The following is a 72,089-nucleotide window of genomic DNA, read 5'->3' as shown; positions in this document are numbered from 1 at the left end:
TGTTGGCTTAGACAGATATGTTAGCTAACGAAGTCTTATCTGGCAATAGCAAAGCTAGTATTGATCATCTTTATGTATTAATAACTACCAGTAACAGAAACTTTGTGAAGTTTAATTTTAAACTAATTTCAAGAGGAGCACGTGCTCATGATTGACCCAGCTGGCCCACATTAGCTAATCATGATCCTCCAATCAACGGATCCTAAGTCACTATATATATATATATATATCCTCATTTCCTTTCTACAACTATCTTCGCCTGGAAGAAACCCCCCTCCTCCACCGTTATCCAGAATGGGCGGCACGGTGGCCCAGTGACTAGCACTGTTGCCTCACAGCAAGAACACCAATAGCGTTGGGTCCTCGCTGGACCATCTAGTATTTCTTTGCGGAGTTTGCATGTTCTCCCCGTGTCCGCGTAGGTTTCCCCCGGGTTCCCCGGTTTCCTTCCACCATCCAAATGTGCTCTATATTACAAATAAGTCTAAATCTTTTTTCTAATGTCTTACTCTCAGGAAGTTCGCCTTGGCCTCAGCAGAGTTTGAGATCGACCTGAGCTCAATCTCCACTCGCCCTGCGAAAGGGTGGAGCCCTGGGCCCGAGGATCCCTTGAGCTCATGGCTCTCTCCTGGGACAGCATGCCAAACAAGCTATGTATAAATCGTGAGCTAAGTGTGAACTCTTGAATGAGCATTTAACAGAGTTATACCATATTGTGCCTATTTTTTAATTGATAAGTGAATGCAAAACACAAATAACACAGAACCTCTGGAATAATGCAGAAACATTTAAACAAGGTACTTGAAAATCTTTTTAACATACAAAAGGTTTTCAGAGCTTTTGTATTACAAAAAAATACCATCAAATATTAAAACAATTTAAATGAGTTTTTAAATATGTGTCTTTTTTGTGTCTGTTTTTTTTTTTTTTTGCCATGGGTATAAGATGATCCGTATTGGATCCCATTTTGGCAAACATAGATTGTACCCATTGCTAATATGATTTCGCTATTTAGAGTTTGCAAATAATACTGTTATGAAATTATATTATGAAGGAGAAAGTCCGAATGTGCGAAAATAAAACCAACTTTTCCTTTATGTGTAAGTTCACATACCCTGCCGTACAGGTGCAGTTCGCTGTCAGAATCCTGTCGTTTTGCGTGTTGGTGATTAATTACCTAGGCCTTGTATAATGTTAACTCCGTCTTCTTTCCTTGTCTTTGGCTAGGCAGAATCTCGGTTTTTAGCTCTACATAGTGTTGAATCTGGTCATCCTGGAGCATTATTCCTTGCACATGACCACACAGAACAACATTGTTGGCATCTAAAGACTTGTAGCTCTTTAACTTCTCTCTTGTAAAATCACTTGGAGCTTCAATGAGATTGTATATTTGGAGCTGGATGCTTGGTCATTTCGTCTTATCCAATATTCATCGGGCGCGTCCTATCGCAAATCGACCTGTCAGATGAACGCCGCTCACTTTAACGTTAATTTTGCTGAATCACTGTGCTTATCACTGGGTGACGAGCTGTTATAATATGCTGAAAGCATTATGTAAATAATATATATATATATATATAATGTGTAATCAATATATCTTATTTCTAAGATAACAACAAACTCTGTACCGCATCGGATGTCATTCCCTCGCTGTAAGAATATCAATCGATGTCAATGTTAATGAGGGTTCAATGTATGGTTAAAGTGGTATGCCATGTAAGTTGTGCCTAAAAGTAGTTCTCGCTGTGGATTTGTGGGTCTGTGTGTGTGTATTTTCAGTGCTGTCAGTCATAGTGAAACAACATGTAGCCTACCTCAAAGCGGATGCTTGTTTGCGTGGGGTCGTGATCTCTCTCTCTCTCTCTCTCTCTCTCTCTCTCTCTCTTTCTCTCTCTCTCTCTCTCTCACACACACACACACGCGCGAGCAGTCGTGGTGCAGTCGAAAGGTCTCTGAATCTTTTTGGGTGGGCCAGCCTCGACTCAATGCTTTCTGAGAGGAAAAGAAATTCAAACCAATGGAGACAGACAGACAAAATTGGCACAGTATAACTATGGAGCCAGATCAGTCTCAAAAATATTACATTTATAAAATAAATGCAGCGCTATTCACATTTACAAAATCCAATTTGTAAACACAATTTGTAAATTCACAAGTAACAATTATAAATATTTACACCGAATGTATTGAATTAGCAAATTTTTAAATCGTATTTAAAATTTATGAATTGGATTTGTGTATTTTTGAATCGTGTTTTGAATTTACGAATTGGATTTGTGTATTTTTGAATCGTGTTTTGATTTTATGAATTAGATTTGTGTATTTTTGAATCGTGTTTTAAATTTATGAATTGGATTTGTGTATTTTTGAATCGTGTTTTGAATTAACGAATTAGATTTGTGTACTTTTGAATCGTGTTTTGAATTAACGAATTAGATTTGTGTACTTTTGAATCGTGTTTTGAATTTATGAATTGTATTTGTGTATTTTTGAATCATGTTTTGAATTTATGAATTAGATTTGTGTATTTTTGAATCGTGCTTTGATTTTACGAATTGGATTTGTGTATTTTTGAATCGTGTTTTGAATTTATGAATTGTATTTGTGTATTTTTGAATCGTGTTTTGATTTTACGAATTAGATTTGTTTATTTTTGAATCGTGTTTTGATGTTATGAATTAGATTTGTGTATTTTTGAATCGTGTTTTGATTTTTTGAATTAGATTTGTGTATTTTTGAATCGTGTTTTGATTTTACGAATTGTATTTGTGTATTTTTGAATCGTGTTTTGAATTTATGAATTGTATTTGTGTATTTTTGAATCATGTTTTGATTTACAAATTAGATTTGTGTGTTTTTGAATCATGTTTTGATTTTACGAATTAGATTTGTTTATTTTTGAATCGTGTTTTGATGTTACGAATTAGATTTGTGTATTTTTGAATCGTGTTTTGATTTTTTGAATTATATTTGTGTATTTTTGAATAGTGTTTTGATTTTACGAATTAGATGTGCTTATTTTAGAATCGTCTTTTGATTTTATAAATTGTACTTTTGAATCGTGATTTAAATAATGAATTGCATTTTGTAAATGTTATTGTGTTGTGGATGTATGAATTTTATTTTGTAAATGTATTATTTTTGAGACTGATCTGGCTCCATACAACACAATGAGGGAGAAACACTCAATATACAGTACATTCCCAAGGTACGTAACTTTAAAAAAAGTATGAAAGTAGAACGTCACGCTTCTCCATAGACATGTTTGTATACAGTGAGTCAAGCAGTAGCCTATATGTGTCAGATATCTTGTCACACAGATATATTAGTCACACACAGAGATTAGGTCATGCCATTAAACCGATTAAAGAGTTACTGTTCAGATTAACTATCAGATTTAACACTGGGATGAATGCTGTGATCATACAGTTTAATTGAAACTGGATGACTTTAAAAGGATGGTTCACCCACAAATGAAAATTTACCCACTATCACTCTCAAGTGATTTCAAATCTTTGTGTGTTTCTTTCTTCTGTTGAACATAAAAGAAGATATTTTATTTTGAAAAAAAGCTGAACCTGTCACCTTCAACTTCTGAAGTAGGAAAAACTAATACAATGTAAGTCAATGTTTTTTAGCTTTCTTTAAAATATATTCTTTTGCGTTCAACAGAAGAATCTCCGACAGGTTTGGAGCAAGTATAGGGTGAATTTGACAGAATTTTTATTTTTGGCCAAACTATCCCTTTAAGACAGGTGTATATTTTATTTCTGGTTTATTTACGTGTTTCCTTTTCTTTTGTGTTGCATTTATATATGTACACCAGACATAGCCGTTTTATGTGTATATTTTGGAGGATTTTACAAAAGCATTTGCTCATATACCATTTCATGGATTCCTTTATGTACCAAGCACACAATGTCATAAGATGTTATTATTAGTTTAGATTTAGGTCATGACATTAGGTGACCAAAGTTCAATGTCTAGCCAGGATCTAAGGACAATGTTATTTTGACGTCCAATAACGACGTCAAATGACGTTGATATTTGGTTGATTTTAGGTTGTGTTGGAAAGTGAACAAAATCCAACGTCAAGCCAACATCTTAAACTAATGTCACATTGACATCAAATACTGACTTTTATTTGTCAGGTATGGCAACCAAAATCCAACATCTGATAGACGTCATAGTGGTAACGTCCACACAATGTCATGCTGTAACATCATTAGACGTTAATATTTGGTTAATATTAGGTTGTGTCTGAAAGTGAACAAAACCCAACGTCAAGCCATCTTAAACCAATGTCATATTGACGTCAAATACTGACATTTATTTGTCAGTTATGGCTACCAAAATCCAACATCTGATAGACGTCATAGTGGTAACGTCCACACAATGTTATGCTGTAACATCAGTATACATTGGTATTTGGTTAATATTAGGTTGTGTTGGAAAGTGAACAAAATCCAACGTCAAGCCATCTTAAACCAATGTCATATTGACGTCAAATACTGACATTTATTTGTCAGTTATGGCTACCAAAATCCAACATCTGATAGACGTCATAGTGGTAACGTCCACACAATGTCATGCTGTAACATCATTAGACGTTAATATTTGGTTAATATTAGGTTGTGTTGGAAAGTGAACAAAATCCAACGTCAAGCCATCTTAAACCAATGTCATTATTGACATCAAATACTGACTTTTATTTGACAATATGGCAACCAAAATCCAACATCTGATCGACGTCAAAGTGATAACAGCCACACAATGGCAATCTGTAACATTAATAGACTTTGATATTTGGTTGATTTTAGGTTGTGTTGGAAAGTGACAAAAATCCAATGTCGAGGCAACATCTTAAACCAACGTCATATTGATGTCAAATACTGACATTTATTTGTCAGTTAGGGTGACCAAAATATAATGTCTGATAGACGTCATAGTGGTAACCTCCACAGAACGTCAAGCAGTAACATTATTTGGTTGATTTTAGGTTGTGTTGGACATTGACACCAGCCTGACGTTGCATTTTGACGTCAACCCGATTTTCATTAAAAAAAAAATAAATCAGCGTCCCCACAACATTGGAGTACAACATCAATAGTACAAATTAAATCTAATAAATGTATTATAATCAAAAATTAACCTAGTTTCTAAGGGCATTTTTAACCTTCATATGGGCCAATTTTTTACTTGTGTGTTCCTTGAATTTTAGGGTAAACATTTGAATGCTGAATCATTGTTTCAGTTAAATCAGAATACTTGTAAATGTTTTGTCAATTACTGATACAGTAGCCTATGTAGCCAATTACAGATACAGTAGTTATATTTTAGTGGCATGTGCACTTACAAAAGCTCGCATTATAATGACTGAAGCTGCCAAATGAATATTGCTCTTACTTTGTAGCTGCACTGTTGATTATGATGATAATTCATAAATTCGGTCAGTGACCACATGCACCCAACAAAACTTTGCCTGTTATTTTCCAGTGCCTATAAGTGTAATAGAAGTGTTACTGATTATAAAGCTTCCCTCTGAAAAAAGTAATGAGAAAACTCATAAAATGTGCAAAGCTGCAAAATTAAAAAGAAAAATTTAAGACTTTTTTTTTTTAATTCTCAAGCAGTAGTGACTTTAATTTCGGACACCAATGAAGTCATTTTTATTTTTGTAGGATTGTCGAATTTCTGTCCCTATCTTTCTGCTAATGTCACTCTGTGTCTCGTGTGAATGCTCTGGGCATCTGTCCCTTTAAGAGTATGTCCTTACACAGAGCTGCTAAATCTGGCACAGCTTCGTGTGTAGCGTTACCAGCTCTGCGCGATCTGATGATTATGACACTTGGACATTAGGCCTTATTCCACCCATGCATTATCGGCTCCATCTGAATCAGCAGTGCCAGCCAAAACACACACAGCACACAAATGTATAAATAATGCACACAGAATTTCATAGCCAAAACACACTTCTAGCGGCCCAGGAACACATACTGAGTTGATTCAGCACTAAGTGTCACAGGCCAACTGAGAAAAATGTGTACAAAACCTTTGTAGACATTTCAGTTAGATTTAATGGCGCTACATATAGCAGTGATTTCTTCATAAATACCAGGAGCTGTTCTCAAAGAAAGCCTGATTGTTTTTCCATCAGAAATTTAGTGATGTAGGAAGTGTAATGTACCAAAATGGACCCAGATCTGTATGCTAATATTCTAAAGCATTAGATCTTTTGGATATTTGGTTAGCATTAGCATCAGTGGAAACATCAATCACTGGAAATTGTTTCAGGTACACTGTAAAACCCAACAGTCAACTTCATCAAATGAAATGAGTGTAGTTAACTCAAAATTTATTGAAAGTTAATTCGACACATTTTAAAAGAATTTTGAACTCAGTATTGAAGGTAATAAGTTAATTAAATGCCTCATTATGTCAACTTAAATTGAGTAAGTTCACAGTACTTATAGATTAGTTTTGTAACTCAAATGGTTTGTTGCAATTGGTTTCCTAAAATGGTTTGAGTTGCCTTAACTTATTGAGCTTTACAGTACTCAGTTGGTTTGAGTTCTCTTCATTTATTGGGCTTTACTGTGCTCAAATTGCGTCTTTTACACAAATGGATTAAGGTCACAGTATTGATTTGGGTTAGTTTTTGAACTTAAATGGTTTGTTGAATCAGTTTCCTCAAATGTTTTGAGTTACCTTAACTTGGATTTTACAGTGTAATAAATAAAGTCAAACTTATTTGCTAAGTGTACAACAAGATAGTAAGATTTCGTCCAGAACTTGATTATATCTGTGACAGGTGGGATGGGTGGAGCAAATGTTAATGAGCGACACCTGTGCCACACATCACTTACTAGTCCCACAGGTGCTCCTGAAGAATAAAAGGAGGAGTGATGAGGTGGAGGGCAGAACACAGTCTTGAGGGTATTCCTAGGCTGCGATGGGCGATGGGGGTAAACATTATGTGGGTGTGTTAAGAGCCGTGGGAAAGTAATGAGGCAAGTGGACCAAATGTGTTTTAGTGACACTTGAACCACACACTGGTCTTGAGTCTTACAGGTAACCATGAGGGTGAAAGAAGGAAGGATGCGAAAGGACCAAGCTTGACATATTCTTGTTTCTAGTTAGATTTTGAGGTAAGGGGTTGCCACTTACTGTACTTTAAGGGCGCTTTCACACCTAGACTTTTGTTCCGGAACTTGGGGCGTTTCCCCAGTTAGTGTGGTTCGTTTGGCATATGTGAATCCAGCAATCACGCTTGGATTCGCGCCCAAATAATCGGGCCGAGATTGCCTGAATGAGGTGGTCTCGGCTCAATTGAAACGAACGCTGGTGCGGATCGATTGGAGTGAAAAAGCAATACGATTTGAACCAGGCTATATCACAGTGTATTATGGATATGTACTGTAATAGGCATATATGGATATATGAAGAAAGAATCATGAGTAGGGTGAGATGTCATCATTCTTACAGGTAAATGTGCGTTTCATGTTAAATACGAAAGTGAAAGCATGCTGAACTATTAACGAAAGCTGTTTATTCATTAGGACAATTAACCGAACTGCAGTCTTGGTTTATCTGTTATTTCTCTCTATAATGTAACCTCTGATTCATATTTGGTGATGATGTCTGTGGGTGTCACCATACAAATTAAAGCACAGTTTTTCGCTTACGTCTTACAATCGCTTACAAACCCTGAAACTAACAAATGTGACAAGAGGTAACTCGCATGTGACTTGTTTTAGCTAATATGGTCCATTTAGAAACTTTGCAGTGTGAAAGCGAACTGCACCAAGAACAAAGAGCAACGTTGTAGCAATTTTAATCCCTGTTTCGGAACAAAACAATCGGTATACAGGTGTAAAAAGCACCCTAAGCCATTTTGATGTGTAAGAAACTAGTACCACTCAAAGGAGCTCTTTAGGACCCAAACCTGACAAACGTCTTAAAATACAACATCCGAACAGTGCCTTTAGCTGTGATAACCATAGTATATGTGTATTAATTGAACACACCTCGGGTTAAATTTTCTAATTATTCAACGTCCTGTCATATTATTGTCTCAGTGTTTCCCAGTTCTTGCCACTGTCTCTAAAAACTGAACCTTGTTAACTTGTCTTGTTCTACTGTAGCTGCTGAGAAGCTTTTGCAATGCAAGGGGATTTTTAGAAAGCAGGGATTGAACAGAATCTGAGATCATCGATGGTGCTAAAAGAGCTTGCCAGAGGGATGGATGGACTCGGCACCATTCACTGAACAGCCTCTGCTGCCATAAAGAGAAGCAGGTAGGATTAGAAAACAGGTGGCTCACTGTCTGGCACCCATAGTTTTAAGAACCATTGGGTAAGTAAAAAAAGCATCCACAAAAAGGCCTCCAGTGCTGCTACAAGGCACCATGAGTGAGGGGAGTCTCTCAGCTGGTTGTGTATTAAGGTAACTCAATGAAAAATGTAGAATTTTCCTTCCATCTCTTCCAGCCCAAATTCCTACAGGGTCATCACTGCCAAGATAAGGTCAAGAGGGTGCTCCTTCCTGTCTCAGAGGCTTGTAATGTAATGCAATGTAATGTGTATTTATATAACACATTTATCCTGTATGGCCATACACCCAAAGTGCTTCACAATCATGAAGGGGGGGGGGGTGGGGGGGGCTGGGGGTTGTCTCAACACCACCACCAGTGTGCAACATCCACTTAGATGATGCGACGGCAGCCACAGTACAACGGTGCCAGTGCACTCACCACATCAGCTATTAGTGGAGTGGAGAGACAGTGATAGAGCCAATCCTGTGGATGGGGATGATTGAACGCCCATGATCGGTAAGGACAGATGGAAGGTATTTGGCCAGGGCACCGGGGTTACACCCCTACTCTTTACAAGAAGACTTGTGGAAGTGTGACCCTTGTTCGCTTTCTGACTTCATCATTTTGCCGCTCACACACCTCCAAACTAGGATCTCCACCAGACCAGCCCCCTCCAACACCCCCACCCCTCTCTATCTCTACTTGCCTTGGCCTCACCCCCTTTGGCAGCCACTCCTCTGAAGTCCCACTTACAGACCTCCAGGGTCCCCCACCTTATTGCCCACTGCCCTATGGTGGTATGAGGGTGTATGATGAGTGAGGTGGGCCGAGAGGTGTGGGAGAGGAGTGATGCAGGTGGAGCAAATATTAATGAATGACACCTGCACCACATACAAACGTCAAATCTCACATACCCCTGACAGATTTGTCAGGATCAGGACCCTCTTTTGTCTTGTACCCCAGGATCATCATAGATCTGTGTAGTAGAGTGGACTCTACCCAGCTTCCGAGGTGTGATGGAGGTATATGTGAAACCTCTATAATTCCTGAAGCTGTGGGACAAAAGCAAGGCAGGTGGAGTAAATGTTAATGAGCACCTGCACCACACACTAGTCTAAAGACCCACATACAGTGGGAGCTCTGGGTGGTTAAAAGGAATAAAGACAGTGGGGGATGAGAAAGATCCTTGATCTTAGATTATATATATATATATAGTTGAAGTCAGAATTATTATCCCCCTTGAAGTATTAGCCCCCCTGTTTATTTATTATTTTTTTGATAGAAGATTTTTTCAACACATTTCTCAATAAATTTATTTTATCTTTGCCAGGATGACAGTAAATAATATTTGACTAGATATTTTTTCAAGACACTATATATATATATATATATATATATATATATATATATATATATATATATACAGATTAAAGTGACATTTAAAGACTTAACTAGGTTAATAAGGTAAATTAGGCAGGTTAGGGTAATAAGGCAAGTTATTGTATAAAGATTAGTTTGTGCTGTAGACAGTGGAAAAATTTTGCTTAAAGAAGCTAATAATTTTGACCTTAAAATATTTTGTTAAAACATTAAAAACTGCTTTTATTCTAGCTGAAATAAAACGAATCAGACTTTCTCCAGAATAAAAAATATTATCAGACATACTGTGAACATTTCCGTAGGGGTGTTTATTTAGAGAGTGGAGCAGGGAAAAAGTGCGTGGGTATGTGCAGGCCGGTGAATTCTGTGTCCAAAGGGGTCTGGTGAGCTTGTGCAGTGAAGTGCCGATCAGGGTGCCCGGTGGAAGAGGGAGAAGTCAGCATGGTTCCTGCTGTCATCCTAGCTGTGTTCTCCCATCGTTGTCGACGGCGTGTTTTAAATACCTGTCTTCCAATGGGCCCCAGCTGTCCCTGATCAGCACGTGATGAGTTGTGATTACGGTGAGGGAGATGTTACACTGGTAGTCACACTGGTAGGCCTGCCACAATATATATATATATATATATATATATATATATATATATATATATATATATATATATATATATATATATATATATATATATATACATAGAGAGAGAGAGAGAGAGAGAGGAGAGAGAGAGAGAGAGAGAGAGAGAGAGAGAGAGATACACATACAGGGATGGACAAAATACATTGAAATGCATTTTAAAATAAATGACCATATACCTTCGTTTTAAGTGTATCAAAATAAACTACAAAATACAGCAGCCACAAATGTATCAAAATAAAATACTGTATTTTTGTATTTTAAAAATACTACCAAATACTTTTACAAGGGACCATGATATTTCTGAGATGTAACTACAATGTTACAACAATGTAAAAATGTTATTACATAGTACTTATAATGTAATGATTAAGTAATTATATCCAAAATAAAAAAATTACAAATGTACTGCGTATATTTACGTATAAATACACAAATATTGCATCTGACATATACAAGGAAACATTTAAGTTCATCAATATTATCTTGGCTGATATTACAATGTAAAAACAATGTAATTACAATGTAAAGACATAGTAAATAGTAATTAATTTTGTAAGTACATGTGTATTGTGTATATTTACGTATACAACTTTAAATAACCTAATACTGTATATGCAATATAAAAAAGAAACATTTACATTTATAAATATTATCTTGGATGTAACTACAATGTAATTACATAGTATTTACAATGTATCGACACAGTAATTGCGCACAAGATAAAAGTTTGTAATTACATATTGCATCTCTGGTGTAATTGAAATGTTGCAACAATGTAATTACAATGTCATTACATCCAAAATTAAAGTTTGTAATTACATATGTACTGTGTATACTTACATATAAATACACAAAAACTGTACTTGAAATATACAAAGAAACATGAGTTTATGAAAATTGTCTTGGATTTTATTACAATGTAAAAAGCACTGTAATTGCAATGTAACGACACAGGATAACAAGATAAAAGAAAATTATAATTACATGTGTACTGTGTATATTTACATATACAATTCTAAATAACCAAATACTGTGCATGCAATATACAAAGAAATATTTACAGTTATTAAAATTATCTTGGATGTAACTACAATGTAATTACAATGTAATGCTATAGTAATTATACTGTAACGACACAGTAATCGCACACAAAATAATCGTTTGTAATAACATATTACATCTCAGATGTAATTACAATGTAAAATGTTATTTCATAGGAATTATAATGTAACCACAATGTAATTATATCCAAAATAAAAAAATGTAATTACATGTGTACTGTGTATATTTACCTATACAACTATAAATAACTAAGTACTGTACATGTAATATGCAAAGAAACATTTACATTTATAAATATCTTGGACATAACAACAATGTAATTACAATGTAATACTATAGTAATTACAGTGTAACGACACAGTAATTGCACACAAGATAAATGTTTGTAATTACATATTGCATCTCAGATGTATTTACAATGTTATAACGATGTAAATTTTTTTATTACATAGTAATTATAATGTAATGACAATGTAAATGCATCCAAAATAAAAATATGTAATTATATATGTACTGCCTAAATTTCCAAATAAATACACAAATACTGCACATGAAATATACAAGGAAACATTTGTTTAATAAATATTATCGTGGAATTAATTGCAATGTAATTGCATTGTAATTACATACCAATTACCATGTAATGACATAGTAATTACATCCAAGATAAAAGTTTGTATTTACATATTACATAAAAATGTACTGTGTACATTTTAGTTTAAACTCTAAATACACACTGTACATGAAATATACAAAGTAACACATTAATAAATATTATCTGGCATGTAATTGCAATATAATAGCAATGTAATTATATTTAAGATAATAGATTTTGATTACATTACATGTGTATTGTGTATATTTATGTAAATAACTATAAATACACAAATACAGTACATGAAATATACAGAGACATTTACGTTGATAAACATTATCTTAGATGTAACTACAATATATTTACAATGTAATGACAGTAATTGCACACACATACAAACATGTTTATAAATCGAGATTAAAGTTTGTAATTACATGTTACATACAAGTGTACTGTGCATATTTAAGTATTTAACTATAAATACACACTGCACATGAAATATACAAACACATTTGTAAATCTTGCATGTAATTACAATGTAATCACAACATAATTGTTATGTAACAACTTAGTAATTACATCCAACATAAAAACTTGTAATTACATAATACATGTGTACTGTGTATGCATATATAACTATAACACACAAAAACTGTACATGAACTTTACAGAAACACATTCACAATACTATCATAGATGTAATTACAATGTTATAACACTGTAAAAATGTTATTAGATAGTAATTATTGTGCAATGACGATGATATTACATCCAAAATAAAAGTTTGTAATTACATATGTACTTCCTATACGTATAAGTACACAAAATACTGCACATGAAATATACAAGGAAACATTTAAGTTTAATAAATATTATCTTGGATGTAATTATAATGTAATAGCAATGTAGTTGCAATGTAATGACGTAGTAATTAAGTTTGTAAGTACATGTGTACTGTGTATATTTATGTATACAACTACAAATAACCAAACACTGTACATGCAATATTCAAAGAAACGTTAACATTTATAAATATTTTCTTGGATGTAACTACAATGTAATTATAATGTAATGCTATAGTAATTATAATGTAATAAATAACGAAATACTGCGCATGCAATATATTGACAATGTAATGACATAATAATTAAGTTTAAAATTACATGTGTACTGTGTATATTTATGTATACAACTATGAATAACCAAATACTGTACGTGCACTGTACAAAGAAACATTTACATTTATAAATATTATCTTGGATGTAATGACACAGTAATTGCGCACAAGATAAAAGTTTGTAATTACATATTACATCTCTAATGTATTTACAATGTTTCAACAATGTAATTACAATGTGATTACATCCATAAATGTTGTAATTACATATAACATGTGTACTTTGTATATTTATGTATACAACTATAATTTACAAATACTGTACATGAAATTTTCAAAAATTATATATATATATATAATTGTATATATATATATATATATATATATATATATATATATATATATATATATATATATATATATATATAATTATATATATCATTTTGGATGTAACTACAGCGTAATTACAATGTAACGACACAGTAATTACATACAAGATAAACGTTTGTTATTAAATATATTTGTACTGTGTGCATTTAAGTAAACTATATATATATATATATATATATATATATATATATATATATATATATATATATATATATATATATATATATATATATTTAACTATAAATACACACTGTACATGAAATATACAAAGAAACACATTGATAAATATTAGATGGGATGTAATTACAATGTAAAAACAATATAATTACATTCAAGATAATGGTTTGTAATTACATTGCATGTGTATTGTGCTTATTTATGTAAATAACTATAAATACACAAATACAGTACTTGAAATATACAAAGAAACATTTACATTTATAAATTTTATCTTGGATGTAACTACAATATATTTACAATGTAATTACAATGTAATGACATATGCAATTTTAATGTAATGACACAGTAACTTTACACACATACAAACATGTTTATGAATCAAGATTAAAGTTTGTAATTACGAAATAACAGACAAGTGTACTGTGCATATTTAATTACATAACTATAAATACACACTGTACATCAATTATACAGATACGTTTGTAAATCTCGGATGTAATTACAACATAGTAATTACATCCAAGATAAAAACGTGTAATTACATCTTACATGTGTACTGTTTATGAGTGTATATAACTATAACACACAAATACTGTACATGAAATATACAGAAACACATTTACAATACGATCATAGATGTAATTTCAATGTTATAACAATGTAATTACATTGTTTTTATGTAGTAATTATAATGCATTGACAATCCAATTCCATCCAAAATAAAAGTTTGTATTTACATATGTAATGCCTATACTTATGTATACATACACAAATACTATACATGATACAAGATACAAAGAAATATTTAAGTTTATAAATATTATCTTGGATGTAATTACAATGTAACAGCAATGTAATTACAATGTAATGACATAGTAATTAAGTTTGCAATTACATGTGTGCTGTATATATTTACATATCTATATATATATATATATATATATATATATATATATATATATATATATATATATATATATATATATATATATATATATATATATGTATATATATATATATATATATATATATAATTTTACCGTCTTCGAGATTTGAAATCTATAAATCTTTAACAGTGTAGACAATCTTTAAATTGTGTAAAAAGGTAAATAGTTTTGGGTGTCTGACTGTCGGGTCTAGGACATTTTCTTTTGCTTTTTTTTGTGCCAGACATCTATGAGGGGCTGCAGCTATCAATACTTTTTTTTTTTTTCAATAAAAGTGTTTAATATGTGCTGATTCCTACCACCAACCCTGAACATTCATCTTACACAATCCAGAAGTATTTGTGGAAGTTTTAGGTACCAAAATGGAGCTGAATAGTTTTTGGCTATTGGGTTAGCATTAGCCTACCTTACCTAAACGACATTGTTTCAGATGTGAAGCCAATTTATATTTTAGTTATAAAATGTGAAGTAATGGTGCATTCAAAGCATGTTAGATAAATCATATTTACTAGCTCAATGCACGTCACAACAAAGTCGTCATTACAACTTTCTTATATATATATATATATATATATATATATATATATATATATATATATATATATATATATATATGTATCAGTAGGCAAAAAGTCACTGACAAAACACAGTTGAAGCAAATCCTTAGTGAACAACCCCTGCTGTATTTTCTGCTTATTCATCTAAAGTACACACTTGAATGCACTTAATATGTCATTATTACAACTTTCAGTTCTTAAAGGGCAACCAGGTAACCCCTTTTTTCAGATTTAATATAAGTCTTTTGTGTCTCCAGAGTGTGTCTGTAAAGTTTCAGTTCAAAACACCCATCAGATTATTTATTATACCTTTTATAAGATTCTATTTTATACATTTTTACACTAGGGGGCAGTTTTGTCATACTGCGCCTTTAAGGCGAGTCCTCCCTGCCCACCTTTCTATTTGCCTTTCTGCGTGCCTTAATCTCCTCCCTCGGCTGATTCAGACAACAAACAGACATAAAGGAAGCAGATCTCACATAGCGTTTGTGAGAAATACTACAGTAAGAACTTTACCAATTAGTATTTGTTGTGCAGTTGCATTGATGAGTCACACACAATGTTGTTACAAAGTTCACGCGCTCACACACTCAGATACACAGCGCAGACACACACACACACACACACACACACACACACGCACACACACACACACACACACACATACACACAGACAGACAGACAGACAGACAGAGCGCGTTTAGCTGTGCACTCTTTTTGCACGCATATGTGACAGGATACAGGCTAATCTCCACTGCTGTATGGATATCTGTTATGTTAATGTACAAAATAAACCTGATTTAACGTCCACAAACCGAGATTGAAGCGTCTTCTTTTATAATTGTTCTGACACGCGGCTGTGCTGATGAAGTAAAGCTAAGCTAAATCGCTGTAATTCATTACACACATGCCCTGTTTTAAAACATTTTAAACTTGTAAAACTCACTCCTGATCACATTTAATGATGATTGATGATCCTAGCAAACTGAACAGACCTTTTATACCTGGTTGCTTTGCGCTCGTCCTCTCTCGTTGATATGATTATACACGTGACTACCGAGACATGTTAATACGCGCAGCTGTCAATCAATTCGGTGGGCAGGGGGACCGCACTCCTACATAAAGTTGCGGTTGATCTGAAAACCGCTCCAATTGGTCCACCGTTTTATGTTGATAAATTGAAAAAAAAGCACTGGGTGTGTTTATATTACCCCAATAAGACGGTCTATACACTATACCTACACATATGTCAGTCCAAACAGCTTGAAAAATAGATTTTTCACCATAGGTGCCCTTTAAACAGGAACATCTCAGGTGGTCTTGAATACAGAATTAGATGCACAGAAAATATCATAATTTAGATTTTAATTTTAATTGTTCTCATTTAACTTTTTATTTCATTCTTGTACTCGGTTAGCATTAGCTGAAAGCTTTGATGACATCAGTAAAAGAAAAGTGTTTCAAACAGTATGTACACTGTTAACGATTTTTTGTAAGCTATACAGTATTCTCCTGTAATATGAACTGCATTTTACTCTAGGACAGTTTTCCGGTATGCTACTGTATTTTAAAGTTGCATTGTGAAAATTACTGCATATTTTACAGTAAAGATGTACATACAATTCTGTAAACACATACAGCAAGATAAATAGTGCTGTAAATGTAAATACAGTATTGTTTCAGTAACTGTTATACAGTAAGTTACTGGTAAACTGCTGCCAGTAAGTTGTTGTTGATTCTACAGGGAATTGTTAACAGTGTAAAGCAATTTTTAACATATCAAATGTTTACTTACCTTTCAATGACCCCCGAAGCTGATTCCAGAGCACATTTGACCTCCTCTTTACCTTTCTCTTGTACAAATGCTCCATACTGACGCGCTTGTGGTCAGATTTGCGCTTTATATTGGATGCACACACACTTGTCGATTGGCAGAGGTGTGCAGCAGTTGTTTGAGCAGTGTAGATGGATGGAGGTTTGACCGGGGCAGGAGAGATGGGGCCAGGTGGAACCCAGGTGTGAGTGAGTTCAGTGAGGGTGAGCTGAAGAGTGTGCCAGGGGTCAGCTGGAGCTCTCACATCACGCAAACACAACAAAACCACATCATGCATCACAACACACACACAGATGGAGATGGAGATGCATGCAGTGTGATAGTGTCTAATGCCATCCTCCCTCAAGTTTCAACCTTTTCTCTCAGGGTTGAATGAAGTGCACACTTGAAAAAATCCTTAATAATGACCGCTTATATTTGGTTTGTGTATCTTAAAAAGAATTAATCACTTTGTAGGGTGCTTTCTGAATTGTTTCATTTTCAGGTGTAATTTACAGTGGCCGAGAGATGTTAACGCACTGCAATTTAAGAAAGCAAATTGAGAAAAGATCTTTATCCATTTGACATCACATGTGTCGTAAAAATCGTCACAACGCAAACACATTTTTAAAAACGTGCTGCATTTCCTCACAACGCAAACAATTAATAAAACGCACTGCATTTTCTCACAAAGCAAACAATTCATGAAAACATGCTGCATTTTCTCACAACACATCGGAATTGTTTCAAGGAGACCCTTAAACGTGACGGACCTGGCTATTTAGGTTATAATTATTTAGGCTAAAAAAATACTGAAGACACGAGAATCGGGATATTAAAATAAACAAACAAAAAACTCAACTTTCAAAGATAACCTACAACTTCACTGAGCATTAGTCATGACGCAGCGGCATCCATCATGTTTTAGGGTCCCCTTAAAACATTTCCATTTTGTTCCGTTCTTTTTGTGTTGTGAGAAAATGCAGCGTGTTTTCGCAAATTGTTCGTGTTGTGAGAAAATGAAGCACATTTTTAAACATTTGTTTGCGTTGTGAGGATTTGCAGCACGTGTGCTGTCAAACTGATGAAGATCTTTTGCTGATTTGCTGTTGTTGTTTTGTAATTGCATGTGTTTTCTTAAATTACAGCACATTAAGCTCTCGCGACCACCGTAGTAATTTGTGTTCTGTCAATATAAAAAATAGGTTTCCTTAAACACCCGTAGTGAGTTATAGTGAGTTTGTTTTATAATTGTCAATTTTGACATTTTATGCCATAATTTTGACTTTTTCAATTCGGATTATTACTTAATATGGCCTAATAAAAAAAATGTTAAAATTATGACTATCTCAGAATTGTAATTTATTTTCCATTTTAATTCTTTGTAATTATTTCAGCCTTTTGAAAATGATGACTTTTAGATTTTTAGTGTGTACTACAAAACACTTTACATTCAAATTAAAAATGATTAATTGTTGCCAATTTGTTTATTTTAACGTTTCATGTCATTTTTTTAAAGAATTATGACCATTTCATAATTAAAATGTTACGTCCTAATAATTCATAGTTTCATAATTGTTATTTTTTTCGTGTCAGTTTTGACTTTTTTGTCATTGTTTTGATTATTTTTTGAATTCATGACGTTTTATAATTTATTTTTTGGTGTGTGTGTGTGTGTGTGTGTGTGTGTGTGTGTGTGTGTGTGTGTGTGTGTGTGTGTGTGTGTGAGAGAGAGTGTAATAGTGCAAAACATTTTACACTGATAGATTAAGTTTATTAAAATCTTGGACAATTCTAATTTGTCTATTTCAACATTTGACCTCCTTTTATATTTTAATCATCATTTAATATCTCATAATTTCAACTTTTTTATAAACAATTTGAGACTTCATCTCATAATTAAAATATTATATCATGAATTCTACCTTTTATGTCACAATTTCATCTTTTTGTGATAGTTTTCTTTTATCAAACAAGTAAACAATTTAATGCTAATCCTGCACCATTACTTCAGGAACATGCTAAAATCAAGCAGTCTTTGAAAGTGAGTAGACCAGCATGACTAGTTTCCATGAAGAGCTCTACAAGTGTCGGTGTCTTTGTAGAGTACTCCACTTACACTTAGCATCCCCCCTTACAACCTAGTAGCGCAACTCATCAGTTTCACAAGCTTCAGATTTTACCGTAGTAAATGTTTAACCGTCTTGCTCATAACTTTGGGGCTCCGCCATTAACCTGCATCTACAAATTACCTCAGTGTCTATTTTTCTTTAAACCCGAAACTCATCTCAGACCATCTCTGGACAAGGCAGACCCTATTTCAGGGCCCCCAGACGGACACATACCTCCCACTTTGAGGTTACGGGGCACTTGTGAAAAGTAGACCAAGCTAAGATTTACCACTCCCTGCATGTCATCCGTTTTCTACTCCCTTTTTCTCCTCTGGCTTTACTGCCTGCTTTTCTGTTTGCTTTTGTCTGCGTAACATTTATCAGTTCATCTGCTGCCGGCTGGTGCTCCCGTATCTGTTACAACACCTGATCCCCTGTACGCACTCCTCCATCTGTGCTGCTGTGACCAACAGTGTCAGTCGCACACACACAAATCACGGCTGTAATGTGACCACCACGAGCTACACGCTTCCAGAGACTCATGTTGTGCAGAATCAGCCATATTTACACACACACACATACATGAACACAACTTCATTAAGATGCTGGCACTTTGGATTTTTCAGGAAATTAGTTAGCATGCATATAGACGTCCTGTTGTAGCCTGTTTTGCACTTTTTGTTTTGTCAAATTGTATACCAGATATGCCAGATACAAGTATAATTTTGGACATGTTTCTTTGATACTTTATGATGCGGCTGTATTGAAAATGTTAACCATTTCCAAGATGAAAACAACAGCACATTGGTATGATGCTCAAAGTTCAAGACAAAGAGGCATATATTATTTCACAGAATTTGTTTTTAAAGCCGTTCTAAAAACTGGTTCCCTCTCAGATAAAGCGGCCACTGAGGCCGTACCTTTCAAAAAGTATGTTTTGTTTTTTTAGGTACAAAATATGAACCTTTAAGGTGCAATATGGACCCCTTAGATACTAGTTTAGAACTTTAAGGAGCCAGTATGGATCCTTTAGGTACAAATATGTATCCTTTAATATACATATAGTATAGGGTGTCAAACTCAGTTCCCTTAGGGCTGCAGCCCTAAACAGTTTAGTTCCAACCCCGCTCCAACACACTTACCTGCTGGTTTCAAACAAGCCTGAAGCACTCAATTAGTTTGATCAGGTGTGTTTAATTAGGATTCAAACTAAACTGCAGAGCTGCGGCAATTCTGCAACTCACCTAGAGTTACAGTTGAGTTACCATTTTTAAATCCATACAGCTAATCAGCTAATAAACAATTTAGCTTAGCTTAGATCATTGAATCACATTAGACCAGGGGTGGGCAAACTCAGTCCTGGAGGGCCGGTGTCCCGCACAGTTTAGCTCCAACTCTGATCAAACACACCTGCTTATAGATAATTAGTGATCTTGGAGACACTGATTAGCATGTTCAGGTGTGTTTGAGTAGTGTTGGAGCTAAATTATGCTGGACACCGGCCCTCCAGGACCGAGTTTGCCCACCCCTGGATTAGACTATTAGCATCTCGCTTAAAAATGTCAAAAAAAGCATTTAGATTATTTTCCTATTATTAGTTACTTTGTGCACTAAAGGCTGATTTATACTTCTGCGTTGAGAGAACGTGTATGGTCAGGTGCAACCTTTCCGTGGTCGTATACCCCTCGCTGTGGCTGACGCCGATGCTGATGCGCACCTCTCAATAAATTTAACTACATATTGCGATGACATATAGCGCAAGCTCTGTAATTGGTCGGCTTGCTATCAGTGACAAATGTTGGCGGGGCCGGGAGCCGCAGGAGAGGAGTGAGCCTGTTGGAGTGTTGAGTCTCATGAAGGAGCTCCAGACGGAAACAGGCGAATAGATTCTCATCTGTCTGTCCTGTACTATTTATACTCTCTTAACGAGCTGCGGGTGTGGCCGTCAGCCCCTCGTCCACATCAGAGCACTCACAAGCGGCCCAGTACCACACAGCCATCTCTCCCACCTGCAGCCCGAGAGCAGATCACCCCTCTGCATACCAATGACACTGCGAGTGTGAGGTATTTCCCTTGTACCGCCAAACCCATCTGTTTCTCCTTTGTTCAAATTTAACAATTTAATTTGAACAATTATTCTTTTCTTGTTCACAATCACAGAGATTTTAGTGACCGTTTCTAAACTTGTGTGAGTTCATTATGTCAGAACGATCACTGCAAATTCACAACACGTCTATACTGATATACTGTATTCAAACAACAATAATTAAACTAAATTGACATGTATATGTAAAGCGTAGTGCAAATATAAATACCCCTTAATTAACTATAGGCTGTTAAACAAACAGGAACTGCTGCACGTGATGATGTCAGTAATATGCAATTTGACGTATGATGTAATCTAGCAACATTTAGCGACTTTGAGCAGAGCTTTGTGTCTTTTCATTAAAAATAATTGGTAACACTGGCTCGCGTTTCAGAAGTGTTATAACAAAGCAACACAAATGGCATACAGAAGTAAAAATTCATCACTACGTGCAAGGCATGCGCTGACGCAGAAGTATAAATCAGCCTAAAGACTGAAGGTAAATGAAATGTTGCTATTTTCTAGGCTGATATGGCTAGGAGCTGTTATTTTGCCGTAATAATCATGTAACTTTGCTGCCGTACCATGGCCGCAATGATATTACGATTTTCAGGTGCTGAATAATATCATTACACCTGCTGGAGCCATAATACGTCAACAAAGTTTCTTGATTATTACGACGGAATGAGAGTATAGTTTGAAAAAGTGTGAAGTGTTAATTATAATAATGGGAGAGCATTTGCCGAACTCTGACATAGCAAACATTACACCCACCTGACTAATCAGCTCTATTCATTACACTTGTTTTGTTTACTGTTAGTTACTAGGTTACAAATACTACAGTCAGAAACTATATTGCTTTGTTCACACTAGATGCAGATGAAGAGTCAATTGCGAGTGATTTACATGTTAAGCCAATGTAAATACGCAAATAGACATCCTGCGGTGTGAATGAAGCAGCGCAAATTGACCGTTTTGCATGTTTAATGAGCAAATTGCTTGAACTAGAAAATCTGAACTTTAGCAGACATTCGTGCAGCGTTAACCAATCAGGAGCTTGCTCGTGTAGGGGATTGATTATGACATAGCGCCTGTTGTTGGTGTCCCGAGTGGAAATCCTCTTGTCGACACCGGACAACAGTTAATCAAACTGGGCTTGGCTCAGTCTGAAGCACTGCTGAAATTCTCCATCATCCAGGTATAGTTTCTGGAGGAATTGGTGAACTCACAGAGCTACGTTGGATCTAGAGGACTAGACACGGTGCCGATTAAATTTACGCTGTTTTTCAGCCTTTCTAAAACACAGTTACTCTCTCCCCACTCTATCCCTGTTAGCAATGAAGCTAGAGTGATTAGGCAGACAGAAATCCTGTCCATGATGCGAATCCGCGTCTATTGTGGAGTAAGTTTAACGTGCGAATGAAGCGAATTTGATGCGCGAATGAAGCGAATTAACTCAAAATGTTCACGCATCTATTTAGGCACGAATAGCGTCTGGTGTGAACTTCGCATAACAACTTGCTGGAAACGCATCTAATTCACAAGTAGGATTTTCTCTTTTTTTTTTGCAAACTTTGAAAAGACTCGCTTCACCTTAGGATGGAAACCAGAGTTTAGCTAGATTTCTTAGGAGTAATTGTCATTTAAGATAAACATTAAAAAAACTAAACACTTAACAAATCCATTGGCTTAATGAGCTGGCAGTGAAGGTACAATTGTTACCATATTAGAAACTAACACATTTTCACAAAATGCAATGAAAAACAACATCAACCCAACAATGAATTGAATACTTTATATTTATATTAAAATAGCATCATTACATTAACAATAATTTCCATCGAAAACAAATAACAATTTATTAATAACTCTCGAAAGCAGATGAGTAGAGCATCTACTATTTATAAATAAGTTACGTAAAAAGCCAGAAAAGAAATGAGTCATTTACAAACAGTTATTTCATAGCTTGACATGTTTTCAGAAGCAGCTGAACGCACAGACGGATGTTTGGAGACAGCAGGCATAAAACGACAGAGCACTCCATACCGCCCCCTACAGGATGGGAGTATTTCACTGTAACCTCATCACGGCTAAACACAATCTTCTTATTCTTTTATTTAAATATTGATTTAGGTACTATTTGACCGTGCATCTACAAACATGCAAACATTTTGTGCTCTCAGCACTTCATACTGTACGTAATATTTTCCAGTGTATGATATTCCAGTGTTTTTGCACCAATTAAATACTGTGTACGATACTAAAATATAGAAATCCAATATATGCAAATTACACATATGACATAAAAGTTCACATTTGGATTTCACATATGAAAAATATGTCATAAATGTCAAACTATTGCAAAAATGACTGTTTACGGTATATACATTTTTACATATAATATATACATATAGTAGCTATATTTTTTCATATATATTTCATATAAGATCATATATGAACACACGCAGACATATAAATATATACTTAAATATTTTTTTCCAATGGTTGAAAAAATATATCCGTAAACAGCCATTTTTGCTATATCTACAAATATATGTTACATGTATGACATGTTTTACATCCGCGAACCCCAAATATATTTTAACTAATTTATTTATATTTATACAACAGTTATGTCTGGTTCTTGAGTCTGATTGGCTGGTAGCCGTGTGATTTTCTGCAATAACAGCCCTCGCACAGCCTCTTCACCCTTCTGTACTACTTCGCCCACATAGAGGGACAGCAGACCAATAAACTGACTACAGTTTGACAAATACTGCAGCGGTTGGACAACAAAAAGTACTTATGAGAATGTAGTTGTTTAGATTGCAACTACGCAGTTTATTTATAAGGATAGTGCCTATTTTAGACATTTATAATTTCGGAGATTCAGTGCATCAACGACCATCAGCCTATCATACTGAGCAAAGCAAAGACAGTTGACATTCCGCCACAAGATGGTGACAGAGACCACATAATAAGTCCCTAGGGGAAATTTACTCAGCATAAATTTCAAACTACAGCTGATCAAATCATTATAGAACAGGTGACATTCTAAGTCGACCTCTCTCTCTTGTATGTTGTAGTGCTGTATTTCTAGCATAGTAATCTGCTAGTGTTTGCTTGTCTTTAGCTTTTTCAGGGTTAATTATTGTGATCTCCTGATTGCAACAGAGAAATTCTGGGAAATCTCTGTAGACTGATGGCATTTCATGCCGTTCAGCCTTATAATCTTAAAATGTGAGCAAAATCACCTGTTTTGTCATCACTTTAGACATTACGTTTGAGAATCATTGAAATACTAGCTCTAAAGTGACGTTTGTCAAGCAATGATTTCTGCTGTTCTGATGTCAGCTGCAGATGAGAATGAATGGCAGAAGAAAGTAGTTCCTCATACAAAAGGGTTTGTAGACTCTCCTGTTTGATTTTCTTTTTTATATATATGATTTTGTCATCGAACTGTTGTATAAATACAATATCACACGATATTATGAATGTGTTTAAATGTGTCATTTGCATATATTGCCATATATCGGATTTCTACATATGCTGAGAGATCCATAGACAAAAAGTACTGAGGCGGTACCATGGCATCTGATGGATTACCATATTCATATACCATGGTCTATACGTGGTTCTCTAAAGTACTTCAATGAATACCATCATATAACCATGGTAAATGTGCAGAAACATTTGTATTTTTTTACGTAAGTGCTTTAAGTCCTTGATATTTATATCTAGCCAGCTGATATATTTCACTTTTTTTTTGTTTAATAAACTTGGAGTGTTTAAATAGTTTGACAAATGTACAGATTATACGTTTTGAGATGAGTTTGTTATAGTTAATTGTATTTTATACTCGTCTGGAAGTCCTAAACTCCGTTTCTCCTCTTTGAGAGTCCGAAATTCAAAGTCCTGACAACTTCCAGTCCTGACAACTTCTTTCAGTAGTTCCTCCAGTGGATAAACTGTCCAACCCGAGCCACCATTGGTCGACGACATTCATCGGCATTTAAAGGCTACCTTGTTATAGCTAATCACTGATTTGAGCCAAACTCTTGGCCAACCAGTAGTTCAAGTCAATATTGCACCGCATTTGGCAGCCGTTGTGTTGAATGAAGTGTTTTTGGCAAAGCGCAATCTTGTTGTGTTTTTAGTACAGTCTCACTATTTGGCAGGCTGTGTTTGCGTCCATATGGAATCCTTTTTAAGTCCACGCTAACAGGATATCCTGAGTACGAGCAGCTCCCGCAGCGCAGAGGCCGCACAACTGCAATGGCTGATGGGAAATGTAGTTCAGAGGAGCTTATTTGGCAAAGATCAAACACATTTCCAGTTATTATAAAAGATTTCCAGTGTGTCTCTGCTGTATCCTGTGTGTCTCCACCCAGACTCCCAGCTTTGTGCTCGCTCCAGGGACTTTGGCAGCAGTTCTCGAAGTCTTGGTCTTCTTCAGGACATTACCCTGTGAGAGGATGGAGGGCCAAATCGGGTTAGATCTTTGATTAGATTTCACTTTAAAATTGAATAGCTTGGTTACAGTTGCAGTTTGTCATTTCTGCACCACAAATGGCATCAAGCTGAATTGCAGTCTGTAATGTACTATATGCTCAACTAGGGTTATTTTTGTGCTTGTTTTTTGTGACATTAATTATGCAGAATAATGAGTCAATGAAATATTATTGTAGGTTTAATACTAGAGATTAATTGTATTCAAATACAAGCCAATTTTTAAAAATATACTCTTTTTCGAGTTAATTTTACGTTTAAACAATTTTTCAAGAAAATTTGTAAAAATTTGAATCACTTTTCAATGTTCAGTATTTTACAGGCCTTAAAACTAAATAATTTCCCCATTCAAATGCATGTTTTTTGACGGTCATGATTTCACTTGACAAAAACATGAAGGAAAGTTTTCAGTTACTGAGAAAATTTAAACAAAATGTCATGTACTGCAACCATCAATCAAAAAGTAAGAATATGTTTTCTTATAGTGGAGATAAATTCATGTCATTTTTAAATAAAGGATATGTATTCAGCTTTTAGAAAGTCTAGCATGAACAATTTCAAATGGTTTTAAAAGGTAGAAGGTGGCTAATTTAAGTTTAGCACAACTTTGAACAGTACTAACTTGATTTTGCACAATGCTAACATGATTTATCAGGTTGTTAGCATGCTTCCATACATTATCCTAAGATCTACGCTGTGTATGTATATCACTAGAACTTCTGAGGCCGTCATTTAGACTGTTTTTAAATTTTGTCATTTAATAACTTGGTGTGGCACAGTGGCTAAGTGGTGAGGTTGTGTGAATAATATAAATCGAATTACAATCGCAATTTGAAACATTGCGATTAGCTAACCGCAAGACGCTGCGATATGAAATATATTTGTAATATTTAATTTTCCCCACCCAGAGCAAATGCGTGACTGCCGTCTGTGTGTGATAGTCTTACTAGTCAATTGAGTGAGCACACTTTATTTCTGCCCAATCAAAATTGCGCAACTGAACTATGCGGAACAGGAAAGCGCGGACAAATGGGATAATGACATCTGCTGCTTCAAAAGCATTAATAGACTAATAATATCAAAGAAAAACCGGACATCGGTAATATGGGAATATTTTGGTTTCAAAGTCACAGACACAAAACAAAAACAGGTCATTTTTAAGAGCTGTCGCAGAATTGTTGCCACAGCTTGCATATTATTGAGCCGAAGCTTGACTACAAAATTAAATCGCAAATCAAATCGCAATCGCAATATCTGTCAAAAAAAATCACAATTACATATTTTCCACTAATCGCACATGTTCTCCCTGTGTTAGCGTGGGTTTCCTCCGGGTGCTCCGGTTTCCCCCCATAGTCCAAATACATGAACTATAGGTGAATTGGATTAACTAAATTGGCCATAGTGTATGAGTGCGTATATGAATGTGAGTGTGTATGGGTGTTTACCAGTATTAGGTTGCGGCTAAAAGGGTATTTGCTGCGTCAAACATATGCTGGACTAGTTGGCGGTTCATTCCACTGTGGCAACCCCTAATAAATTAGAGACTAAGCTGAAGAAAAATGAATGAATGAATTTGATAACTTTGTTAATATAAACCCCTGACTTGTCTTAAGTATGTGTATATTTCATTCTAAAATTGTTATTTTTTTAAAATTGCAAAACACTAAAGAGTTCTGAGTATTTCTGCCTTGAATGTTCATAATGTTCATAATTGACCTCATGCATTTCAGTATCCGGCGACACGGTGGCACAGTGGGTAGCACAATCTCCTCACAGCAAGAAGGTCGCTAGTTCGAGTGTCAGCTGGGTCAGTTGGCATTTCTGTGTGGAGTTTGCATGTTCTCACCGTGTTCGCGTGGGTTTCCTCCAGGTGCTCCGGTTTCCCCCACGAGTCCGAAGACATGCACTGTAGGTGAATTGTGTAAGCTAAATTGGCAGTAGTGTATGTGTGTGATTGAGTGTGTCTGGTGGTTTCCCAGTGATGGGTTGCAGCTGAAAGGGCATCTGCTGCATAAAACATGTGCTGGATAAGTTGTGGCGACCCCAGATTAATAAAGAGACTAAGCCGAAAAGAAAATGAATGAATGAATGATTTCAGCATGCGCTTATTTTCCATTCTTTTGAACAAGGTGCTTCTGTTGCCTAGCAACATTCTGATAAACATAAACATAACTTTGATAGCAAAAAGATAAATTTACTTCAGACGTTCAAAAACACTATTTTCACTGAGGTGAAAAAAAAAAGTCTCTCCTGCTTGCAGGATAAATTGAAGTATGCATCTTCGCACTTCGTACACCATTATAGGCTATATTACAAAAACGATACTAGTTTTTAGGTAACGACTTTATATATGCTTAATATTCGCTCGCTTTCCTAATTTTTATTATCCCTTATCTGTCAAGGGTCACCACAGTGGAAGGAACCGCCAACAATGTTTTACGCAGCCACGATCCCGTACTGGGACACACCACAGTCTCACATTCACACATACACTCATACACTACGGCCAATTTAGTTCATTCAATTCTTCATGTCTTTGGACTGTGGGGGGAAACTGGAGCACCCGGAGGAAACCCACACAAATATAAGGAGAACATGCAAACTCCACACAGAAATGGCAACTGGCCCAGCAGGGACTCGAACAAGCCGCCCTACACAATGTCACAGCAATTCGTAACTTTTTGATTTAGTGGCTAATTCGCATGAATTCGAACGATCTCGTTTGTACAATTTAGTACGATTTGCTCATCCCCCAATGACGGTTGGGTTTAGGGGCAGGGTTGGGTGCCATGCCTCCTTTTTAAAATCATACGACAGAACTTGTATGAAATCGTATAAATTAGCCGCTTAACTGAAAAAACGTAAAATACTTACATTTCCATTACAATATTGCATTTAAAGCTTATTTCTAAAATCCCAATCGAAGCTTCAAATGCAAACATGACTTGACAAAAATCACGACAGTTATAAATATAAAATTTTCAGTACAATACTTAAATATAGTACATAAATAAGCACAGTACAGTACTTAAATGAATAGTAGTAATAGGATTCTGGTGGTTCCCCAGTGTCAAATATAATTCAAAATAACTCATAAAAAGGTGTAACTTTTTTGCATCACATGACATTTTACCATGACTAATTGGCGTCTTGTTTTGTTCCTGCATGTTTTTGTCACATCATTGACCCTGGTACATTTTCAAGTAACAAAACTAGATGTATTAAAAGTATAATAGTAGCATTACATTATCATCGCTCTCATGGAAGCCTTGCTGATCCTCTTCCGATGTTTCCGTCTCCGTTTTCGTGGAGACGGGAGAGGGGGCGGAGTCTGTGGGGCTGAGGGCGTGGTGGGAGGAGCTTTCATTACTACAGGATAACGAAGATAACAGAAGTCAAAGGAATGCAGTTAGAAAGGTTTTCAGACCAGCGTTGAAAGAATTACTCTCCAGGCAGTCATCAAAATATTAGCATTACATGACTTTGTTGACCTGTGACTTTTTATGCGAGCTCTGACGTTAAAGAAATGGAAAGAATAACAGGAAGCATCAATTACTAATTACAATACAATGTGTACACACACACACACACGCACACACGCACACACACACACACACAGTGGCTTAATAGACAATCTAGACACTGACCTGTTCTTTGTGTGCTAGTCTGTTGTTTGCTAACTGCTTGTGTTGTAAACTGGTGACGTTGATGGTGTTGGTGGTGTTGGTGTCGGAGATGATGCGTTTCCTCTTCTTTTTCTGATTGGTGGTTGTGATGGTGATGCTTTCTAACTTCTAATTGGTCGGAGTGATGAGTTAGCACTTCTGATAAGCCGCTTGATTGGCCGATCACCTCAACGCGGCTGTAAGTGCGGCTAAGAGTGTCTGATTGGCTGCTTATGCCACGCTCTGATTGGACAGAAGTTTGCGATGGAGATTTTGGTTGCTGTGGCGTCGTGCTGTTGTGTGGTTGTTCCTCTTGTGAATGTTTGTCGTTTGTCTTTTTGGCCATGTCGTCGCCACTGTGTTCGGATTTGATGTGATCAGCCTCCTCTGTTTGCGTCGCGTCACTCATCATGCGTGGGTTTCCCAATGTGGTCTGTCTGGTGGGAAAATCTCCTCGGCTGGAGTAAGCTGGCGTGTGTGTAAGTGTGTGTTGGTGTGGGGTTTGTCTGTCCGTGTGTGCTACAGTGTATTTGGACTGCCATTGTAGTTCTTGACTTTCTTTGTCCTCCAAATGAAGCTGCTGGTTATGTTTCAGTTCATCATTGCGGTGCAGCTCCTCTTTTGATTGGGTCTTTGGTGGAGTTACTTTAGGGTGGAGTCTGTGTGGGGGGAGGGGTGTGGTCTGGACACGTGGGGGTTGTGCTGGGACACGTAATTGACAGCTACATGTCACGTGGTCCTCCACAGGAATGACAACTTTCTCATAGGATGGTTGTCTGTTGATATACTGGATTTTTGTTATCTAGACAAAAAATGTTATAATAAAATCAGCATTTCCAACCATATCTTTCTGGACCTAAAAGAGCATCCCAGCATACAATTTGGGGTTTAATAGCAGTCTAATAGACATCTAAACGTAGACAGCTTAGCTAAAACAAGGCTAAACTTGGGCTGTCAGTAAACATCTATTAGACATCTAAGAATAGTCCAAAATTAGACTAGTTGTCAAATTGACAGATTAGACAGACTTTATATGTGTAGTCATTAAATTCTGTTTATTTGATGACTAGTCTAGTTTTGGCCTATTCTTAGACGTCTATAAGATTTTCTCTGACAGCCCAAGTTTAGACTTGTTTTAGCCAAGACGACTATGTTTAGATGTCTATTAGACATCTATTAGACATCTTTTAAAAACAAAAAATGTTTGCTGGGATTCCAAACCCAGGAGAAGTCATTTGCAATCATGCTAAATGATAATTAACTTCTGAGGAGACTATGTAAATCCTTTCAATTGGTTTTGACTGTGGCATATTGCTAACAAATAATGTGGTATATGCACACAGACTTTTAATTTTCAGTCAGCTAGCCCAAACACTTCTGGTGAACTGTAACACCATTACAAAATCAGGTTTCTTTAAAAATCAGTGATCTTCACTGCCTGACTGATATATGAAATAAAGTGGGTCTCAGACCAGAGAAGAAGCACTGCAATAAATCCCATTTTTTTCATGCCATGTCTTTAAAATATAGCATTTTATTTCACCCCAGCAGTGTCTGTGCTAGCCTGCTGCTACTGGCGGCACTTTGCGTTTTATGATTGAACAACTAAATGAATGCTTAAGTCTATTTAACTGATTATATTTGAATTACATTACAACATCAATGCTGTAAAAGGAACCTTATGAAATTAAAAATAGACTTATAAACTTTTCACCAGAAGTTTATCATTGGCTGAAAACACTAGCTGTGCATATATGCCATTAGCATAATGCTAACAAGCAATTAGCTTTAATGTTTTTTATTGGGTAAAATAGCCTAATTAGATTTCACAAACAATTTTATTTTAGCATGTTTGCTACGCTAGAAATGTAGCATATAACAGTGTGAACATAAATATTATGTATATGCTGTTAAAACTATTTCTTAAAGTTGTATCACTATAGGCTTGCATGGTTCAGGATCTGTAGAGCTGCGCATCGTTGGATTTGCTCTTCAGTGTTTGGACTCTCAGTAGTCATTATTAAACCACACTGAACTGAGCTAAACTGAACTGAATTTAAACACTAAAAACTGAACTACACTGTTCCAATTTACTATGACCTTTTATGTGAAGCTGCTTTGACACAATCTACATTGTCTAAGCGCTATACAAATAAAGGTGAATTGAATTGAATTGAATATAGGTGCGTCCCAAATCGCATACTTATGCACTAATCTATGCCATTTTGAAGTATAAATAGTGTAAGTAGTGCGTTCCCAATGAAATCTCTAAAAATAATAAGTGCACTTTAGATACCTGGATGATGCAATTATTTAACCATTAAAATGAATTGTGTAATTTTGGACACTTTACACACTCAACAGCCGCTACTTTGCTCACATAGCGGAAAGGGCGGAGCTTTTGGGCACTGATGTTGGATTACTTTATTTATTTTGGATTGTGAAAGCAAAATTCCCCTACGAGAGTGATTATTCCACCTACTGATGGTGAATGCGGTTATAGTTCACTAATATGGCAACTGTTAAATGTCATCAAGGAGACGGTTTAAATTTCCGCTTAGTAAAAAAAACTGTTCCATTTGGAACAACACTACATACATATACTATGCTGTTCAGTGTGTAAGTGCATAAGTACATAGTGTGCCATTTGGGACGCAGCTTATGTTTTACACGAAAATACTATTGACAATTTTATTTAGAAATCGTACGGTTGTTTTTGTTTTTTTGTAAATGTTTGTAAATCATACTAGCCATTTCATGTTGGATAATGTAGTCTATTTGTATTTACATTTCACTGTACTGTTACTGTTTGAACATTTTAACTAATTAGCCTAACGGTATACATAAAAGTGAGTGAAAAAGTATTTGTAATTAGATTTGATAAAGATGCTTAGATGCTGCTAAACTAACAAAGGCTGTCCAAAATCGCATAGTTCCATACTATATAGTACGCTAAAAACAGTATGCGAGGAGTAGTATGTCCGAATTCATAGTATTTGAAAAACAGAATGCAAGAAGTACCCGAATGACCTACTACTTTCGGTGAGATTCTGAAGTGTGCATCTAATGGATGCTATGCTATTCCATGACGTTCCGTGAGAGAATTCATAAATGGGAGTAAAGAGATGCTACTGACGTGGATGTGATGACAAAATGGCGGATGTAGAACGTCCGAGTTCCATTCATTTTAAATATCAAATAGTATATTCAAATTTAAATGTAGTACCTATTCGAGTAGTAGGGAATTTCGGACGCAGGTAATATGAGTAATAGAGTAATATGCAAATGAGCATTGTAGTAGTTAGCAATGCTAGTAAAATTATATGCTAATTCAAAAAATAAACACTCCAGAAAAATAATTGATCAAATAGTTTTTACATTTGGTATTACATTTAATTTTTTTAGATTTGCAATGGTTAAGCTAACAACATGCACAAAAGCTTTTTGACTAACTAATGGATTTATAATTACACTATAATATATTTTTAGCATGTTTCTAAGCTAACGATATTATAGACTATATTAGTAAATATAAGTATTGTCTAAAATAGCCCTTTTAAAAATTGACATGACTATTTTATGTTAGCATGTTGCTAAGCCATGCTAACAATGTTATAGACTAATTAAAATGAAACATACAATACAGAAAAGATATTATTTTAATATACTGCAACATTTTTTGTAATTAAAATTGCTAGTTAACAATTTTATACACTAATTAGCATAAAACATAGTTAAAAAAGGTTATTTGTAATTACATTCACATATTTATATTAGTATGCTTGTAAATGTTGTAAACTTGCATATAAATACCTGTAGATGTCGTGTTTCAGTGAGAACTGGGACGCATTGTAAAGTTCTCGCGTTACAGCAGCCTGAACAGCGCTGCACTTCCACACATGAAGGCCATAACATGAAGTTGGCGTTTCGTCTGTCAAACATAGCACGCGTCACTTCCATAACTTCTGTCCTCACTTTACACATAGCCTGCTGGGCCACCTGAATGCCTGTGAAAGAAGGTTGAAAGATGGTTAATTTATTGTTTATTTAACATGTATCTCATGTTTTAAAAGCCAAACCGGATGGAAGATTATCTAGTGATGGAAGTAACAAAGCATTTCAAAGCAAATAGTTCGAAACAGCACATGCTAGGGACACCTAGTGGTCAAAACCGTAAATGCAACAACAAATTGTTCTCTGCATTAGGCTTAGTCTATGATTTGTCAGAGGTCACCACAGTGTAATGAACCACCAACTATTCCATCATATGTTTTACGCAGCAGATGCCCTTCCAGCTGCAACCCAGTACTGGAAAACAGCCATACACCATACACACGTTCACACACACATACACTATGGTCAATTTTGTTTACCCAATTCACCTATAGCGCATGTCTTTTGACTGTGGGGAAAACCTGAGCACCCGGAGGAAACCCATGTCAACACAGAGAATTGTTATTTCAAACATAATGCAAACTTTATATTGAATGTAAATAAATGCACTTAGCTTATCATTTAATGTCGTTAAATATTGTGTCTGCATGATTTGCATTCTTATATAATTTTTTGAGTCATACATATTATTTGTTCCTTGTTGGGTTCTACTAAACTGGACAACAAGAGACTGTTAACGAATATTATTCCTTTTCATTTTACAAATATCTCATTAAACCGTCTGCAAACTAGTAAAACTGATCCAAGATTAGGATAAAAGAATCACTATTTTACTTTCAAAATTTTTCGAAACAGTTGTGACGCAACTAAGCCCGGTTACTGAAATTATGTGACCTTGTCAATTTGAGACGCACTTCGAAGTTCGCACTCGTAGAAGTTCGTAAAAGTTTTGAAGGTTTTGTATTACAATGTTTGTGACAGAATCAAAACTGCAGTGCGTGCTAATAAAAAAGACATGAACATGCATTTGTGTGGACGTATTTAAAAAATATTATAGTTATTAAAAGTAAATACTGTACATACAATAGTGTTTTTCAACCATACAATAGTAGTGTATTATACTGTATTGGTGTATTAATTTTAGATTTAGAATTAATTACAGTGAACTGATTCTGTTTGGTTCTCAAATCTGATGTAATATTCTGCAATAACAGCACGCTTATAGCCTCTTTATTTTTGGGTATTACTCCGCCCACATAGTGTCAACAGATCAATAGACTCACTACAGTTTGACAAATATTGCAGATGTTGGACAACATAATGTACTTTTGAGGCTTTTTCAGGTGAGAACGTAGTTGTTTAGATTGCAACTATGCAGTTTATTTAAATATAGTGCCTATTTTAAATATTTATAATTTCAGAGATCGGCCATCAGCCTGTAGTGAGCAGAGCAGAGACGGTTGTGCCACAAGATGGCGACAGAGACTGCGTATTAAGTCCTTAGTGGTGAAAAACTCAGCGTTTTCTTTTCGTATTTCAAACTACAGCTGATCAAATCATTATAAAACAGGTAAGTGACATTCTAAGTCGATCCCTCTCTTTTGTATGTTGTAGTGCTGTATTTATACCATAGTAATCTACTAGTGTTTACTTTGGCTTTTTTAGGGTTAATTATTGTGATCTCCTGATTGCAACAGAGAAATACTGGGAAATATCTGTAGACTGATGGCATTTCCTGCCGTTCAGCCGTACGTTAAAATGTGAGCAAAATCACCTGATTTGTCATAACTTTAGACATTACACTGGAGAATCATTGAAATACTAGCTCTAAAATGATGTTTGAGAACGTTTTCTGTTGTTCTGACGTCAGCTGCAGATGTGAATGAATGGCGAAAAAAAGTAGTTCCTCATACAAAAGGATTTTTGACTCTCTGTGCTTGATTTTCTTTTTTTTACATAGATGATTATGTCGTCAAACTGTATGAACGTATTATCACACTCGTAGCAGTGCAATATGGCTGTATATCGTCACTGATGACGTCACATAATGCACAGCTCCCACCAGTGCCGATATACAGCCATATCACACTGCTACTCATGTGATATTGCTCATTTATATATATTGAAAATGTAGTAAATGTTTACATTGCTAAAGTTGTTGTACTCCAAAAACTTCATTATTGTTTGGTTTAAAAACTTTACATTACTATAGTATTTAAAAAAAAAAAAAATATATATATATATATATATATATATATATATATATATATATATATATATATATATATATATATATATATATATATATGTATAATTTTTTCGGGGTTTTCACCTTTAATTGATAGGACAGTAGAGAGTATTGAAAGTGTGGGGAGCAGAGAGAGGGGAAGGATCAGCATAGGACCACGAGGCAGGAATCGAACTCAAGTTGCCTTGAACACCGGAATGCATGCATCAACGCACTAACCACTACACCACTGGCACCGACATTACTATAGTATTTTTTGATGTAGATATTGTTATTGTGGGGCGACGCGGCAGCACAGTGGGTAATGATGTCACCTCACAGCAAGATGCTTGCTGGTTCGAGCCTCAGCTGGGTCAGCTGGCATTTCTGTGTGGAGTTTGCATGTTCTCCCCATGTCCATGTGGGTTTCCTCCAGGTGCTCTGGTTTCCCCCACAAGTCCAAAGACATGCGGTACAGGTAAATTGGGTAAACTAGATTGTCCATAGTGTATGTGTGTGAACGGGAGTGTATCCACTGCATAAAACATATGCTGGATAACTTGCAATTCATTCCGCTGTGGCGACCCCGGATTAATAAAGGGACTAAGCCAAAAAACATTAATGAATAAATATTGTTATTGTTTGTCATTAATAATGACACAAAAGAATGATGTAGTTTGAATTATATTCAGAAGGATAAATCAATGATAAAATTCACCACAAAACATTTGATCTGATCCACTGATTTGAAACGTAAAGATTTAGAAAATTCATGTAGCAGTGCTTCGAAAGCATCCAACACTAAAATGATCCAGACGGACGAGACTTCAGACACTCACTATAATTCAACCTCTCAGTGCAGTCAGTGAGTACAATCTGCAGATTCGAGGCGCACTTGACTGAAAGTGAGCACTCAGAGAGAGTTGAAAAGAACATAAGGGTTCGAGTGCATGTGCGAAAGAAGCGTGGGTGGTTCAAATTGAGCTTTGAAACTTGTGTGTGTGTGTTTGAGGGTGACCTAAGGACATGTGGCGAGACTGGACGAGACAGAATCAATCACAGAGACGCAACAGCAGACTCCAGGCTCACATCTCACACACTCGCACAAAACGCACTGCAACAAAGCCACAACACCATTGTGGATTGGAGATGCCAGTGTCTCAAAATAATCGCCACAGACTGGAACATAGATTGAAATTCCGCTGGAGGACAAAGATGAAGAGACGGGAGTGTGGAAAAGAGACAGCCAGACAAAGAGAGGAAGGGAGGGAACGCTGCAGCGGACTTACTAAGGCTTCTGGGAAGACGTTTGTGTGTTCCGTTCGAGTGCATCTCAGTCTCTGGCTTCTCATCATCTTCCTCTGCAAACGAAAGACAAAACAATGAAAGGAGTTTAAAATACGAAACACCGATCATGAGCACTTTGGGGTAGCAAAAATGAATGACATTGGGGTCAAAAATTATACACACTGCAAAAAAAATTCTGTCTTGATTCTAGTCCAAATATCTCAAAATTCTTAAATCAAGAAGCATTTTCTAGATGAGCAAAAAATAATGTCGATTTCAGAAATAGTATGTCAAAATTAAGTGAGTTTTTGCTTAAAACAAGCAAAATAATCCGCCAATGGGCAAAGAAAAATAATCTTATTTCAAAGTGAAAACAAGATTATTTTGCTTTTTTTTTAAAAGTAAAAACTCACTTATTTTTAACATATTATTTTTGAAAACATTTTTGCTTGTCTAAAAGATTCACCTTGATTTAACATTTGGACTAGGAACAAGACAAGGAGTACCATACTTTGATAAATTTGAGTATTTAAAGTGTTAGACGACAAAATTAAAGTGCTTGTGAAAGTTATTGTCCTTCGTTTTAGATGGTAATATATAGTTAACATTGCAGGTATCATTCTTGGTTTGAACCGGCCTCTACATCACAACTATAACAGTAACAAACAACACATATAACTATTGTTTACAACTGATTGTTCGCAATGTGATGTAACCATTTTGTATCATGTTGCTAAGCTAACAATATACTAAGCTATTTAGCATTAACTTAAATTATATATAAATATTGTGTATGAACTTGTAATTCAATTAAATATTTAACTTTAGCTGGTTGCATGGGCGTCATGGTGGTGCAGTGGGTAGCACAATTGCCTTACAGCAAGAATGTCTCTGGTTCGAGCCACGGCTGGGTCAGTTGCCATTTCTATGTGGAGTTTGATTCTCCCCATGTTCACGTGGATTTGCTCCGGTTTCCCCCACAAGTCCAAAGACATGCACTATAGGCGAATTGGGTAGGCTAAATTGTCCATAGTGTATGTGTGTGAATGAGAGTGTATGGGTGTTTTCCAGTGATGGATTGCAGCTGGAAGGGCATCCGCTGCGTAAAACATATGCTAGATAAGTTGGCAGTCATTCCACTTTAGCGACCCCTGATTAATATAGGGACTAAGTTGAAAAGAAAATTATTTAATGAATGTTGCTATGCTAACCATGCTAAACACAAATTTACTGTGTTCCTATTTACTGTGACCTTTTATGTGAAGCTGCTTTGACACAATCTACATTGTATAAGCGCTATACAAATAAAGGTGAATTGAATTGAATAAATTAGCCTAAAATCTGCAGTATGAATATTGTGTAAAACCCCATTTGTAAATACATTTATTTCATGCTAGCTTGTTGCTAACTAACAGGGATTTATAGACTACCAACCAATGAATTTTACAGTACACATAAGTACTGTGTAAAATATGGTAATTTGTAATTCGATTTATTTTATGCCTTTTTGCTACCTAATAATGAACAATATTGTTGTAGGACAATACAAAGACAATATTGCTGAAAAATTTGTGAAAACACTGACAGACCCCACTTTACTGAGCCTAAAGATTTTACTCAGCGGAGCACAAAACCGTAGTGCGTATTAATAAAAAGAACATTAGCATGAATTCAAAAATAATATAGTAAATTAAATTAAATGTAACCATGCTATAGTAATGTGTATTATATTTTATATGTTATGTTTTAACAACTCTTTGTTAATGAATGCTATATTTAGATATATATTAAGTTCAATTCAATTCAATTCACCTTTATTTGTATAGCGCTTATACAATGTAGATTGTGTCAAAGCAGCTTCACATGAAAGGTCACAGTAAATAGGAACAGTGTAGTTCAGTTTGTAGTGTTTAAGTTCAGTTCAGTTGAGCTCAGTTCAGTGTGGATTAATAATCACTACTGAGAGTCCAAATATTGAAGGGCAAATCCAACGATGCGCAGCTCTACAGATCCCGAACCATGCAAGCCAGTGGCGACAGCGGAGAGGGAAAAAAAACTTCACTAAAGGCGGAAGTGAAGAAAAAAAACCTTGAGAGAAACCAGGCTCAATTGGGCACGATCATTTTAATTTCTCCGCTGGCCAAACGTCTTGTGCAGAGCTGCAGTCTTAGTGGCGGAGGCTGGAAGCTGGCCTCAGCGAACATACAGTGGTATACTTTGGTATAAGTACAGTGAACATACTGTGGTATACTTTAGTTTTTATTACAGTAAATTGCCGTATTGTAGTATTATAGAAAGATGTAACATACAGTATTAAGTAATTTGTTTATATTACTATAGTGCTTGTACTAACTATTCACCTTATTTTCTGCGGATGAGCGGGCGCAGTCATTTGAATCTTTTTGGCTGGAGACTTTGGTCTCGTTCACTTCCATTTATTTTTAGACGTTAAAACCAGCTCGTTCTGCTGCTTCATGTTGAAAACTGATATTTTCTTATTATGTTATTCTAACTTGTCTGTATAATGCATGGACACACTTGTTAGTAGAGCAAGTGGTTCGACCGTTTTCTGCCGTTTATTATTCCTAGTCATTTCTCCCATAGGGAGCTGAATCGGAAGTTCTAAAACAATCGCAAAAACGAGCGCACTTCCACTTGAAGAATAAGGTCAATAGAATTACCACAACAGATTAATTCATGTACTTCACTATAGCATAGTTTCGAAACACTACATTATTTACAATTTTATTAATATACATTTTGTTATACATTTATTGTTATCATTATTGTTAATAACAATAACAGTAGTTAACAATAATGACACAAAGAAATTAAAACAATAAAAAACATTTGAAGCCAATCAGAATCTATCCATTCAGTTTGATCAGTGACGATAGCTGTATGCTGATGCAACAACAAAGGAATAATAATAATAATAATAATAATAATAATAATAATAATAATAATAATAATAATAATAATAATAATAATAATAATAAATCATTGTGTGTAAAGAGCTTTAGCATTTAAATCGAAACTACAAGAAAACATTGTGCGCTAATTCATTGAACATTAACATTCTTTGGTGTAGATGCTAATTAAATTAGCAATACCCAGTTATCATCTTGCTGTAAACAGGTCACGTTTGGTGAAAATGTGTCACCACCTACTCAAGATAGGAGCAGTTTGATAGATATGTAAATCTTAATTAATTGCCGAAATTCAAACTTGTACACGACTGCCATTCACCAGTCAATCAAATTTTAGCTCAACTGCTTTAGCCATTGTTGTATGCTACCTTTCTGTTGTGCAGCTCTGTTTAGCTTATGTCTCATACATAAGACCTGCTGCGTCTGGGATTGCCATTTGAATCCTCTTGATTCCACTGTCCCGACACCTTGCCGTAAATCTGCTCAAGCCCTTTATATCCATGAGCGACATTCGTCTGGTGTTCCAGTTGTAGCGAGGGTCATAACATTGTTGAATCTGGTTAAAACGCACACACAGAGGATTCCGGTGTAGGGAACAATAGCGTAGCCTTGTGTTTGTGTCCCTTGTGTAAACTTAGAGCTGGACTGGGCTCAAGGTCACTGCTATTGTGCCTGTGAGTGGCTATACACGGCCCATTCATGTAAATATTACCATTATCCACATGTATGCGCACACACATGTACACACACACAGAATTCCAGACCCCTCAGTCTTTCCTGCCTCACCTGCCTCACCCCAGAAAACACACACATTCCAGAAGTGACGAGACGCTGGCTAGTTTGAAGTACTGCTGATATGGAGTTTCAATGGACAAGGATGATATGAAGAGGGCAACGCGGCCAAAACACACACACACACACACACACAAATACGTGTATAAATACAGTAGTCAAAATTTGAAGGATAGATCATCTCCGTTTATTAAAGTTTTCCTAAAACAACTGAACAACAACCATTCTTATCCTAGGACCATTTTGAAAAATGATTTTGATCCACTTCATGTGTTGGCTACTGTATATACTGTATATATCATTATGTAAATGGATCACTTGCTGTGTTCATCCAGTCAAAATCTTTTGTAATTATTTTGCAATTAATAACATAATTTTTCTTTGCTTTTTGGATGAACTATCCCTTTAAACTGATTTTCATTGAAAACATTGAAATAATGAAATGGCACTGGCCAGACCAGAGTCCTGATGTAAACCTGATTAAAAATCTCTGGAAAATCCTTGGTGACAAAGTTATGGCTAAGAAACACTACAGTTGGTGATCTGTGAAAGAAATTGAAGAAGAGTGAGATATACAGTAGTCAACATTTGAAGTGGATCATCGCCAATTATCAAAGTTTTCCTAAAACAACTGAACAACAGCCATTCTTGTCGAAGGACAGTTTTGAAAAATAATTTTGATACACTTCAAATGTTGACTATGGTATACAGTCAAGCTTGAAATTATATATATGGTCAAGCCCGAAATTATTCATACCCCTGGGGCTTGACTATACACATATTTAGTGTTGTGTATTTGGGATCAGCTTTACCTACGGATTCTACATCCAAAAGTTTCTTCAGATCGTCTACTGTTGAAATTGGGCTGTTCATTACTAAATCCACCAGAGATGGAGGAAGAGGGTCCCCCTGATAAAGAAACAGAGAAAGAGATGGTCAAAAACAGGTCCTGAACAAAACAACACCTGTCTGGGTCAAAAACAGTTGCTTGTAATGTCAATAAAATACACATAAATATGTAAGTACAATAATAGAGATGTTGCTCAGCATGTGTTGCGGAACATGTGTGGATGGCACGATTTGTCTTTTGTGTTTATTTTTTAACTCTGTCCTTTATTAAGCTGCATTACTCATAATCAGGTCACTCTGTGTGTGTTTGTGTGTGTGATGTGGCCTGGGTCATGTGGCAGGCACACAGTGGGAAAATAAATATATAAATAAACATATTGCCACAAGCTAGTGACCAATCAGAAATCACACTCCCACAGAGTTCCTCATAAATGTGTTAAAATTTACAGTTGCACACAGTTTATTGCAGTCAGGTCTTTTCAAACAACATAGGTATTGTATCTTTGCAGTTCAGTTCCAAAATTTGCAATAAATATCATCAACAGACAACTGATTTCTGTTTTCAGTTCTGTTTAATTTTCAGAGTAAAATGCATGTTAATTTTTGCTGTAAGCTACTTCGGTTTTACACAAAAGACTATTGGAGACAGCAAGTTGACAAAGACAGAAAGAGCACAACCTATAACCACAGTTGCTGGTGCTCCTTAAGAGTGCCCATGAGTGGAATTTGGACAGCTCCTACTAGCTGGCTGAATACTGTTACACTCATACCCCTAAATCTCACTTTCATTCGGGTCACAGCACCAACGTAAACCCTTAAGTTCTACTCACCCCTCTCTGAGAGTGATTTGAGGTGCCGTGTCCAACATGTGAGGTGGGTGTGCCCACAAGGTGCTTAAAATCACAGTTGCTAGCATAGTTGCTAGGTTTACTTGTCCTCGAATACACTCATCCCTCTAAACCTCACTCCCATATGGGTCATGGCACTAGCATTACCCCTTAGGTTCTACTTGCCCCTTTTGAGAGTAATTTTGAGCTGCCGTTTCCAACATGGGAGGTGGGTGTGCCAACAAGGTGCTTAAGATCACAGTTGCTAACATTAGTTTCTAGGTTTACTTACTTGTCCTTAAATACACTCATTCCGCTAAACCTCACTCCCATCCGGGTCATGGCAACAGCATTACCCCTTAGGTTCTACTTGCCCCTTTTGAGAGGGATTTTAAGCTGTCATTTCCAATATGGGAGGTGGGTGTCCCAACAAGGTGCTTAAGATGACAGTTGCTAGCATTAGTTGCTTGGTTTACTTGCACAGCTACTACTAGCTGTCCTCCAATACACTCATCTTGCTAAACTTCACTCTCACCTGGGTCATGACACCAGTGCAAACCAGTGCAAGGTTTTACACGCCACTCAGAGAGTCTGCCATTTCCAGCATGTGAGTTGAGTGTGCCAACAAGGTGCTTAAGATCACAGTTGCTAACATCAGTTGCTAGGTTTACTTACACAGCTCCTACTAATTGTGCTATAATATACTTATTCCCATAAAACTCACTCTCATCTGGGTCACAGTATCAATGTAACCCCTCTAGGTCCTCTTTCTCCACTTCAAGAGCATTTAAAACCACTGCTTCCAGAACTGGGGGCATGTATATGCTAACCAGGAAAATAAAGACGGCAGCTCGTAAAAACCCACGGGATCTAATCACCTTGCTCTGAGCAAGATTTGAACCTGCGCAGAAGCAGGCATGCTAACAAGACTCAAATATCTCAAACTAGCTGACCTCCAATACACTCACACCTGAATATCTACATCAGCCTTTGAAAAAAAAAAAATTAGTTTTGCTAATTTATTAAAATGAGCTCTTTTGAAAAAACAAACATTTGCCTATTATAATGATTAGAAACGAGAGTGTATAGAATTTTTCAAATTAATTCAAACTTTTACTCCTCATCCATTAAAATTTTACAGGTTTTACAGATTTTTACAGGTTTTTACATACAAAATACATCCTACAAACTATTTTACAATGTCCCAAAATAGCTCCATTTACTTGTGCATGAACAACAATTTTACAAATGCCATATTAAAAGATGCAATATTAAACAATTTCTTATTTTGGTTTCACAAGAAATGCGTTTAAATGTAAATTAAGTAAATTACATACTTATTCAATGCAAACATTAGAGGCGAATTATCGCCATTCGAATGATGCGAAATAATCAAGCAATAAAAATTGCGTGAGGGGGAAAACATCCTGTGTGTAAACTAGAGGCAGTGTTATGATTCTCTGTGTTTGGTTTAACCAAGCATAATATATTTTAACAATGCATGAAATCAGGCTAACATGCTATTTCAGGATAGCAATTCCGTATAACCCCATTTGGTGCTTTAGGTACATAAATAAATGATAACTTATCTAATTAACAAATTCTCAATAGCCTCAAGAATAAATACATTCCAAATTGAACGCTTGCAAATAAGCTGTTCTCTTTTGCAAACATTTAGAAGGTGAATGTTAGTAGCTATGCAAACTTGATTTCATGTGTCGTTAAAATCTGAAATGCACAATTTAATGTTATGCATCTTAATGCGACACAATGTGGCACTATACGAACATAAGTAAACCGCCTTCTACACTAACCTTTTTATTTCAGATCAATTGTACTTGCTTATGGAGAATATTGCTGAGCGAACAGTCAAAACAGGGAGATTTGCATTTAGAAGCTGTAAAGGTACAGCAGCAACAACCTGTTTCACCAAAAGAATCAGCAAGTCATGTTAATAACAGTCATGCAAAAACTAAATTATGGCTGTTTCTGGTGCACAAAAACACTGACTAAAGGTCTATTCACATCATGAGTGATAATTATAATGATAACTGTATATTAGCATCCACACCAATGCACTGCACAATTAGCGCCATTGGTGTAACGAAGTATTAACACTGTAATTACACTTGCCAGGGGAAAATAGAACAAAAGGGTTGAAAACAGCCACTTGACCACCAAAATAGACACACTAAATCAAGCTCTACTTGTGCAGTGAAAGACTAACATTCATCAAATTGTGTAAAGTTCATGATGAATCTACAGGTGTGAAGATGTGAAACACACATGCACTAAAGCAGTACGAAACACACACACAAATCCACGAGTGTGGAGCCCTGTATCACATATACTGATCCCATTAGGATGACATCACTCCCGTTTGCCAATTGCCGTAATGACTCATTGGATCCAGGAATGCCAATAGTTCATCCAGGGCAAAAGTTAAGGAGGAATGGGGTATAATTATGGACCTGGACTGCTGTACGCACACACACATGAAACTTTAGAGGGCGAACCACATGGCATTCAGCCATAACTGAGTTCAGACATAAAGGAATACTGTATCCATGGAGTGACACCCACACCTGCGCATACAGTGCAAACACACAGGTCACTGAAACAGATGCACTGAAAGGAGGATGAAAAGCGGGATTTATTTTTTTAAAAAGAACAGTCTGACCAAGCTTCGGTAATCATAGAGGGGATTATGAGCCAGATTTAGTGAACAGGGCAAATTAGCGTGAGACTGCAATCCCATAAACGAGCCAACGGGAGTGATAATACACACCCTTTAACTTTCTATCTATAAGCAAGCCAACCTTTTCATTAGATCAATACACTTTTATTATTCATATGTCCACAAATTTTACATACAATGCATAAAAAGCCCATCTTGCTCAACAAAAGAGTATTTTTTTCCCAACACAAGTGGAAAATGGTTCCTAAAGGGTTTAATATGCCAAACATGTCTCTTTATTCAAGACAATTTACCATATTTTGATTTAGGGTGAAAAAATGATCCAAATGTAGCATTTTCTGTATGATTTCCCTTACATAATTCAGCATAAATCACACACTGAATCTGCTGGTGATTCTCATAAGAGTGCTTTTCAAAGGATGCAGACATAGCGGTTCATTTTAATAATGACAATCACAAGCTGTTTTTCTCCTACAGTATTTTGATTTGTCTTTTTATCAAAGGCAGCTTAATGAATAAAAAAAAGTTTAAAATAAAAATGAAACCTTCAACAAAAAACGGATCCCTATTTAGGTTTACAAAAGCAAGCACAGCCATTTAGAGGTAATTTCTTGGTCAATTATGTCAGAATTTATCAGCATTTTGCATTTCCGGGAAAAATTTGGAGCGTCTTAGCCTCGGTAAACATCGCATTTTTAGTTTACCAGTTGTAATTTTAGGCTATTATTGTGTAAAATTTAAATTTTGCAACATTTTTTAAAAAGTTTTGTCATGACATAAAGCTGTGTTTGCTGAAATGCTGAATTTTATGAAACAAGATACACAACATTTTTTTCGACAGCGTCCTTAGCTAACTATCATTTTCTTGTCAAAAAATTCCTATTTTGGGGACATGAAAAAAGTAAAAGGTTTCAAATCTTTGACAAACAATCATCTCTATAATCTATCATCTGATCTGGTGACCATGCACATCGTGGTTCAGTAGTGTCAACAAAAGCAACAATGGTGAGGCGCATGACTGTAATTAGTAATAGTTTCTTTAGAAAGTGATCAGATCAGTCTCAAAAATAATACAAAATAAAATTCAGCACAATTCAAAGTTACAAAATCCAATTTGTCTATTTGTAAACACACAATTTGTGAAAAACATAAATATTTTTACCAAATAAATTGAATTTGCATATTTTTAAATCGCATTTTAAATTTACGTATTAGATTTGTGTATATTTGAATCGTGTTTTGAATTTATGAATTAGATTTGTGTATTTTTGAATCGTGTTTTGAATTTATCAATTAGATTTGTGTATTTTTGAATCGTGTTTTGAATTTATCAATAAGATTTGTGTATTTTTGAATCGTGTTTTGAATTTATCAATTAGATTTGTGTATTTTTGAATCGTGTTTTGAATTTATCAATAAGATTTGTGTATTTTTGAATCGTGTTTTGAATTTATCAATTAGATTTGTGTATTTTTGAATCGTGTTTTGAATTTATGAATTGGATTTGTGTATTTTTGAGTCGTGTTTTTTTGGATTTTGTAAATGTTATTGTGTTGTGGATGTATGAATTCTATTTTGTAAATGTGTTATTTTTGAGACTGATCTGGCTCCATACCTGGCATGCAAATTATAGCATTATTTTTTGGTTTTTGCAGATCAGTGTGGACGGGACACATTTTAACTGCATTGTCATCTACAAGTGGATGCTCTATACACATACTTTCATACCACAACTGTTGTGTCTGAAACAGAAACCCCAACAAATGCATAACAGTCAATACGATTAGCCACAGAAATATCTCCGTCCACGCCTTTGCATTATTTTAACCGTGAGTAAAACTAGCATATGAAAGGATAAGCGCAATAAGCCTCGACTCAGCTTCTATTTTCCAAAACTGAGTCATAAATTCAATGCACATTTGATTAGATGAAGAGGTTCGGCTCAGCTTTCATTTGCTCGATTCCTGAGTCATGTCTGCAAAAGCAATTTCGCTTTTTTTTTTAAGCCCTCAGGCCGTGACACATGCATAATGCCCCAGAGGGACCCGAAGCCAAATCATCTTATGTGATTCCATCCACACGTCTTTACCGTGCTGCCTAGATTATTTCTCTCTCTCTTATATAACTTAAACACAAGACTTATGAAGCATCAGCTGGATGAGTGCAATCCCCTCAGCTGTGACCTTTTAAACTCCCTAAAAGAGTCAGAATCGGAGCGCTGGGTTTTAGAGGGTAAACCTAACATAAAGTTGGTTTATTTGCATGTTTGGTGATGATGCAATGGTTCTATTCAAAAGGCGGATTACAGAAATATAACAAGAGGATTTAGGTTTTATAGTGTGTGTGTGTGTGTGTGTGTGTGTGTGTGTGGATGGTAATTGATGTGCATGTGATAAAAACTTAAAGGTCAGGACGCATACGTGAGAATATCTGCAACCCAAATCAAGATGCATGAATGAGTCTGCTGGGCCTATTAAATTACAGATAGGTTTGATGGCCAAAACTGATATATTTAGAGAGCAGGATGGATAAAACAGTTCAATTAAGATCATTGAAGTGAGATGCACTTAAAAAAACAAGTTTGCAACTTGTACTTATTTAAAAAGAGTTGAAACAGCACAATTATTCGTTTTTTTGAGGACAACTTAATTGTTTTACGTTCTATCCACTTAAATGTGTAAAAATGACTCATTTAACTCAATTGATTTGTGTTGGGACAATATGAAGTATTTATGTGGGACACAGCATTTCTTCTTACAGTGTGCACGAATAATAATAGCTGAACAACACAATTATTAAGTTTTTTGGGCCAACTTAATTGTTTTATGTTCAATGCACTGAAATTTGTAAAAAATAATTAAACTTAATCGATTTGTATTGGGACAATATGAAGTATTTATGTGGAACGCAGCATTTTTTTACAAGTGTGCACAAATAATAATAGCTTAACAACACAATTCTTACCTTTTTTGGGACAACTTAATTGTTTTAAGTTCAATCCACTTAAATTTGTAAAAATGTATTAATCAACTTTATTGATTTGTGTTAGGACAACGAAGAATTTTTGTGGGATTCAGCATTTTTTATTTATAGTGTGCACGAATAATAATAGCTGAACAATGCAATATTTAAGTTTTTTGGGGGGACAACTTAATTGTTTTAAGTTCAATCTACATAAACTTGATAAAAAGATGATTTATTTAACTTAATCGATTTTTGTTGGGACAATATGAAGAACTTATGTGGGACGCAACTTTTTTTTACAAGTGTGCACGAATAATAATAGCTGAACAACACAATTATAAATTTTTTATGGCATAACTTAATTGTTTTTTGTTCAATCTACTTAAACTTGTTTAAAAAAGATTCATTTAATTTAATCGATTTGTGTTGGGACAACATGAAGGATTTATGTGGAACCCATCTTTTTTTTGTTTGTTTTCATGAATAATAATAGTTGAACAACACAATTCTTAAATTTTTTGGGACAACTTAATTGTTTTATGTTCAATCCACTTAAATTTGTAAAAATGTATTCATTTAAATTTATCGATTTGTGTTAGGACAACATGAATTTTTGTGGGACGCAGCATTTTTTATTTACAGTGTGCACGAATAATAATAGCTGAACAATGCAATATTTAAGTTTTTTGGGGGGGGGACAACTTAATTGTTTTAAGTTCAATCTACTTAATTTTGTTAAAAAGAGGATTCATTTAACTTACTCGATTTGTGTTGGGACAATATGAAGGATTTATGTGGGACCCAGCATATTTTATTACAAGTGTGCACGAATAAAAATAGCTGAAAAACGCTATATTTGTTTTTGTTTTTTTGCGGGACAACTTAATTTTTTTTAAGTTTAATCCACATAAATTTGAAAAAATTTTATTAATTTAACTTTATCGATTTGTGTTGGGGCAACTTGAAGGATTTACATGGGACCCAGCATTTTTTTTACAGTGTGCACGAATAATAATAGCTGAACAACACAATTCTTTAGTTTTTTTGGGGGGGACAACTTAATTGTTTGATGTACATAAATTTGTAAGAATTTATTAATTTAACTTAATCTATTTATGTTAGGACAACATGAAGGATTAATGTAGAACCCAGCATTTTTTTAAAGTGTGCATGAATAATAATAGCTAAACAATTAAGAACATAAACATATTTGAATACATTATCCATTAATGAGGCAGTTGATGCCAATAATCGTAGTATTGACAAATATAAACGTGTATATCACCTAAATATATCTAAAATCAGTTTTATTGTTACAGAAATCCCAAAAAGAAATATATAAAATGGACACTATCCATTTCGGTACTTTTGTTGTTGTTACATTATACAGTTTTAACACATTTCTGCTATATGCATACATAAGCACACGGTATGACTTTCCCATTGTCTGGGAGACCACTTGAAAATACAACTACAAAGAGCCCGGAAACCCTAAAGAGGACCTCCTAAGTCTGAGCACTATTTTAATACGTCTAAAGGCGTACAGTCGCGCTAAATTGAAAACATAATTGGGGTTTAGGCAGTGACAGTGATGCTCCTGGACTGAGTGATGTGTTTTGGCAGTGGTGCATCTGGGAAGCCATCCAACGCACATTAATGCTGGCAACGCTAACTGTGCCTTTGTTTGAGTTTAGGATTGCAGACACAAACAAATACAGTCAGATTGAGCACCGAATCGAGTGTGGTTTCTCCGTTTTATCGGGTCAGTCAGGCGTGCTTATGAGGGAATTCGTTACAGTTTGCTTAAATTTCATCCTCGCAATCACGACAGTCATAAGTGGCGGGTGAATGCGGCTATTGTCAAATGAGACTTAGAAATTAAAGAGAAACAGAGCGTGACGTCAATCAGGTGAAGCTTACCTGCGCGCGACCGGACCGCAGGCACGCTGCGAGCGCCGCGAGCACCAGCAGCAGCAGGCGCGAGCTCATCATGCGCGCACATCCAAATGTCTCTCTCTCCCTCTGTCAAACACACACACACACACACACACTCTCAGCTGCAGTAAAGTTTATTCCAGAGGGGTTGTTGGGTCACTTTGAACACCGTTCCAGCTGCTCCTGTTTGACATTTGACGCGTATCCAAAATCTCCAGTGTGGAAATCAAACCGGTCCGTTAAAAATCGCATATTAATGATACACTTGACAGGTGGGAGACGTATAAAAATATATATATTAAAATAAAAAAATCTCCAGCTTAAAATATCAGCTTTGAATATCCAGGAATAACAAGTCCAGAGTGTTGTTTTGTATAGAATGAGCCATTGGTGATGATTCCAGCACCGCACGTAGCCTATGCAACTTTCCCTAGTTAGTGCGCAGCAGTCAGTGCGTGTTAAAGCGTGTTTCAGGTGCTGCTGCACTTCGCTCTGGCCCAAGCCTTAAAAAACAAGCCCCGCCCCTTCTGCGCTCTGATTGGCTCGCCGCGCCTTTGAGGCAGGACTGATGTTTCCATATAAGGCAAATGATTAGGCGCGATTCTGCACGGATGAGGGGAGGCTCTTCATACATGAACTGACGTTCTCTGAGTGTGAGTTTTATTTGGAAAAAAGGCAACAGTTTTCTCACAGCCACCTGTTCTGTCTTGTTTCACTGGAGGTTTATAGCGTATGGTTGTGAACTGGAAAGTCACAACCAGCCAGAATGATGACGAGACAGTGAAATTGGTAACATTTAACTTAGTCTCTTGAATCCTGTCAGGAATATATTCATTCAGCGTCCTGAAAAGACTGTTGACTGGGAAATTTTAAATGACGATTAAAGGGATAGTTCACCCAAAAATTACAATTCTGTCATCATTTACTGGTCCTTTTACTTGTTTCGATGCTTTTATGGGTTTGTCTCTTCTGTTGTACACAAAAGAAGTTATTTTGAAGAAAGCTGGAAAACTGCAACTATTGACTTCCATAGTATTTGTTTTTTCTGGTATGGAAGTCAGTGGTTACATGTTTTCAGCTTTCTTCAATATACAGTATCTTCTTTTGTGTTCAACAGAAGAAAGACATTCATAAAGGTTTGAGTTTGAATTTATTTATTTAATGGGATAGCCCCTTTTCTTATTTTCGAGGGGGTCCCTAAAAAGTTCATAAATCAAACAGTACAACACGTCATAACGTACATACAACTAACAAAACAAACAGACAAGCAGCACACTTCATCTGAAACACTTTCCACAATCTGAAGCCTAAATAAACAAAAACATAATCAAAAGTACAAACAATTTGATATACAACTAAATCATAAACATTTAAATTGGAGCCAATATTAATAGCATTCACAAGTTGTTTCCAAAAAAGAAAATAAATTAGCCCTGAAAAGACTAAATGATTTAATTGATCTGAAAAAAGGAAGAAAGGTTTGTTTATTTTTAGGTGAACAATCACTTTGAGTTTGACAGTTTGAGATATTTTAATCATGAATAAGCAAGGGCGTAGAATTGGCATGGACGAAGGGGACGTGGCCCCACCAATATCCACCAATTACTGAAATGTCCCTACCAATAATTTAATCGACTTCAAATTAAAATAATGCTCTATCAACCCTTAGTAACCTACACACACACAAAGTCAAGTTTGCTACGAGTTCACCATAATAGTAATCAAGGCTGTGCAATTAATCGAAATTCGGTTTATATTCTGGCCTCTGTGATTATGAGAAACAATAATCAGGATAAAAGAGTTAAATTGCGACACACACCTCTCTAAATTTCTCTACATTCATACCTCCTCAAAGCCGGACTGCAGTAAAATCCAACACAGTCTCACGGCAATTCGTAACTTTTTGATTTAGTGGCTAATTTGTATGAATTCGTACGATCTAATTCGTACGATTTAGTACGATTTGCTCATCCCCCAATGACGGTTCGGTTTATGGGTGGGGTTAGGTGCCACGCCTCCTTTTTAAAATCGTACAATTTCATAAGACTGAACTTGTACGAATTCGTACGAATTAGCCACTAAACTGACAAAACGTAAAATACTTACGTTTTCTCGTGAGATCAGGCTGGTAAAATCATGTAAATTGACTTTTACAACATGGTATGTGATTGTTATTTGTATTATTAAGTGTTTATTTTACATAATTAAGTACTTTATTCATGTTTTTAAAAGTGCAAAACAGAATTTGTGCTGTTCAATGAAGTTATAGGGATGTATGTCCCCACACCAATGTCAAGAGCAAATCTACGCCCTCGTAAATAAGCACGTTTCGATTTCCAAAGGCTTGCTATGAAACGCCATTGCTTGCTTTAGTATAAGCCTACTGCAGACAGCTTTCATTTATGAAAACATTTTGACACATATACACTTATTATGCCCCAAGTCTAGGGGAAAACAACATGGGCATAATAAACGAAATAAGGTTGTGGGGGGTGGATTTCCCAAGGGGAAAAAAAAAAACCTTACGCAAAAGATCTCCTTTGATCGACGACCAAACGCGGACACTCAGTTTACAATAATTGAACAGATTATTATAGAAAAAAGTATCAACTTAAATGAGTGTTTCTTCAGGGTGGCCACTGGCCAAAATAACGAACAAAAGAATCTGCAAAGTAAATACACTAAATAACCTGTAAGTCTTTAAAGAAAAATACAGGAAGCTTACCTTCCTCCCTAAACATAAACAAAGTCAAATGTAATCAAATAAATAGGCAGGCCACCTCTACAAGCTCAAACTCTTAAAAACCTGCAAACATACATGTACATTTGAACAATATTAAAGTTTGGTCGTTGACCGGAGGGGTAGGGAAATCCAGCAGCGCTCCACTACCAGCAACCATCGCACCAAAAATTAGCTCCTTGAACTTTGCCGGAAGTTCCGCTTTATAGCAGTCAATCAGAGCCTGGATCACATTAACATGGGAGCCTATGGGATAACAAAAAACAACACAAGAAGGCAGGACAAAGTAAAAGACACAATACAGTGAGCAACCAAAATAAATAAATAAATTTCAGTCGTAACAACACAATAATGATTCCTCCTTGTCTAGTTTCTGCGCTCTTCGCTCTGAAAGTTCTGAGCAACTAAAAAATTTTTGTGGTCTTTGTACAAGAGTAACAAGTAAAAGTTGTGACTTTGTAGCTCAAAATTGACATTTATATATCACAATTTTGACTGTTTATACGACCCCAAAAAAGCAACTTAAAAGTGGAAATGTTCACATAACATTGTCAAAACACATATTTTGTTGACAAAAAATTTATGTGTATATGTTTTCCCCAAATATTTAAGGTTTGTAAGGTGCAATTCTGGAAAAAAATAGTCTAAAATGTATCACTTAGAAATACAGTTGTATTAAATGAACATGAAAATCTCACAAAATCAAACCCTAAAACAACTACCCCTATAAGATCTAGATGTTTGCTAACCCCTGAGTAACTGAAAGTGAATACTGTACTTTTATTTAACCAAATTATAGTAAAGTACTTGAATTAATCTGTTGTGGTAATTTAATTAGTTAGTATGGCAACACAACTACAGTTTAGTAGCTTATTATAAAACAAATAACCCATTCTAAGTTACTACAACCATAAAGATCGTACAACAACACTCCACAGTTAACTATAGTAAAAACTAAAGTATACTAGTATTTATTACAGTTTATCACTTCACTACAGTATGCTGAGCATTCATTAATAAAATTAATAAAGCACTGCCGCCTCACAGCAAGAAGGTTGCTGGTTCGAGTCCCATCTGGGCCAGTTGGCATTTCTGTGTGAAGTTTGCATGTTCTCCCTGTGTTGGTGTGGGTTTCCTCCGGGTGCTCCGGATTCCCCCACAGTCCAAAGACATGCGCTATAGGTGAATTGGTGTAGTGTATGTGTATGCATGTGAAAGTGTATGGGTGTTTCCCAGTACTAGGTTGCAGCTGAAAGGTCATCCGCTGCGTAAAACATATGCTGGATAAGTTGGTGGTTCATACCGCTGTGGCAACCCCTGATGAATAAAGGGTCTAAGTCGAAGGAAAATGATTGAATTTACAATATTTACTTATTCAATTGTTTAGTGAAATATGACTCGTACACTTTCCTGACACACATCGGGAAAACACCAGTTTCATTATATTCACTTCGATGTTAAAATGACACAAAGCAGAAATGAAGAAGTGATTTAAATCATTAACTCTCATCTTCATCTGGGAATTCCAGTCAAAAGCTGACATCATCAAGATGAAGTCACGACCGCTAAAAATAGATGCTTCAGTAGTCTGCTTTCTTCAGAAGATCTCAGAGTGTAAGAGTGAGATGTAAAAGACTCCACCTGTCTCTCATCTTACTATGTTTTCTGTCTCTTCCGCTTTCAGGGAATAATCGCACGTCCCGAATTCCTGGAGGTCGCAGGTCAGCGGGACACGGTGGTCCTGTTTGCTGCTGCAGCAGGAAGTGACACGGGCATTTGAGGGTCTCCAGGGGGCTATTTATAAACCTGCTGACCTTTTCTATCTGCATAGAGCGAGTGATTGACATGACATGCGTTATTGTGAGCTGCAGGCACCAGTGATCATCTGCGCATCGCATCATAGTCAACTCTGACACACACAAAAAGTGCAGTTTAGATTTATGTAGTGTTCCCAAAAACCACGCTGTTGCCAAAGGTTCAAAAAATCTTGGCCGGAATTTTCAGAAAGTTTTGGGTGTCAATAGGGATGCACAATACACTTCCAGACAAAAGTCTTGTCGCCTATCCAAGTTTTAGGAACAACAAATAATAACTTGACTTCTAGTTGATCATTTGGTATCAGAAGTGACTTATTGGAAGAGCAGATTATGCTTATTTTACCAAAATAAAATATGATCATGCCTTGAGATTTAATTATTTATTTAGGACAGTAAAGTCTGACTTTGCTTAGACAAAAGTCTTGTCACTTAACAGTATACTAATGTACTGTATAGAAAAGTCATGGTGCAGTTAGAAAAGCTTTTTTTTTAACATTCTGATTATTCAATTTCACATTTACTGTTAGACTTCCCAGAAAAACGTCAAATAGAATGATGCAAACTATTCATATCCCAATTTTTATCACAGAAAAATAAAATCAGATAATAGGCTATCAGATTTTTCCAGTATCGCGCAGCACTGGGTTTCAGTCACCTGATACTCCGTTTTTGTGTGTACAAACAGCAAAATGAGTGTAAAAAAAGTTATTAAAAACCATTCATGTTTGTGTGGACAAGGCCTTAGAGAGGACAGATTAAAGCTATGGTCACACTAAAGTTTGAGCACGCAAAATTCTGTCGTATGGCGCTGCGAAAAGAGGCAGGGATAAAACAAAATGATTAGACAATGATAAAGCGAGAGATTGCTTCATATTTTACATTTCTCTGCAGAGAGGTCGTGTTTTGATCTTCTATTGGTCATGTGATACTATTTCGCAGGTTAGAGCTCACCAAGCTTGAAATTTGGAATGCAGCAACATGTAAATTTTTTGAAAAAATTCAAGCTGAGAAAATACAGATAGAATAATTCAGAATTTCCAAAATATGGAAATTCTAGCCTTAGCATTCATGAGGAAAAAGTTCAGAAAATTGCTGAATTCTTGATTCTTGAAAATCTTGGAATTTCATATTTTGTAATTTACAAGAGTAAATAAAAAAAAAAAAACGTCAGAATATACAATTTATAAATTCAAAATGCTGAGAAGATACAGACAGAATAATTCAGAATTTTTAACATCATTCATTCATTCATTCATTTTCTTTTCGGCTTAGTCCCTTTATTAATCCGGGGTCGCCACAGCGGAATGAACCGCCAACTTATCCAGCACATGTTTTACACAGCGGATGCCCTTCCAGCCGCAACCCATCTCTGGGAAACTTCCATACACACTCACTTACACTCATACACTACGGACAATTTAGCCTACCCAATTCACCTATACCGCATGTCTTTGGACTGCGGGGGAAACCGGAGCACCCGGAGGAAACCAGAGCACCCGGAGGAAACCTTCGCGAACGCAGGGAGAATATGCAAACTCCACACAGAAACGCCACTGCGTCGCCGGGGGGAAAGTTAGAATTACGAAATCTAGACTTAGATTTAGAAATGTTGACTTCTTCCCCAGAATTCTGAGTTTACATCTAGCAAATTTGTACTGAGCCGGATCAGTCTCAAAAATAATACATTTACAAAACAAAATTCAGCACAATTCACATTTACAAAATCCAATTTGTCAATTCGTAAACACACAATTTGTGAATGAGAAAAAAAGTTAAAATCATAAATATTTTTACCAAATGTATTGAATGTACATATTTTAAATTTACGAATTGTATTTGTGTATTTTTGAACCGTGTTTTGAAATTCTGAATTGGATTTTGTAAATGTTTATTGTGTTGTGGATGTATGAATTTTATTTTGTAAATGTATTATTTTTGAGACTGATCTGGCTCCATAAATTTGGACCTTTTTCTTGTAAACTCTGACTTTCTGATGAGTTTATGTCCAGCAATTGTAAATTCTGACTTTTCTCTGTAAACTTTTACAAGAAAGCAACTTTCACTTTTTCCTTTAGAATCCTAGAGTCTAGATTTTGTAACTAACTTTTTTTTCCTAAGAATTATGAATTTGCATCTCGTAGTTCTGACTCTTTTCTTAGGAATTTACAGAGTTTACAATTCACTTTTTTACTGATAATTCTAAGTTTACATTATGTAAATACTGACCATTTTCTTGGAATTTACATCTTGTAAACTGTGACTTGTTTACCCCACAGTCCAAAGACATGTGCTATAGGTCAATTGAATAAGCTAAATTGGCCATAGTCTATGTGTGTAAATGCGAGAGTGTATGGGTGTTTCCCAGTGCTGGGTTGCAGCTGGAAGGGCATTCGCATCATAAAACATATGCTGGATAAGTTGGCAGTTCATTCCGCTGTGGCGACCCCTAATGAATAAAACGATTAAGCCGAAGGAAAATGATTAAATGAATAATTTATCTCACGGTACTGACTATTTTATTTGGAATAAAAAATAAATTACATTTAACAATTCTCATCTTATAATTCAGATTTTTTCCCTAAGAATTCTGAATTAATCAGTTATTTTTACTCAGCATTCAGTATTTACATCTCATAAGTGACCTTATTTCTTGCAGTTGTCTAAAATAATTAGCAGTCAATTATTATATTTAATATTACAATATAATATTTCAAATTACACATAAAGGTTATTTTATATATATATATATATATATATATATATATATATATATATATATATATATATATATATATATATATATATATATATATATATATATATATATATAGTTGAAGTCAGAATTATTAGCCCCCCTGTTTATTTTTTCCCTAATTTCCCTAACAAAGAGAAGATCTTTTCAACACATTTCTAAACATTAAAAACGTCATTGCCATGACAGCAGTAAATAATATTTGACTAGATATTTTTCAAGACACTTCTATACAGCTTAAAGTGACATTTAAAGGCTTAACTAGGTTATTTAGGTTAACTAGGCAGGTTAGGGTAAATAGGCAAGTTATTGTATACTGATGGTTTGTTCTGTACACTATCAAAATTATATTGCTTAAAGGGGCTAATAATTTTGATCTTAAAATGGCTTTAAAAATTTAAAACTGCTTTTATTCTAGCCAAAATAAAAAAGACTTTCTACAGAAGAAAAAAATATTATCAGAAATACTGTGAAAATGTCCTTGCCCTGTTAAACAGCATTTAGGAAGTATTTAAAAAAGAAAAAAAAAAATCATAGGGGGCTAATAATTTTGACTTCAATTATATATCAATTATATATAAATATAAACTATAAATAACTATATACAGCTATATATAAATTATAAATAACTTGCAATTAAGCTTCTGAAAACAAAAACACATTCAACCTAAATGCACTTACATAAATTATGTCTACAATTACTACAATTCCTAAAAGCATGCAGAAATGTACTTCATTTAGAAAAAAGTTGGCAACAACACAAACATGGACACAAAGTCAGTGCTGAATGCAGTTTTCATAGCAGGAGAAAATCTTGACCCCGACTCAACCTCTGACCTTAGGTGACCTTTCCTGCCTGTCACCACTGTCAACATTAGGACTCACAGTGTTGCTGTTATGCAAAGTAATGCAGTATATAGTAATGTCAAAACAAATATGAGCTAATGTCATGAAGAACGTCTGAATCCAGCATTAGTCAGTGTTTCAATAATGTCTGTGCTGGTGTGTCATTGATTAACTTCTGTCTGCTTGTCTGATTTGATTTGTAAAGCCAGTTTTGACCTAGAAGACAAAATACCTGAACGAAACATGCGTAAAGTCTTTGAACCTCTTCCTTCTAGCTAATCAGAATATATATATATATATATATATATATATATATATATATATATATATATATATATATATATATATATATATATATATATATATATATATAGTTGAAGTCAAAATTATTAGCCTGTTTATTTTTTTCCCAATTTCTGTTTAATGGAGAGATTTTTTTCAACACATTTCTAAATATAATAGCTTTAATAACTCATTTCTAATAACTTTTATTGTATCTTTGTCATGATGACATTAAATAATATTTGACTAGATATTTTTCAAGACACTTCTATACAGCTTAAAGTGACATTTAAAGGCTTAACTAGGTTAATTAGTTTAACTAGGCTGGTTAGGGTAATTAGGGAAGTTATTGTATAAAGATGGTTTGTTCTGTAGACTATTCTGTAGACTAAGATAATTTCATAATCATCTCTCTTGGCATTAAATACAATTTTACAAAAAATGTCAATTATTATTATTATTTAAATGAAAATAATATAATTATATATTTGTTAATAATATTGTATAATAATATTGTTGATAAAAATATATTATTTAAATTTAATACAATAACAAACTGTAATGCAATAACAACATTAATTATACACTGTTGAATATATAATGGCTTACAATAACAGATTTTGTGACAGCTTTTCTTGAAACTTATGGTATCATTTGCTGAAAATCTCTTATTACGTTTTTATGAACAACAACACAAATAATAACAATAACAAAAGTAATAACAATAATAGTAACAACAGTAACATTATTATCAATATTATTATTGTTGATAATAATTAATAAGCAGCTGAATTTGTTCCTGTGTCTTAATATTTGTGGTGAGAAGAGAACTGGCAGTATGAAATAAACTCTACAGGACACCAGAGCTGGTGGGGAATTTCAGACCTGATCTCCTGATTGTCTGGGAGTTTGTCCTGAACAATGGCCAGCTCAGGGCTTCCATGCTGTGAAGTTCAGTCCGCTTTCGTTCTCAACCCACTTCTTTTAAAACCGAAGGGTGGCAGGGGGGGTTTGTAGAGACGTGAGCCTGAAGAGAAAGACCTAAAAAAGCGGCTGGGTGGAGTGAGCGGGGAGGGCATCTGTTTGTGCATTGTATGTGTTTTCCCCAGTCAACAGTAGAGGAAATGAACACAGCCGCTAAATATACAAACATCACAATAAGCTAGCGAATAGCAGCTGCACGCGGGAAGGCTAATGCAATGAGCATAATAGGAGATGAAGACAGGCAGCGGATATGAGGAGCTGGTAATGAGTGTGAACAGATAGATGGACGGATGGACAGTTTGATGATGGTGAACCGGAGGTCAAGAAAAGAGAGCGGAGAGCCAGGTGATTAAAATTCTATGCAATTGGCTGCTAATATTGAATTCTTCTTGACACGACACCATGTTTAGGTGTTCGTATGCCACCCCTGAGACCTTAATTTAGATTTCAAACACAAATTAAGATATTTTAGCTAAAATCTGAGAACTCTCTCTCCTCCTCAATATACAGCAACGATAAGGGTTAGGTTACGGTTAGTCCGGGCTACTTTTAAGTCCAAAGAGATACCCAAAAAATCTTCTAAACAAACCATATGCCTTCAGCGGTTTAATCAAAATATTAACTGGAGGTCAAGGAGAGAGTGGAGAGCCAGGTAATTAAACTCCTATGCAATCGGTTGCTAACACCAAATTATTCTTACCATGACACCATGTTTGGGTGTTTGTATGTGACCCCTGAGACTTTAATTTACATTCAAAACACAAATTAAGATATTTTAGCTGAAATCTGAGAGCTCTCTCTCTCTCTTCGCCATATACAGCAACACTCCCTACTATTTCAAAGTCCAGAAAGATACCAAAAAACATTCTTAAAACAGAGCATATTTCTTCAGTGGTTCAATCGAAATATTAACTGGGGGTCAAGGAGAGAGTGAAGAGCCAGGTGATTAAAATGCTACGCAATCAAAAGCTAACACCCAACTCTTCTTAAAATGACACCGTTTAGGTGTTTGTATGCCACTTCTGATACCTTAATTCATCTTCATAACACAAATTAAGATATTTTAGCTAAAATCTAAGATCTCTCTCTCTCCTCCATATACAGCAGCAGTCACGAGTATTCCTAAGTCCAGAAAGATAACAAAAAACATTCTCAAAACAGATCATATGTCTTCAGTGGTTGAATTGGAATATTAACTGGAGGTCAAGGAGAGAGTGGAGAGCCAGGTGATTAAAATGCTACGCAATCAATAGCTAACACCCAATTCTTATTAACATGACACCATGTTTAGGTGTTTGTATGCAACCCCTAAAACCTAAATTCATCTTCAGAACACAAATTAAGATTTATTAGCTGAAATCTGCGAACTCTCTCTCCTCCATATACAGCAACAGTCACGACTATTTCAAAGTTCAGAAAGATACCAAAAACATCCTCAAAACAGACCATCTGCCTTCAGTGGTTCAATCAGAGTATTAACTGGAGATCAAGGAAAGAGTGGAGAGCCAGGTGATTAAAATGCTACGCAATCGATAGCTAACACCTTCTTCTTAACACCACTCTTCTTTACATGACACTGTTTAGATGTTTGTATGCCACGTCTGATACCTTAATTCAAGTTTAGAACACAAATACAGATATTTTAGCTGAAATCTGAGAGTTCTCTTTCTCTTCCATATACAGTAACAGTCCCAACTATTTAAAAGTCATGAAACATACCAAAAACATCCTCAAAACAGCCCATATGTGTTTAGCAGTTCAATCGGATGATTAACTGGAGGTCAAGGAGAGAGTGGAGAGCCAGGTGATTAAAATGCTACGTTATTGATAGCTAACACCCAACTCTTCTTAACATGACACCATGTTTAGGTGTTTGTATGCGATCATCATAGCAGCAGGTCATGAGGGAATCATCGTTCCAGGCTGGAGGAGAAAACAGGAAGCCGTGCTGATGGTTTCTTTCCTCTAACTGGTATTAATGTGGACCCAGGCTTCTGGACTCGACCCAATCCTCAAGCCACAGAGCTTCACTGTATAAGTCTCATACTGACCTGCTACAGAAGCATCAGTTGTCTGCAAAGAAAACATCCACAATTACTTGTTTGCTCAAACACTAAATGTTCTTATATTTACCAGTCTGAGGTGCACTTCCCAAAACCATCGTTAGCCAGTTTGCAAGTTCTAACATAGTTTGACGATTCTGTTTCCATGAATCCGCAATTTCAATGAACATTCGCAAATCGCGTCGCAGTCTTGTGTGGTTGGAGCTTCACCTGTACATCTGTAGTCAGGAGCAGAGTTCTATTCTAGTGTCCTATTCCCAGTCATCCCCCTATGCCCTATTCCTTTCACATACTTCACCATCCACTTTGAAGGATTTTGAAAGCTCAAAGATGTTTTGCTCACAATGTGTGCAATTTGCTCCCCAAGACATTTTTAAATATAGTTCAGTTTTAAAGATCCTCACACTGAAGAATTGCGCTCCTTTCTTATAGCCTGTTTCCAGTGGTGTGGTACGGTATGGTTCGGTAAGCTTTTATGGCCATTTCCACTGTCAAAAGGTACAAAAAAGCGAACCGTATGGTAAGACTTTTTAGGTACCCTTTCTAAAGGGTACCTAGCACAACAAAAGGGTGCCAAAAGGCAAAGCAAGGTACGCAGCTGAATGCTATTGGTTTACAGAGATACATCACTAGCTCGTGCACGTCTTGATGAACAGCCACTAAGCCAAGAAGTAGAGCAGGATCTACCCTGTGCCCTGTTGTTGTTTATAAGGCCATCTAAAGCGTGAGCGGTTCCACTTTTTCGAGAGGTCACGTGAACGTCTATATTTAAAATAACTTCTTGAGCTGATGACAATAACATGCTCGTGATTATTGATGTGCTTCTGACATCCAATCCTTTCAGAAATGGACAAATGCGAGAGTGACGTGTGAAAAAACAAAGGCTCAAATGATTTTTACAGCAACATAAAACATGAACAAACTGCCATGTTTAACTATTATCATCACCTTTTGGACTATTATGAACTGGGAATGACGGAATTACTTTCTAACAAGAGGTTACATGGGCTGGTGAAGATTAAAGAAGTTACATTTCTGAAACCAAATGTGATTTTATAGGCAACAAAGAAAAGAAACTATATTTTTTTGACATGTCTATACATCTGAATTGAATATGAGGTTAGTTATATGAGGTTATATGTTAGTGTCAGTGGTTTTATGTTTTGTTTACAAAAGCAGAAAAAAATGTGGTATATACCCAATAATATTTGAGAAAGGACTAGACCAAGGCAAGCAAACAAGCTAATTGTTGATTACAACCAAAAATATAACATCCAAGGTTGTGGATTTTATCTAAATAAGTTGTTACTTCACCTACTTGAGGAACGTCATAACAGAAGTTGCACGTTTTAACTAACAGGTTTTGAAACAATAGCTCTACCCAACCCTGTGGGCAGTTTCAGTTAAACAAGTGCAAAAATGTATTTACAAATGTAAAATAAGGTCACACCAAAAGGTTCCCTTAAAGCACAGGTGTCAAACTCAGTTCCTTGAGGGCCACGGTTTAGCTTTAACCGCAATTAACCACACTTGATCAAACTAATTGAGTACTTCAAGGCTTGTTTGAAACCTGCAGGTAAGTGTGTTGAAGCAGGGTTGGAATTAAACTTTTGAGGGCTGTTTGACACCCCGGCCTTAAGGCAATTCAGTTTACTGACTGGTTTTGCATCTAAGAAATCAGCGTGTTCAAGTCGCATCAGAAAAAATATGTCTGTTTCTCAATATGCGTTCTTAAGTGATCTTGCTTGTAGTTATCATCAACCAAAGTTCAGCCCTAAGACCGCAAGAAAGGAGGATGTGTGAAAGAACCAGAATGTGATGATGTTATTTCTCACAGGACAGTCTGTGTTCTCGGTCTTCTTCTGAGGTAACTTGAGTCCATTCTCCGATTTTTGGTTTTGAGAACCAGCCCATGAGTTGAATGCACATGAAGGGCGTCAAAGGCTCACAAATATGAGCGTGTCAACAGCACGCACAGTATGACAACAATGATTTGCTGATGTGGCTTTTGCACAAACTAGGTAAAACATTAAAATAATGGTCCATTAGTTAATGTATTTAGCATGAGCAAACAATACATTTATTAAAGTTTTGTATTAATCTTTTTTATTTGTTAGTTAATGGAAATAGAGTTCATTGTTAGATTACCTTAACTCAGTACACTAACTTGTTAACAGGATTTTAATAATGCATTAGTAAATGTTTGATTACAACATAGTGTATCTGATTAATAATAATGTTTAATAAAAACTGATTAATAAAAGTGTTTTATACGAAATAAATACGAAATTAAAACAAGCCTCTTATCAATTAACGTTCCACCTAAATGTCACCGTTGGTCACATAAACAGATTAATTATGATCACTGGTGATCTTTCCATGCCAGTGCTATTTTCTGTAGCATTACACCCAAAGCGTTAGTATCACAATACTATTACAATTTCCACTCTCAAATATTTATGCAGGCCCTATTAAAACAGCTTCCTCTTGTGAAACAGAAACTATCATATCATTTTTTCCACAGCGTGACCCCGTGTTGGTCATCTAAGGTGAATTTCCAGAGATCGTATCTCCTCTTTTTTATTTCCAGCCTCATATGAGAAGTCTTTCTGATTCTCAGAACTCTAGGTTTTGCTTTCGATAGAAGTGTGAGGGGCTTTTTTGTTGCTATTTTATCATCTGTTATGGAAAAAAATCAATTAATTTAGTGAAGTAAGTAATAGTACAACTCATTCATATATGTTTTGAGGTAATTTATTTCTGAAACACAATTGCATAAGTCTGCGTGAAATGGAAGTTGGCAAGACTTTTATTACAGTATGTTGATGTACTTGAGTTTGGTTTCTCTCAAGGTTTTTTACCTTCACTTTCCCCACTTGGTGAAGTTTGTTCCTCGCCACTGTCACCACTAGCTTCCTTGGTTTAGGACTTCTGGAGTTGCACATTGATGGATTTGCACTTTAGTGTTTGGACTTTCAGCAGTGAAAATTACAACCCAGGCTCATTCTGAAAATGTACTTCTATATATATTTCTGGAGTGCGCCAAATACATGTTTTTGCAGTTTTTGTTTTCGCAAATTCACCTTTATTTGTATAGCGCTTTTACATTGTAGATTGTGTCAAAGCAGCTTCACATAAAAGATCACAGTAAATTGAAATAGTGTAGTTCAGTTTTCAAAGTTTAAGTTCAGTTCAGTTTAGCTCAGTTCAGTGTGGTTTAATAATCACTACTGATAGTCCAAACACTGAAGAGTAAATCCATCGGTGCGCAGCTCTACATATCCCGAACCATGCTAGCTAATGATGACAGCGGCAAGAAAAAAAACTTCACCAATTAGCGAAAGTGAAGAAAAAAAAAACCTATAGAGAACCAGGCTCAGATGGGTATGACCATTTCTCCACTGGCCAAACGTCTTGTGCAGAGCTGCAGTCTAAGCACCGGAGGCTGGAAGCTGGGCCTCAGCGAAGACTCGTCTGTCCCTGGAGCATCACAGGAAACAGTCTCATGCTCTCCACTCCTCCATGACCACCACAGCAGCTGCTTGGGATACGGCCTGGTCCAGGATTATGGAAACCTTGGGATCATCTCGTCGCTGGTCTTGGATCGAATCAGTGGTGCTGCGTGGTCTGAGGGCCTCGGGATGAGTATCCCCAGGTGGAAATAGAGAATAAAGAGAATAATTAGCGTAGCCGCTGTTCATAGTGTATATAAATGAGATGAAGAAACCTGTGTGGAGCACATTCATGTATCATAGCTTTAAGTGTTGCACTGAGTGTATGCTTTACTAAAAAGATGGATCTTTAATCTAGTTTTGAACTGCGAGAGTGTGTCTGAGCCTCGGATGTTATCAGGAAGGCTATTCCAGAGTTTAGGAGCTATAAATGAGAAGGCTCGACCTCCTTTACTCGACTTTGCTATTCTAGGTACTACCAGAAGAAGAGTTTTGAGATCTTAAAGAGCGAGTTAGATTGTAGCGAGACAGAAGGTTGGTTAGATAAACAGGAGCTAGTTTATTTAAAGCCTTATATGTAAGAAGCAATATTTTCAATTCAATACGAAACTTAACAGGCAGCCAGTGTAAGGAGTATAAATTTCAGGTGATATGATCAAATTTTCTAGACCTGGTAAGAACTCTGGCAGCTGCATTTTGTACTAGCTGAAGTTTGTTAATAGAGGATTCTGGGCAGCCAGCAAACAGAGCATTACAGTAGTCCAGTCTAGAAGTCATAAAAGCATGGACTAGCTTTTCTGCATCTGAGATGGATAGCATACTTCGTAACTTAGCAATATTTCACAGATGAAAGAAAGCAGTTTTTGTGACATGGGATATATAATTTTTTTAAGTTAAATTGCTGTCTAATATGACACTCAAATCTTTAGAGCTAACGCTAACTTTGTATCCAACTAATTGTAGGTTGAGTTGTGGGATCTGTACAGGATTTAGGTCTAATAAGTAATAATTCTGTTTTGTCTGAGTTTAACAGAAGAAAATTGTTGGTCATATAGTCTTTAACATCTTTAATACACTCAGTTAGCTTGGACAGTTTAGACGTCTCGTCAGGTTTAGTTGAAATATATAATTGAGTATCATCTGCATAGCAGTGAAAGCTGATCCCATGTCTTCTAATAATGTCTCCTAGGGGTAGCATGTATATTGTAAACAGCAAAGGGCCTAAAACTGATCTTTGAGGCACCCCATACTTTACTGGGCTGACTTGTGAAGGTTGTCCATTAATATTCACAAACTGGTAACGGTCAGCTAAGTATGACATAAACCATTGTAGAGCCTGTCCCTGGACACCTGTAGAGTTTAAGCGATTTATGAGGATACTGTGGTCAATGGTGTCAAATGCCGCACTAAGATCGAGTAAAACTAATAGCGAGATGCACCCTTGGTCAGCAGCTAAGAGTAGATCATTGGTTATTTTTACTAATGCGATTTCTGTACTGTGATGAGCCCTGACACCTGACTGAAACACTTCAAAAACATTGTTGGTCTGCAGAAAGGAGCATAATTGGGCAGAAACAACTTTTTCTAGTATTTTAGACATAAATAGAAGATTTGAAATAGGCCTATAATTAGCTAAGTTGCTGGGGTCCAGTTGTGGTTTCATAATAATAGGGTTAATAACAGCTAGCTTGTAAGGATTTGGAACATGGCCTAAAGATAAAGAAGAGTTGATAACGTTAAGAAGAGGTTCTCCTATAACAGGTAGCAATTCTTTCAGCAATTTTGTTGGAATTGGGTCCAACATACACGTAGCTGGTTTAGAACTATTTATAATTTTATCTAGCTCTTCCTGTTCTATGATTTTGAAGCACTGTAGGTTATTTTGATTCAGTGGAATGTTTACTGGATCTGAAGCGTAAGGCAGTGCAGAAAGTTTAACATCTTCTATTTTCTGTCTAAAGCCTTCTATTTTATTACAGAAAAAAATCATGAAGTCATTAATCCACCAGAATCCACCAGAGGCTGCTGTGTATGCTTTTTTAAATCACAAATTTCTCCTGCAAGTGCCATTCACGCCTGTTGTTCTTGCATAAATCCACCAGAGGCCGCTGTCGACTGACTGTTTGACTGAGTGACCGATCAACTGACCCACCCTCCCCCTTCCCTAAACCCAACCAATAGTGTTTTCAAAAGCACAGATTGACCCACCCACCCACTTCCCTAAACCAACCTGACTATTTTAAAAAGCAATCCAGAAAGCCTTCGCCTGATTTTTACCCAGTTTTTTAGATTTTACCACATTCTCACCCTGTTATTTACTTGTTTATTTTATTTTTTGGATTCTGTTTTTGTCTAACTGGCTTTCTGGATCCATTCTTCACCAGACTTGAATCCCATTGTCGTGGTCAACTCCTCTCTGCGTCTGAAGTCCACCGATGCACATGGTGAGCTAACTGGACAAACTGGTAACAACAGTAGAAGCCGTCCACAAGGAGCTAAGCGGTCAGCTGTAAATGAGAAAAGTGTGTTTTTCTCATTGGAAAATAATGTTGGAAAATAAAACCACACTGAACTGAACTAAACTGAACTTCAACTCTAAAAACTGACACAGTTTCTATTTCAATTTACTAGAACTTCTATGTTAAGCTGCTTTGACACAATCTACATTGTAAAAACACTATATAGAAATAAAGATGAATTTAATTTAATTGATTTCCCAGGGCTGGGTTGCAGCTGGAAGGGCACCCGGTGCGTAAAATGTATGCTGGATAAGTTGGTGGTTCATTACGATGTAGCGACCCCTGATGAATAAAGGGACTAAGCCGATAAGAAAATGAATACATGAATGAATTGATTTGAATATTTCTGAATGAATCAGAATATAGAGTAGGGGCTTTGTTTTTGCGCATCATTCCGTGACAGCAAACTAACGGTAATAGATTGTATCAATATACAGTTGCTATGGAAGTCCCCAGGTTGACATCAAAGAAGAACCACTACTCAAAAGTGGAAGCAAATGGTCAGACTTTCATTCAAGAATATAATTTTTCAGTGGATTAACTTGCACAGATTAATTGAACTTCTATTTACACGTCTGTGTAAACACAGCATAAGAATAGCTGAGCTAGCAAAATCAACATTGTAAATTTTCATTTCACGCAGACTTAAATGAACTTTGGTGTTGCAGTCTTGTAAAATGGCGAGGCCTTAAGGTGTAGTTTAATCCCCTATTATTGATATCTTGTTTCATTGAGGTTTGAAAAGTGTGGCAACATTAGGGTTCAATTTCAAGGATATCTCTAAATTAGTGGTTTGCAATCCATGACTAAACCAAAGCCAACACTAATAAAGGACACTCCAGTTTTTGTTCCAGCTCATATCAGGTATCTCACATCTTTATATCTGGCTGTCTTCCACTTTAGCCATTGCATGAACAGGCAAACAAACTTCTGTCAATCAGAGTCCCAATCATGAAGAGCAAACAGATATAGGCTGTATCAAAAAATCACCCCTATAGCTTTATTCACTATTCTCTGCATTAGTCCATTAATATAGTGCACTTAAAACAATGGTCTTAAACTCAATTCCTGCAAATTTTAGCTCCAACCACCTCCAACTCACACCTGCTTAATAGTATCTAATAGTCTTGACACCAAGCAGCCACCAACCACCCCGCCCTCTTGTCACTTTCGTCCGCAAAAACCAACCAAAAGGTTGTCAGAGAGCCCGTGCCGGCCAGAGGCACCCCTGGGTTGCACACTTGTTATTGAGGTGCATTGTCGGATTGTTTGAGTGCACTTCAGAATGTCCACTATGGTTTCGGACACACCTACAAATGGCTGGTCCCTCAAATAGTGCACTATTTAAAGGTATTTGGGCAAATACTGAATACATCCACAGAGTTTGACTAATTTGGATCATAGGTATTCTCCAGCTTTTGGGTATACATGGGTTGTACCCTTGTTATTTAGGTGCATTTTGGGACTGATTGAGAGCACTTCACATAGTCCACTATGGATTTGGGCACCTCTACAAATGCTGCTCCCTCAATTAGTGCAATATTTAAAGCAGGGGTGTCCGGTGTCCTGTATATTTTAGTTCCAACCCCAATTAAGCACACCTGAACTAGCTAATCAAGCTCTTTCTAGGTATACTAGAAACTTCCAGGTAGGTGTGTTGAAGAAAGTTGGAGCTAAACTATGCAGGACACCGGCCCTCCAAGACCAACTTTGGACACCCCTGATTTAAAGGCATTGGGGCAAACATTGGATAAAGCCAGAGTTTGACTAATCTGAATCACTCTCACTTGGCTTTTTAACTTCCTGGCAAATGCATAATTGAAGTTAACCGAAGAACTTCACTTTCTTAGGTACCTTAGATTGCTTCCTTGGGTTGTTCAACTGCTCATTGACAGATATATCTAATCACACCAACTCAGTGCATTAAGCATGTGGATGTGGTCAAGAGATGAAGTTCAAACTTGACACCAGAATTGGTAAAAAATGACAATTTAGAGACTTTTAATGGTTTGGTTTTTCATGCCAGTCGAGCTGGTCTGAGTATTTTAGAAACTGCTGATCTACTGGGATTTTCACAAACAACCATCTCTAAGCTTTACAAGAAGGGTGTGAAAAAGAGGAATATCCCTTCTGATTCAACCTTACAGAAAGACCTTGCTATAAACAGAAGAGCATCTCTGAACATACAACACCGCAAAACCTTGAAGAAGATAAGCTACAGAAGATGAAGAAAAGCAACTGTTGACCCTCCTGTGAACTGAAAACAGCTAAATGAGGCTCAACAAACCTGGACAACAGAAGAAGTTTGCCTGGAATGATGAGTTTCAATTTCTGCTGTGACATCTGGATGATAGTGTCAGAGTTTGGAATAAACAACTAGCCTTCACTAGACATGACTTACGCATAGTAGTTCTGAAGGTAAAACTGGTTCAAACTGGTACTAGATAGGTGAACTTAATAAAGTGGCCAGCAAATATGTAGTTGCAGTTGTAATATAAATGCATTCCAGACACAGTGGGAGGTGGAAATTTCTGCAGTGAAACTTCCCACTTTTGGACTCAATATGTTCCAATCAATCACATGTCACATTTTCATCATTCAATTTCATGCCATAACATTTCATGTTCAATTGTGTCAATTATGGCTAAAATAAAAAAATATATATATACATTTTGCATACAGCTGATGATAAACAAAAGGAACAATAGGCTATATAGAGTATTACACTATGAAGTGTTTGTACTATAAACATAGTCGAAGCTTTATTTACTGTATGTTTGACATTAGGTAGCTCTATTCTAATCCTGCCAAAGTGAAACTAGCCACCATTTGTGAAGTGAAGTCAAATGATGTGATTCGATTGATCTGCTCTGAGTGCACAGGTCGGATGTCCAATGTCTAGACATTATTTCCAAGTAGGAAGGAAAACTCCCAGTTCCGAGTTAAGCTGCGGTCACACATAGACTTCCATTCATACGCAGGCGAATGTGTCAGACCGGAAACGCGAGGTCATGCGTTAAGTTTCGCAGTTCGCTGCGGTGCAAAGTTCAAGCTTGGTGAACTCTGACCTGCAAAATCGCATCACTTGACTGCGTGAGACCAATCGAGGATCAAAACGTGACCTCTCTGGACAGAAATTTAAAACATGGAGCAATCGCTTGCTTTTTTAAATGTCTACTCATCTTGTTTAATCCCGCCCCTTTTCACAGCGCTGCACGACAGAATTTAGCACACACAAAGCCCAGTGTGACCGTAGCTTAATGCAGCAAGCAAGTCCATTACTGATTATTTTGTTCACCTGTGTCTCATTTGGTTCCTCAATTACTGTTTATTCAACGCCCTCTGTTTCAGTGGAGTTTATACTCTTCCTTTCATCACCCAACCCTAACAGAAACAGGCTTCAACTGTTCCCCGCAATGTATATCTGACAGTAAAGCTGGAAGTGAGATAAGCTTCCAGTTGAAACTAGTTTGTGGGTTAGTGTTTGCAAAAGTACAATCTTGGCAAGCATTTGCTGAAGCTGTGGACGAATGTTTGTCATGTAGGTTTGAGAGCTTACATAGTAGTTGCGCATGAGGAAATGGTGTTAGGTTTTTGATGAATGTGCAAACCAAGGTGTGCTTTGTGAGTAAGGGGTTAGTCTTACCGTAGGCAGATTGTCCCACAGGTATGTACACAGTTAATGGGAGGCCAATTGCAGGTATTCAGAGGTCAGGTTTTTACACACGCTCTATACTCAAGTGAGAATGTGGGTAGATGTAATTGGACAAACTGAAAGCGCAGGAAATTTTGCTGAAAGGTAATCAGATCTCATAGGTATGCCCAGGTAAAAGAGACATGTATTGGTCAGATTGTGAACTGACTAGCTTGTCCAGGTCGAAGTTTATGGCTGAGGTCAGCTTCAGGGGGCACAGTTTCTTTTTTCAGAGATAATGGCGTCTGACTGGATGACAGTGGAAACTCAGGCAGGCTGTAATTTAACACTGTTGACACCTGCTGTCAATGAAACTCAGTCAAAAACTCACATACCAATAATATGAGTTTGAGTCTCAAGTTCTGGACTAAAATCGTTGTTAATAAGTAGCTTAGAATCAGGTAAAGCAGAAACAGAAGATTCGTGTAAAGGTACTTTTTTTGCGCTGTTGCAACAATCTTAAAAACTGTCACATGCCTTCTTTTGAAAACTTTAAAATTATTTTTAACCTTAAACTATGAAAAACCATCATAAGATTGGAATTGAAGCTGGAAATTCTTCAGTCAACAGTAGCCGACATTAAATAACAACGAGAAATGCTTTAAAATATCAGTCTTAATTACCCAGCAGGCACAGGATGTCAACATGAAGTCAGACTGATATTGTACCCCAACAATTTGGGAACGTGGCATTTTGTTTGGAAATGAAAATCAGGTTGACGCCAGAACCCAAAGTCAGGTTGACGTCAGTGTCCAACTTAAAATCAACCTAAAATCAACGTCTAATGATGTTACAGCTTGACATCATTAAGAATAAATGTCAATATTTAATGTTGGCTCGACGTTGGATTTTGGTCACCAACACAACCTAAAATCAATCAAATATCAACATCATTTGACGTCACTATTGGACGTCAAAATAACATTGTGCTTAGACACTGGCTATACAGTACATTGAATTTTAGTCACGTAACATCACAACCTAATTCTAACCTAATATTAGCGTCTTATGATGTTGTGTGTCTGCTGGCTAATGTCAAAAGTTATTGTCAACACTAAATGTTATTTTATAGGCTCAAATAAAATTTGTACAATTAAAAAAACCATTAAAAGCAGAATTCCTTATTTATTAATGAAATAACTGGTTAAAAACTCACTCAGTATTCGAGAAATAGGCC

The 72,089-nt window shown here is 36.0% G+C and overlaps 1 protein-coding gene across 2 annotated transcripts; it reads right to left on the bottom strand.

Annotated features, from left to right (window-relative positions):
• Window positions 1-22,967: 22,967 nt before the first annotated feature.
• Window positions 22,968-50,235, bottom strand: si:ch211-79m20.1 (adenylate cyclase, terminal-differentiation specific). 2 transcript variants are annotated; one of them, XM_056447932.1, is made up of 7 exons: window positions 49,749-50,235; window positions 41,303-41,399; window positions 36,771-36,842; window positions 33,174-33,367; window positions 29,343-30,162; window positions 28,941-29,064; window positions 22,968-25,651 (listed from the first exon to the last, which is right to left on the bottom strand). In XM_056447932.1, the coding sequence occupies exons 1-7, from the start codon at window positions 49,818-49,820 to the stop codon at window positions 25,639-25,641; spliced, it is 1,392 nt and encodes a 463-aa protein (XP_056303907.1). In that variant the 5' UTR covers window positions 49,821-50,235; the 3' UTR covers window positions 22,968-25,638. The 2 variants fall into 2 exon arrangements, with proteins under 2 accessions (XP_056303907.1, XP_056303906.1); XM_056447931.1 differs by having other exon boundaries at window positions 41,307-41,399.
• Between the last annotated feature and the right edge of the window lie 21,854 nt (window positions 50,236-72,089).

The sequence above is a fragment of the Danio aesculapii genome, chromosome 22 (assembly GCF_903798145.1).
Source record: "Danio aesculapii chromosome 22, fDanAes4.1, whole genome shotgun sequence".
Lineage (NCBI taxonomy): Eukaryota > Metazoa > Chordata > Actinopteri > Cypriniformes > Danionidae > Danio > Danio aesculapii.
This window is presented reverse-complemented; position numbering and strand designations above follow the sequence as displayed.

Excerpts from the sequence above, each read along its gene's own strand:
- si:ch211-79m20.1 (XM_056447931.1), bottom strand. The coding sequence starts at position 49,830 with ATGTGCGCGCATGATGAGCTCGCGCCTGCTGCTGCTGGTGCTCGCGGC. Across the intron at positions 41,400-49,748 it reads TGCGGTCCGGTCGCGCGCAG|GGGGACCCTCTTCCTCCATC; the intron begins GTAAGCTTCACC and ends TTTCTTTATCAG. Across the intron at positions 29,065-29,342 it reads GACTAGCACACAAAGAACAG|TAATGAAAGCTCCTCCCACC; the intron begins GTCAGTGTCTAG and ends GTTATCCTGTAG.